We start from the raw sequence: 72,089 nt of genomic DNA, 5'->3' as shown, positions 1-72,089 counted from the left end.
TCAAATTCTTCTTCTTCTTTCCTCCAAGTTGCTTCAACAAATGTATCCAATTGCACCTTTACCTTTACTAGGGATTCTTCAAGAACTTTTTTCTTCTCCCTTTCTTAATCAACTTCCTTAGATAGCTCTATATTAGTCACCATGCTAGTTTAACCTACTAACTCTCTAGTAGCTACAAACATCCACCAACTTTGTCCAAGTCTTTAACTTGCTCTAATACCACTTTGATGTCACAACCAATCTTGCTCACATATCCAAGCTCTCTAGGGTCTTCTTAGGTCTTCCACATAATAAAATAAGGCTTATTTCATGCCCTATGGCTCCAATCTTCTCTCAAGGAGATCCTACTTCTTCAATTAGTGCACATAAATAGGTTAGTACAAGATTGCCCAAACTTCCACAAACACACAAATAACCCCAATGCTCCTTGGACTTTTCCATTTGGTCAAATGAATACCTAGGCATGCCTTAGGTTTCTCATCAATGTACTACACCCAAAACATGTGCAAACCCCTAGTCAAATTACAATCCACGAGTCAATTTGTACTCAGTTGCTTGGAAAAAGACTACAAGAATTAGCCCTCCAAATGCACTAAAATTGAGATATTTTGAAAAATCCCTTAACAACAGCCAAAAAAATCACCTTTATAGATACCCTTTTTAGAATACTTGAAGATTTTGGTATTCTTAAGCCCCCAACTTGTATGTATAGCCCAAGCATAATTTTAGGCTTAAATTGAGGGTTTCAAAGATTTTGGTGTTGTTTGGGTTTTAAACCTTCTAAAAGTCCTTACCAAGACTCCTCCCCTTGATTGGGTTTATCCCTCACCATATACTTACTCACCACATTCTTGGATTGAATAATTAGACCTTTCAATCCGCTTCAAATGCTCTTTTTTAGATTTGTGATCCCTAACCAAACATGGTTTGCTTGCCTAGGGAATCACACTAAAATTGCTTGTTGTGCTTCCCATGGGCTCTCATTTGCTATAAATAATGTACAAGGAGTCTATTTCCACATCCCAAAAGGTTTTACATTTCATATGGTGGGAAATGGCCTTAAGACCCCATTTTGTGCTAGCTACCTACTGACTAGCAAAATAATTTATTTGAACCCACAAACCTCTCTAAAATAACACACAAAGAAAAAAAATATGAAAGAAAACCTCCACCAACACTTCCAACATAGAAAACCCTAAAATTAATATGTACAAAGCATTGAAATACTAAAAACAAAGTGTTAGGATTAAACCACAGACAGAAATGACAATTCATGCAAATATAAAAAAATATTAGATTATAATAGATCACACTAAAAATAACACAAGACACTAAGATCTAACATGGTTCACCCAATCCTTGGGCTACATCCACCAAAAAACAAGTCTAATATTATTACAATCTAGTGATTACAACCTGATTGCAATCTGTAATCCCTTACAACTCAATACTACCACAAGAAATATTTTTTGCATCACAACAATAAAATAATCCCTAACCCTAATCCCTTTTATACAAGTATTTTTCCACTTTAGGGTTACAACATGTCGACCATATGTTAGCCATACATTGGCCATAATTTCAGCCACAAGTATATATAACACTTCCCTAATCAGTCACCACAACCTAACAATCTCCCACTTGGGGACTGATCAAACTCCACATTAGACAAAAATCTTCCACTTGGAGACTGATCCTATAGCAATACCACTACCACATGGGGCTCCCACTAGATCAAACCGCCCTAGATTCTGTTGTTATTTTATTCATGTGCAATCTAGAAGACCAACCAAAGCTAAAGAGGAGTTTAGCTTCTCCCTTGTTACTACCTTTGTAAACATATCTTTTGGATTGTCATCTATATGTATCTTGTCCATCTTTAACTAGCCATCCTTCAAAATTGATCGAATGAAATGGTACCACAACTATATGTGTTTTGTCTTTGAATGCAAAGCTAAATTATTTGCAAGTTGAATGGCACTTTGACTATCTATAAACAAATAATTATCTCTTTGAGGGTGTCCCAATTCTTCCAAGAAGAATTGAAGCTATATCATCTCCTTGGTTTCCTCTATAGCAAAAACATACTCTACCTCTATAGTGGATAAAGCATTAACCTTCTGTAATCTCAAAACCTAGCTCATGGTTGCCCCACCAATAGTAAAGACATAACTTGTAGTACTCTACCTAGTATCAATATCCCCTGCCAAATCTGAGTCAACATAGCCCTATAAAGTAGTAGTAGAGTCCAAAAAGTGTAAACACTTATTAGATGTTCCTCTCAAATATATAAGAATCCATTTGACTGTATTCTAATGCTCAATTCCTAGATTACTCATATACCTGCTAATGACTCCCACTACATGTGCAATATCTAGCCTGGTACATACCATAGCATACATCAAGCTTCCTATAGCTGAAGCATAGGGTACCTTGGACATCTTATCCTCCTCTTCTTGTATCTTTGGATACATCTCCTTAGTCAACTTCAAATGACTAAGTAAAGGTGTGCTGATAGCTTTAGCATTCTCCACAAAGAAATGTTACAACACCTTCACAACATAATTGGTCTGAGATAGCATCAATTTTTTGTTCTTCCTATCTCTACAAATCTTCATGACAAGGATTTGTTTCGCTGCTCCCAAATCCTTCATAGAAAATGCATGTGCTAACTGGTGTTTTAGCCCCTTAATATGATCCATGTTAGACCCAACTACAAGCATATCATCAACATATATAAACATAAAATAATGTAGTTTGCATCATCCAACCTCTTAAAATAAACACAATGATATGAATGACACCTATTGTATCCATGTTCATGCATATAACTGTCAAATTTTAGATACCACTGCTAAGGTACTTGATTTAAGCCATATAAACTTTTCTTCAATTTGTACACTAAGTTCTCCTTACCTTTTTATCTCAAATCCCTGTAGCTGAGCCATATATATCTCTTCATCCAAATCACCATGAAGGAAGGCTATTCTAACATCAAGCTACTTTAAATAAAAATCTTCAGTAGCCACAATATTTAAAACAGTACAGATAGAAGTCATCTTAACAACAGAAGAAAATATCTCATCAAAATCAATTTCTTTTTTCTATGCAAATCCTCTTACAACTAACTTGGCTTTAAATATTTTCTTACCTCCATCCTCTTCTTTTAACCTATAAACCTATTTATTCTATAAAGCCCTTTTACCTACATGAAACTTGCATAAACCCCATGTTTGCAACTTGCATAAACCCCATGTCTTATTTTTCAGCAAAGAGTCCATTTTGTCTTTCATTGCAAACTCCCACTAAATATTAGTATACACTTATGCAGCTTCATCATAATATTTAGGTTCAGTAGCATATGTTAGCAAAATAGAATACAAAGAGGGAGAAAATCTTTTTGGAGGTCTAATTTTCTTTGTTGACCATCTAACATTCATTGGTATGTGTGGCATTTATTGTTGTGGTTGTTACAGATCATGATAAATGGTTGGAACATCATCTTTTAGAGTATCATCCAACACTACATAATCATCTTCTTTCTTCTTATGTTGTTACAACAGATCTTTATACAACACTTTCTCATTGAATATGGCATCCCTGCTTCTTACAATTTTATGATTTTCAAAATCTCAAAGTCTATAACCAAATTCATTAATGCCATATCCAATAAATACACTTTTTTTTGACTTAGCTTCCAACTTGGTTCTATTTCTAGAATCTATGTGAGCAAATGCTTCACAACTGAAGGTTTTGAGAAAAGAATAACTCACCTTCTTACTAGTCCATGCTTCCTTTGGAATACCACAACCCAAAGGAGTAGAGAGACCTCTATTAATTAAATAAATAGTAGTATTGAAAGCCTCTACTCACATGTGTAAGGGCAACCCAGCATGCAACCTCATGCTCCTTGCATGCTCCATTATAGTCTTGTTTATGCATTTAGCCAGTCCATTTTCCTGTGGAGTCCTTGGAATAGTTTTCTATCTACAAATGCCATTAGTGGAGCAATAATCTTCAAAATCATGACTACAATACTCACCACTATTATCAGACTTGAGACATTTTAATTTCTTATCAATCCCATTTTCAACCAAGCATTTCCATTTCTTAAAAGTTTGAAATACATCATATTTCTATCTAAGAAAATAATCCATTACTCTTCTAGTTGCATCATTAATAAATGTAACATAACAATGAGAGCCACCAAGGGAAGATACTTGAGTTGGTCCCCATGCAATGGTGTGCACAAGTCCTAATTTCTCCTTTTGTTTTCCTTCCCAGTCTTCACAAAATTCAATCTGTTTTGTTTTTCATACACACAATATTCATAGAAATCTATGTTAACACATTTTAGACCTAGTAAAATATTCTTTGAATGAAGTACTTTCATACCTTTCTCACTCATGTGCCCAAATTTTTTTTGCCACAACGTTGTATCAAAATTTACAGTAGCTTTTTGTTCTTCCTGCTCAACTGTAGCAATTATTCTTGAACATTCATTTTTCTCTGAAACAATTAAAGTAGAAAGAACAATATGACCTATACAAAGATATAAAGGTGCCTACTTTCACGCATTTTGCTACTATAAGGGAACCTTTTGAAACCTTCCAATTTTTATCATTAAAAGTAACTACAGAACCCTCATCATTGAGTTGCTCTGCTAAAATTAAATTCCTATCAACCTTGGAACATGTCTTACCTCATGTACTAGCCAATGATTCTCATTCTACAACTTAATCTAAACTTTTCCCTTTCCAACAATCTGACACGGTTCATTATCCCCCAAATAAACAAGTCTAAAATCCCCTTAGACATAATCAATGAAATAACCTCTAAGAGGTGTAGCATGAAATGAAGCACCAAAATTTAAAATCTATGAATCATCAACACTTTCTAAAAATAGAAGCAAAGCATCCTCTTTGGATTTTTTACTTACCACATTTGCCTCCTTGTCTCCATCTAGTTTATCTCTTTCATTTTTCTTTTAATTCCAACAATATTTCTTTGTATGCCATAATTTCCCACAGTACTAGCAATCATTCAGTCCTCTCAATTGAGACCTCCTCCCCTTTGACTTTCCTCTTGATTTTTCACAAATTCTAGAAATACTTCCTCTCTCACTTGTTCTGCCTTGACTTTATGTGTTCAAAACACTTCCAGATGTAGATCCACCTAAGGATTTTTTATGAGTTTCCTCACCCAAAATAACATCAATCACATCATCATATTTTAGGGTACTAGATCCAGAAATAAAATTGCTCACAACCATTACCAAGCCATTCTAGCTTTTAAGAAAAGAACACAAAATCAAGAGAGCCCTTATTTCTTCATCAAAATTGATACTCAAAGAAGATAACTAACTAGTAATAGTATTAAACTCATTTAAATGATCTACAACAAATCCACCTTATGCCATTTTCATGTTAAATAAATGCTTCATGAGAAATACATTGTTTGAAGTAGAGGGCTTTTCATACAATTTCACCATGGTTTGCATCAACTATTCTATTGTCTTTTCTTTTGTAATATTAAATGTCACCGATGGTGCCAGGCATAATTGAATGCTTCCAAATGCCTTTCTATCTTAAAAGATACTAGTCATCATTTGACATAGATCCTTGATTCTTTGTTTTTCCTTCCAATGACTTCCATAAATCCTTCTGATAAAGATAGTTTTCCATTTGCATCTTCCATAATGGAAAGTTTTTCCCATTAAACTTGTCAACCCTCATCTTACCCTCATCTGCCATCGCTCCCACTCAACTGTGAGACACCCACTCAACCGTGAGACTTTCCTGTAGAGGATAAGTTAAAAAAAACCTCACTCTAATACCACTTGTTAGGATTAAACCAAAAACAGAAATAATAATTCATGCAAATATAAGCAATAATAGATCACACTAAAAAGAACATAAGACACCAAGATTTAACGTGGTTCAACCAATCCTTGGGCTATGTCCACCAGAAAATAAGTCTGATATTATTACAATCCAATGATTACAACCTAATTACAATCTGTAATCCCTTATAGCTCAATACCACCGCAAGAACCAATTTTTGCATCACAACAATAAAACAATCCCTAATTCTAAACCAATCTCAACCATATGTCAGCCATACATTAGCCACAACATTGACCATGGTCCAAAAAAAAAAAAATTCAAAGAATTTATGAAGTATGTACAATACTTCCCTAATTAGTCACCACAACCTAACACAAAGAAATTGTTGATTTCAATCCATCCACTCTCCTTTCTAATACCTTCTTCTTCTCAAAAAGGTTTATTTCAACCTTATATAGTCTTGGAATGTAAGTTTGCAATTAATTTAATTGGTTGAAGAGCTCCCAAAAACAATTTTCTCTTTTTGCATAAAAGTTGCAAAAGTTGTCAATGACAACTTTGCAAGAAATGAGCAATTTTTTCAATTTTGCAAATTATCTACCCAAACTTGCTCTACTTGCTATCAAACTTTCCAAAAGGCCTAATATGGATCAAAAACACCTAATAAGGACCCCAAAATACTTTCTTCCCTATTTGGCCCTCAAACCCAATTTTCTCTATGGAGCCAAATGAGCACTTTTTGAGCAATTAGGAGCAATATTGCATTGTGGGACTCTTCAAACCTATCTAACCCCACCTTAGGACCAATTTGATCATATTATTACTTTAGTGATGTGGCTAGCATAAAAAAAATCCAAAAACACCAAAGAAACCCTAGGTCTACCCTTCAACCTACCTAGGTGCTCCTACACCACTCTGAATCACTTGGGGACTCGAATAATGCTATGCTTTGTTAGATATCTAAATTTGCAATGAAGAAATGAATCTTCAATTTCTCATTTTTCTTATATTTTCAATTTTGGGGCCTCATTAATGCTTTGTACATAGGTAGGTGGATGCTTGGTTAAGTCTTCAAACTTTGATTTTAGCATGAAGCTTAGTTAAGACTACCTGATCACACTCGATTTAGTCAATGACTCAATTGAGTCTGACCTTGCTTGGTTGAATTTGAAGAGTAACTCAATTAGAACTTACATCTTAGTTATAAATGAGACTTGACATGATTCTTCTATTTTTCCTTTTGCATCTATTATGTTGGTTTGGACTTTCTTGTTTGCATAACTAGAACTGATGTAGAATTTGATTTTGTTCACAACTCCAATGGTCTCCTTGTATGTTTATATAGAGATGATTTAATCACCCACCTCATTGCCTTGGTTTTCAATAAATTCACTAGTTTGGCTTGAACTCTTTGGAGATTTCCTCACGTATTGCTGCATCATTTGAGTCTTAATCTTATCAGCTTTTTATTTATTTTCATCTTCAACTATAGGTTTGTTCATATATTTCTTTGCTAGATATCCAAGTTCTTTGAATACATATAATATTTTTGTATGATTCCTCTTTTTGAAGTGACTCCTCATATAGTTAGCTCTGATGTGTCCATAATAACTACATAGATAACATCTACACCATATGTTCTAGTCCCAACCAAAGATATCTTTAGCAAGTTGGTCAATAGGATTCCATTTCTTGTTTCTACACTTTGAAGATTTAAGACCTTGTTTGTTACATGAGAAAAATTTTCCTTCAAAATTATCTTTCTCTATGCATTCACTTTCTATGTATCCATGCTTGTCACAACTCTAACATCTACTATTAAAACATGACTTTCCATTGCTCCAAGATTTTTATAATGTATGCCCTAACTTTCCATGATGATTACGTGAAATTCTTTTGTTGTTTTGAGCTCCTTATTGTGATGATTCTCCTTGTTTAGTGAATCCTATTCCTAATTTCCCTTCATTTCTATTCAAAGACAGCTTAGCCAATTGATCTATGATTTCTTGTGATATCATCATTCTTTCATTGGTTTCCTTTTCTACTCTAAGATCATTTATTAGTCTTTCATTTTCTTCACTTTATTATATTTCCTAATCTACTTGCATGCATGGAACATAAATCAATACAGTAACAACACCATAACACTTTGACTCAAGTTTGGTAACCCAAAAACACACAAATAGAAGGTAAAACTAGTGTGGGTATGACACCCACAATGGTTCACTACTACAGTACTAAAGTTGGTATGTTAGGAATTACAATTGATCACTTCTGGTGATCTACTTAGTTAAGAGTAAGTAGGATTGTTAGGTCTACCTTGTGAAAGGATGTATACAATACAATTAATTATGTACTCTGTTAGGATTTTGTGCAATGGACTATTAGGTCCACCCTGTTAAAGGATTTAGGACTGATGTACCTATTAGGATGAATTAGTGGATTGATGTCTGCTATGCAACTTTGTTTATTGATGAAGATTATTTAAATTAAACTGATCACTTTAACCATGATAGATGAGTCTATGCTTTTCCTTTATGCTACTTGTAGCCTTCTAAATACTCTACTCTTTCATATTTTCTTGCATGTAATGCTCTTTAATTAATAATAGATTTTTTGGATAATCAAATCACCTTATATTTATATCCATCCAAATAATTGCATCAACAGGTTAGCTACAACTTCAATAGTGTCAAAAAAATTACCAAGTTGGCTCAATGTTGAGACTCTAGTCCAATAGCTTACTCGGGTGATACTACAAACACTTGGGTAAAACTCTCATTAGCTAACTCTAGAACTTAGTTGATACTAGATGTTTAGTCCATATTAATCTCTTAGAAAAATTGGATGACTTTATTCACATTGGGCCTCCTATCCTAAAAGGACCCCTTTTATGTCCTATAATTTTATAGGAATCTGGCCATAATTGGTTGGCATTCCTAGTTGGTAGCTCCCCTATTATTATAAGGGACACCTTGACATTGCCTAATGTGGGCAATAGGTAATAGGTAGTTGGTTTGACTTGGTACCTATATGAATCCTAGTACTTTCCCCCTATATCCACAGTTGTAACAAGTGAAGCAGGTTAAACCAGAGAAGTCACTACTTAGGCTGTTTAGTTCTCATTCTAAAATAAGAATACTAACCTGACTCAATTTATATTGGAGCTTAGTAGATACTACCAACTCAGTTGACACTTCTCTTTGCTAGTTTGGTTAACACTATTAACTTAGTTCATACATGAGATCAGTTAACACTTATGTCTTGTAACTTGGTGAAAACTGACTTCTCATAATGACTAAGTGTTTTGGCACTAATTGACAATATGTCATGCATTAAGGTCTACATATAGTACTAAAGAGGAAGAGTATGTAGAAGAAACAAATAGTTCTAATCAAATTATTTGTATGAAACAAATTTGAAGGACATTGGAATGGAGTTTACAAAGCCTATTATCATACATTGTGATTACACAAGTATAGTGAGTATGTCCAAAAATTTGGTATTCCATTCAAAGACAAAGAATATATCTCTTAAGTATCACTTTTTGTGTGAGAAGGTTGTAGAAAAGGAAATCATATTGGAGTATGTTAGCACAAAGGAGAAGATTGTAGTTATATTTACAAAACCTTTGGCTAAGGATGCCTTTGAGTACTTGAGTGGTATTTTTGTGATTATGCCCAAGCCTACTTTTGAGTATTTGATGTATTGATTGCATTAGTCTAGGAAATTTCATTATCTAAACTAGATGGTTGAGGCTTCCTCTATGGGGGAGTATCTTTGACTAAGTTGAGTCATGAAGGACTATTGGTTCCGATATTTAATATTATCTTCGGACACTTGAGCTTATTAAATATCATATATAGTAGATTGACATAATGATACCTTTGTCACTGATGTCAATGGGGAGAGAATAGCACATAAAAAATATCCTTTAGGGGAGAGTAGCACATATATTGATTTTTGATGTCAATAAGGGAAAAACAATTAGAAGATTAAAGAGTATAACACATGGAAGATCACTCCATGGTGGGGATATTTGATTAATGGGTAGATTTAATTTATGAAGAGGATTTGAAATGTTGATTAATACATTTAATGGGCAACATGAATGGAGAAACAAATACAATAGAGATGCATTTGGTATTTATGGAACTTCAATGTTTTTCATCTATGTTTCCATCAATTCCAAAGGGGGAGATCGTTAGCATGAATTATATTGGTATTCCTATGGCAAAGTATCTTAGCATTATTGGAGACATAATTTAGAGGTTGTGTGTTGCATTCATGATAGAGTTTATCATTAATGTCAACATACTAGTTATTTTGTGAAGACTAATAGAGAAACATACACAGTTTGGCTTCACATGATTTGTTGATTGAAGATGAGGCTAAGCTTGCATACTTGAAGTAATATTCTATAGAGTGTCTACATGGTATAGTTGTGTGGACCTATAGAAATGCAATTACTAGATTGAGTTGATGAGAAGCAGCTTTTGATATTTGGATTGTATCTCCTAACAAAGATAGAATCTAGTTGAGCACATTGAGATAGAGCAAGAAGACATGCTTAAGATAGCCTAGTTGAGTGAGAAAAGTTAGATGTTGCACATTATTGTGAAGACTGCAAATAAGCAATTCATTTGTAATTGTTAAAAGATTTAATGATGTAATATAACTTGTAAATGTAATATCTTAAAGTGGTCCTATATTATTATTGTAAATTAAGAAAGCCCCAAGGATAACTCAATAGTATTTTTTAGGACTTGGTATAAAGGAAAGATTATTTCCTTGTGGTAGAGTGTGGTTTTGATGTAATAGGAGTATAGAAACTTGTATGTGAGATCTAGTGAAATTGATAAAGAATATTTGTTGATCAGAGAAGTTTTTGGTGCAATGCATAGTAAGCTAACAAAGTACTATATCTAGAAAATAAGTAGTTGTTTGGACAATGGAAAGTACATATGTATTATTTAGTGAGTCATTTTATCTTCCCATCAACTACTAATAAGGTTGGAATCTCCTAATAAGGATTTAAAGTCTCCTAATAGGGACTGATATGTACTAAATGCATTTCATTAACTCCTAACAGGATCCATCCTTTCACAAGGAACATTTATATTAGCAGGAATAAATTTAAGAAACCCCCTACCCAAAAATATATAAATTTGTGGAAAATCCAACATTAGTTTTGGGTGGGAAAAATAATTTCTATTGGCAAAAAAAATTCAATCTCAAGAGAAGTTTAATTTTAGATGCAATTTTTCTCTAACCATAGTAAAATTTCATAAAATCGAGGCAATATTTTTCATTGTGATGGAAAAAAATATAATTTAAGAGGCAAGTTTGTCCCTTGTGATAGAAAAAATATATTATACGAGGAAATTTTTCCTATTGAATAGAAAATTTGTATATTGTATTAGGCGATTTTTCCTATTTAATTGAAAAAATATATATTGGATCAGGTGATTTTTCCTATTTAATGGGGAAAACATGGATTAGGTGATTTTTCCCACCTAATGAAACAAAAGTTATAATTTGATGGTGAATGTGCACTTTGAGATAGCTTAGCAACTAATATCATATCATATGTAAACAATGTGACTACTAAATGAATCAATTAATAACAATTAGTTGCATATTTATCAAATTGGTTATCAAATTATCAAAATATTATGATTAGTATTAAATCAAATATTTCTAAGAAAGTGAGGTATCTAAAGAATGACATGTATGTGAAATGTATTGTTACATTTATGGCAGAATGGAATCTAGTCAAAAAATCATTCTCTAAATTTTCGACATCTTGGTTCGTGATTTTTATTATTAGAAACATAGTTGATTGCCAGAAATGGGATTGTCTATGGTAGAGGGATCATCGAATGAAAATCCAAGTCATGTTATCAACCTAGATTTGACTCTAGAGGAGGATGAGGAGAAAAGTGATCTTGTTGCTAGGCTTATGGAAACTTTGCAAGTTCTCTCTGCTAATCCTATGAACACCATTAAAGAGCTAGAAAGGAAGAAAAAAAAGACCTATAAGCAATGCTCATTGAAATGGGTCCCAACCTTGTTAATTTTGAAGACCAAATTGAAATTCATATGGTGGAACAAAAAAACTAGAACTTTCACACTTTTGGGATGTTCTGAAGAATAATAGAAGCATTATACGAAGAATCATTGGTTTAGTTAGGGTTTATTTTCTAAAACATATTATCAAAAAATTTATGAAATATAATGGTTGGAAGCTTGTTGCTTCCCTTTTTGAGGGAATCCACAACCATTTTTGGTATAAATATGAAGATGAAATGTAAAATAGATACAAAGTAACCATGTTTTGTTGATATTTTATATTTTAGTGGCATGGTATTTTTTTTGGCTCTAGTTATTTTACAATATTTAGATAATGTATTTGATTATTAATTTCCAAACTTGTGTGAATCCTAATTTATTTTATAGTAAGTATTTTCTAGTTAGTACATAGTACACATGCAAGCTCTAATTGCTTGTTTGCAGTGATGATGTTTTGGGAAATGTTTCAAATAATGTGTCATACCTCCAACATGCATGTAACATCCATCTACAAACTAATATTCAATGATTGTATATCAATGGTTGAAGATTTATTTCAGTCCAAATAATTTGAATGAAACCTTGAACTTGTTTAGGTCACCAAAATGGTGACACATATCCTTCCATCCTATACCACTTACAATGGAAGTTAAATAGATGTCTTATCACTGTTAGTAACATTCCCTCTTCCATCAATGTTGCACACATTACACTAGAATCCAAAAGGACAAATTTTTAGGGACCACTATTAAGACTAAAGAAATTTTTAGGCACTCAACTTATTTATAGGCAATTGACTTATTGCTTCATCATTTCTCTTCTTATTTTTGGTAGTCAATAGTATGATAGTTGTAGTGCTCGATAAACTATGGTCTGGTTTACTTGGTGTGGTATACTAGAAGTCAATTCTCTATAGCATTTAGTCATTTTTTGTAGTTAATTATTTCATAAATTATGAATCAAGATAGATACTCCAATTCACTTGACATGTAAATTGGAAGAGGACTAGAAGGCCTTTTCAGGTGACATCCCTAATGAAAACCTCTTATGAATTTGAAATGAGGCTATGATCATTGTTGATTTTATCATTCATGTTTTGAAAATGGTCTTGGGCCACAAGTTTCTAGTGAATGAGAATAGGTACCATGTTAGCATAGATATTACATCCCATTTTCTAGCCTCTCTTCTCAACCTCAAAGAAGAAAGGGTCAATATTTTGATGTTCATGAGGAAGACTTTTTAAAAAGAATGCTTGAGCAATAAAATCGATATTGTTGCTCATGTAGTATTAGAGATGGGGATCCCTTGGGAATGTACAATTTACAAGCTTCAAGAACCTGCCCAAAATGTGGCCCTACAACTATTTATGTTGGGCTTGATTGTTTATAAATTGAAGTGCCATAAGAAATGGGCATGAATTGGCACATATTTTCTCCAAAATGGTATGATCTAGATGAAGTGGAAGGGGATAACTGGTGGCTTCACAAATTCACATACTTAGTGATGGGTTGTGCTTTTTACATAGACTAATATAGTAGTACTAGGGTTTTCCCTTAGTGATGTTTATGTTTGGTTCCTATTTTGTTTTATCAATGTACATGTGTCTCCCTATAGATTTTAATTTTCAATGAATATCAACAAAAAATTTGGAGTTTCATATAAATAAAAGAAATTATTGTTATGCTTAATTATGTAATGTTTTGGCATTTTTGGATTTTTCATTAAATTATTAAGAAAGACGATATAAATTTAACATTGAATTAAAATTAACATATTGAGGTTTAACATTTAACAATTAATTTAATTAATTAATTAGTTACTTCAGTGTTCACTAGTACATAATATGTGGAACAGAAATGATATTTACTTTTATAGCCAAATTTATTTCTCTACTAAATGGGTTTATTTTGCAATCAAATTTAAATCATTGAAAAACTATTTTATTTTTCAAACGAGAAGTATTATAATATTTTTAAGAATTATAATATTAATCTTATAAATGGGATGCCTCGATTACCATTGGATAAACAAAATTCAATGACTCCAAATGTATTTCAAGCTGAATACAACAAAAATTGACTAGTTTTTCCAAATATCCCCAGAAAGTAAACACATAGAAAACATGTATCAAGTATGAAATTACTATGCTCATAGTAGCACCATTTGATTAACTTAGATTAATGATCTAAGATGATTTTTGGGCAAATCCAGGGAATGCTCAACCATTTTTATAAATGTCCTGGAAAGAAGACACATGTCAACTCTAATAACTAATAAATTAATATTTGATGTTTCATTATTGAATTATTCATATTGTAATATCTTTTAAAACTTAATTAAAATTTTAAATATATTATCTATAAATTAGAATGATTTAACTATATTGTATTAGGTCCTTAATTATAGCCTAATCAATTCAACATACAACTAACTTTAGCTAGAGTTAAAGGAAAGTACTCATATTATCTCAGTGAATCTTATTGATAAATTGAATCTACAATTATGGAAAATCTAGTATTAGGAGATAGAGGGTGATTATTAACATGTCCCCTTGTCACATTCCACAACCCATTAAACTCTTATGTCTTTATTTTATTATAAAAGATCTTATTTAAAGCAAAAAAATTAATCTTGGATGTACTTTAGATTTATCTTGGAGAAGTGTTAATATAATTTAGTTATTATTATAATATAATAATAACTAATATTATAATTATTATAATGTCACTAAGTGTTAGTATAATAAAGGGGATGCCTCGACTATCATTGGATGAACAAAGATCAACAACTTGAAATGTATCAAACCAGTTTGGACAACACTCAACTTGTTTTCCTAAATGATCCTAAAGAGGAGACATGTGGCATATGTGTATCACATGTGACTAATTTTTATTCATTTAGATGTGGAGAACAACATAGTGATACATAGTCACATGGTGTTGGCATCACTTAAATTATAACAGAAAGGGCCCAAAGGGAACACACCAACCACTATTTGCTCAAAAAAGATCAACAACTCTAGATGTATTTTCGTTCAATTTCATAAATACTCAATTTATTTTCTCAAATACCCCTAGAAAGAAAGCACATGGCATACCTATATCAAGTGAGAAATGAGTATGACATTGCATTTTGATGCAACATCTAAAGAGGTGATGGTCGATGCACTAACCATTGTTGGATCATCAAAGATCAATAGTTGGAGATGTATTTTGGGATGATTTTGGCTACAATAACGATTTTTCAAAAATCCCCAAAAAGAAAAATCACTATCTCTTTGAAGACAAAAATTAGCAATAATTAGTAAAGTTAATCCTAAATTATACTATAATATCACACATTTCATAATAAATTATTATACCAACTATAGTTGAACACTGTACAATGTGTACACTAGAAATGTATCACACTCTAAAAACCCTTCTATCCAAACGATTCCATGAGTTCGAAATGCTTGGATGCCGGCTTAGAGCTCCCTATCCACAGAGTGCAAGAGAGTATATTTCAAGAATAGAAAAACTCTCAGATGAGCCTTAGAGATACTCTTCTTGCTAGTAAACCATGCAATGGGAGGTTCCAAAGACAAGATGCAAGAATGCAAATGTCTCAAGGAGTTCCTCAAGAATGCAATGCAAACTAAGCTAAGATGATAATGCAAAATGCAGCTATGCTAAAACATGTATGAGAGTGTTACAATACCATTATTAAGCTATGTGAGATTAAGCTACATGTAAAAATGAAAGCTAAGCTAAGCTAGAATGCCATGGATGAGAGAATGTAGACAAGAAAGAGAAGTTCTCCACAAAGCTCCAAAGAAACTTGTTAGAAAACCTGCAGCATAACAATATTCAAAATGAGGATCCCTCCTTTGAGGGGAAAATCTCTCTCCCTTTTAAAGATATATGGACGGTAAAGATCAAGATGAAGATGGTGGATGATCAACGGTGGAATTTGAAAAGAGGAGTGATCCATGTGCACACACAAGTCAACCAATAGAATATAAGTTGACTTGTCATATAAGACAAAAGTCTCACAAGCCTTTTCTTTTAATTGTAAAATAGAAAAAGACTTTATGTGTGCACTTTAAGTGGGTTAGAAGAATGGGGTGTTTTATTTAATTAAAAGGGGACATGTTCTTTTAATCAAATAATGAACTTAGGATAGCATAGTCAAACTATAGGTTATAATCAAATAAATTGATTATTAACAATTTGGCTTAGGTAAGTGATTAAATTAATTTAGCCAAAATGTTGAAAAGGGGGCTAATAGTCTAGATGACCATTTTTAGGTGATTACATTTGCCCCTCTTTGACTAATGCATGATCGATCTAGGAACACATTATGTCAAAGAAAATAGAAAGCCAAGTAGGCGGTGATAGATATAGATATCTAACTTTGAAGAATGAAATGTAGAAAAGATAGCAAGTCCTAAATGTACGGCCTGATAGTGGTAGTATTGAACACTAGGAAAAGATGATGTCAGAATTCAAGAAGAATGCTAACACTTAGCAAAATAGATAGATCAAGAACAAGTGAGAAGATCAAACAAATGCTCCTAAGAAATAGATAGTTGTAGTAATCAGTGATAGAGTATTTCTGCCCCCTCGGGATCGAAATTGAAATGAGGTAAGGGGATGTAGAAACTGGCTAGACATGAGAAAATTAGAATAGAGCAATGTCCAAGATGACAGCTAGATGATTAGAACCCAAGAATGACTATAAGAAATTGATAAAATGCCCCACTTTGACTAGAGTTGACCTTGAAGGATATAGCATAAAAATTAGGTCAAAATGAGTAGAAAGGTGATTTTAGACATGAAACAGTGAATTGAAGTAGATATGAAGTATGAAAATGATGAAGACATGAATTAATGAAAATGCCCCAGTGATGATTCAGAGATTAGACCTCAAAAGGTCAACTAACTGTGTAGAAAAAACTAAAATTTTAAAAGACAATTTTGACCATCAAGATGAACTCGAATTTGGATTTTGATCTCGAAAATGAATCTAGGACGTTGAAATTATTTAATAGGTCAAACCTTTATATAATGTGATGATAAGATAGAAAAGAGATGAAGCGAAAGATTAAGAAGGTGAAAAGACATCAACAAGAAGAAAGTAAAGAAATATATGAAAAGAGTTAGCTGATATGTCTGTGAAAAGATGAAGAGAGAGCTCTCCCCATATACAAGAATGGAAGACTAAGCTAGAAAATGAACCTAAAATGCAAGCTAATATGCAAAGTGGTTTACTAGCAAGAAGCGCATAACATTTTGACTCTTAATTTCATCATTGAGCATTTATTAGGGACATCATGAGATCATACAGCCATCACTAGTATAACTATGAGGATATGAATATAATCGATATCAGATAGGTATGTGGAAATCCAATCTAAGCATCAGAGACATGTAAGTTAAGATAACTACGTGATTAGATTCCCTAAGTTTAATTTAACAAGATTACACCTATATCAAGGCATAAGCACCAGGATAAACCCTAAGTGCAGTCTTGCAAAACAATCAAAGATGTTACATTTGTAAGTCAACATGTTGAATAGGACCAGCATAAATGCTTACAACACTATAGAAAAACAAAAGTATACCCACAAGTAGAAATCAAGAAAATATGTCCCATGCCCCCAGTCTTCTAGTCAATGATATCCTTGAAAGACTATTAGGGAGGGAACACATGGCAAAGAAATCATCATAGACAACACACAAAGTAGATAAAGATCAGCATAGCTCAGTCATTTAAGTGTTAAAGTGCATGTGTGCAAATCACTTGGCCATTTCTTCAAGACTTGATTCTGTTAGTGAGAAATATCGTGACATCGAAGACTGTAGGTAAACTATCTGAAAAGTGTTGAAAAACACTTGATGTCAAAGTGGGAGAAGTGTTGAGAAACACCATTTTGTGAGTTTTCCAAGAAACCCTAATGCACAAGAATACCTCAATAGGCTAAGCAATTGTGCCCCCAAGACGAGGACAAGAAACAATTCCAAGCTAGGAAATGTGTAGCAAAATAGGTGATTGAGACTGATAGACATAGGTGCAAGGGTCTCAAGTAGCAGCTGTTTCCAAATTTTCGCCACTTGATAGATTTTTTCAGGACTTTTTTCATTTTTTTGTATTTTTGTATTTTTTATTTTTTTGGTGATACATCAAAGTGGCTATTGCTAGGTTTTCACTAAGATGATCATTTTTTCAGGACATTTTCTGATTTTTAAATTTTTTTTTCAGCATCATATATGATTTTTTGGATTTTTTAGAATAATTTAGAGATTACTAGTTCTCAAGCAAGATCACATCATTTTATCCCAATGTCTAGCAAGGTGTAGGACATGATGGAGCAAAAAGTCGGTGGATAGATAAAGATGGATAAGAAAGGACTATGAAGCAAGTGAAAGTGATCCTCAAGGATGCACTCCTCAAGAGTACCCAAGCTAGGGATTGATAGCCATATAAAGTAGGTTTTGGATAAGCAATGAAAGAAATGAGCAAAATAGCGTGTAGAATAAGTGGTGAAGCCAACAAGTGAGATAGCATGAAGCATGTAGTCCAAAAGAGTAGACATGTCTAGAGGCCTAGGAACCATTTTTTATTTATCGTGATCAAGACCAAGGGGTCAACTAGATAGGATAGCACTGGAATAGAACAATAAGAATAAAGCTCAAGATAGAGGCTATGAGTGAATGGGAGAGCACAATAGAAAATCTAGTGGATAAGATAGCAAATATGCAAAGATAGCTCAACATTGTCAAGATCAAAGAGAGAAGAGGGGATAGATGGATGATGAAAGAATTACGCATGATGCCTATTTGCCAGATTTTCATCATGGTACTTATCTAAGGTTCCACAAGTAGTAGTTTTCACCATAGGATAAATTTATTTCTCTTTACTTTTGCTACCAAGGTGCCACAAGATGTGGTTTTCACTAAGGCACATTTTCATTTTTTTCATTTTTTCTATTTTTCCTTCTTTTTTTTTTGAATTTTTAGAAAGAGCTTAAGCTGTTTGAATGTAGATAATGCTCCTATAGAAAAGATAATTCATGATAAGCCAAGACCATAGAAAGGTATGCTCAAAGATGTTGATAGGGTGATGAAAGAGAAGTGGTAGTAGGAAGGGTATATGGAGGATAATAGTTCATGTATAGAAAGTAAGTGTAAGCTTTAGAGGATTTCATGAGGGTAGTTGAAATATTGGAAATGATCAACATTGACACACACCTTGAAGGGTATTGGAACAATGGAGGAATCATGGATAAAAGAGCTTGAGATTTAGATGTATGAGGTTGTAGAAGAGATTTGGAAAAAGTTGGAGTGGAAGGCTTTGGAATATTTTTAGGAAGATTTTTGGAAGAAGATGGAATGGAAGCCTTTGGAAGCTTGAATGTCAACTTTGAAATATTTTCAGTATTCAAGTCTTTTAAAAGAGACTTGGGAATCCACATAGCTTTAGATTTTCCTCGTTCTTTGGGTGCTTGAGAGTGCCTTTGTATAATGATAGATTTAGGAACCCATATTTTCTTTGGTTTAGCTCTTTGAGTAGTGGACCTTTGCAGTCTCTTTTGTGCATTCTCCTTCTTAGCATTCACATGTCGGTTAGATGGGACATAGTGATCTTTCTTTTTCAATAGATTCTTATGTTTATTCTCACTTCCAAAGGACTTGGAATTTGTGGATGAATAAGGATGATATGACTGGTTTAGATGTATAGATGGGTGAAAAGTCATCAAGGATGAGTGTCTTTGTTGATCTTGAGGTATGATGGGAGAGCTAGGAGTGAATGTAGGAGATGGAGGAACATAAGGCCCCAAAATGGATAGAAGGTTTTAATGTTGTAGCTTAGATGGATAAGGACCAAGGATAGATTTAGAAGATGCAAAGGGATAGTGGGAAGGGATATCAACATCTTTAGATTGAGCAACATAGTCAAAGCCATCAATAGACTCATGAGTAGCTTTGATAGGAACAACATTTTTAATAGGAGCACTTGAAGCTTGAGCACAATTTTGAAGTGGATATGGAGAAGTAGAACATGAGGGGACACTTTGATCTTGACAAGTAGCTTTGGATAGAATATGAAGAGAACTTTTCTCATAATTTTCAGTAAGCTCAAGGGAGATAATGGAAGTGGTATCTTCATCATACTTAGGAGGTGGACAAGATATAGGATATGGAGGGGAAAAATTTTGAAAGAGATGAAAGGGTTCTTGATCTTGATCTTTCTTGACATTTATAGCTTTTTATTTTTGAGAGTCCTCTTGACATGGAGCCACTTCTAAGGACAAGGGAGAATGAAGAGTGAATGAAGTAGTGCTTGGATTAGGCATAGTAGTGCATGAAGGTTGAGGATGTTTAGGATTAGTAGCATGGAAAAGGTTTGCAGCCAAGTGAATATTAGCTTGAGTTTCTTTTAGAGGTAGCCCTTGAGGGTACGCATATTGCATATGGAAAGCACTAGTATTTTTATTTGTTGGAGGCAAGTTGGAAATATTTGAAGTGTTGGGAGATGCACGAGTGTTGGAAGAAGTGGAAGATGTAATGGAGCCACTACTAGACATAGGTTCATTAATGTAATCTTGTTCAAGAGAAGTATCCTCAGCACATGAGTCACTAGAGGTTGCAAGATCAACAATCTCATTATCAATGAGATCTTGGATTTTATGTTTCAACTCTATACAATCAGAAGTAGCATGGTCATTAGATTGATGATAGGCACAATAGGTATCCAAGAATGGATTTCCATAGGAGCTAGACTTAGGCAACATGATGAGCTTGGTGCCAAGAAGTGTTCTCAAAATGTCATCATAAGAATTCCCCAAGGGAGTAAAATTTCTCTCAAAAGTATGTCTACAGTCCTTTGGTTGTTTCTCAAGTGAATAGAATGCATCCATGTCTTCATTATTATCTTGGTCAAAGATAGGTCCATCATGATATTTTGGCATAGGCTCAAAGGAGGTATCACTTGCTTGTTCTCTAAAGAGGTCTTTAGATCTAGAAGATGAAGATATTTGATGTCTTGAAGTAGAGCATGTAGACTTAGAAGAAGAGGATGACGTCAAAGAAGGTGACTCACATGCATGTAAAGACCTTAAGGAAGATTCATGTAACAATGTAATCTTCTCCTCCAACCTTTTCTCAAGTTTAGACTTCATTTCTATCATGTGCTTAGAGAGATGAAGGTAAGAAAGATTATTTGTCTCTTCTAGTTCTTTGTATTGCGCATATAGATCTTGAAACTCTTTAGTGACATGGAGGATATCATGATCATCTAGATTTGGTTGAAGTTTGGTAGCACAAGGTTTAGATCCCATAGTTTTAGATGCAAAGCCAAGCATAAAAGAGCCTAGAAGATAACTTGATGTTGAAACTATAGGAGGTAGAGTGTTCACTTGCCAAGATAGTAGAGAGAGATTAAAGTGACTTGTCAAACAATATGTCCAAGAAACTTATGACATGAATGAGTCAAGTCAATAGCTAGGCAAGATGCCCAAATAGCCAAATAGATAGAGCAAGCAGGGTGACAAGTGAACAACTCTCCAACCCAAGAGTGTAGTCAAGAAATCAAGGAAACCATTTCAGTAAAAGGATAACTAGCAAGCATGCATAGACCATGAAGACAAAAAGACCAAGAGCACTAAGACCAAAGAGCCACTTTAAGCATGTTTAAGCACTAGAGACATAACAAATCATAGCCAAATGATGAAACCCCCCCTTAGTAAGTAACACAAGAAAATGTTTGCACTTGACATTTTGACTTGGTTGACAAAGTTTGACAATAGTTGATAACATAGCAAGTTTGATGTTCAAAAACAATTTCTTTCCAAGCAAGATAGTGACACATGGAGTAGTCTTCAAACAATCAAGCAAGGGACAAAGCAACCTTGCATGATACAAGCATATGTGAGGTCTCAAAAAAATTCCTAAAATTATCGTCATGTGTATGTTCAAAAGATTTTCACTGGTATACCACATTTGAGAACACATCAAGCAATATCTACCTAAAGGACATGGTTCATTACTCAACAACTTGGCCCACACTTGATGCTCCTTCACCTCACACCAAGTGGTTTCTCACAAGAGATATTGGCTTTGTCATAGAAATGCCATAAGCACAACTAAGGGAACACATATGGTGAGTGTAAATCTTGGGGTGATTCAGGTAGTCCACTAGGATCGATCCTTGCACCAAGAAGTTGAGTGGCTAAAAAAGGTAGTTACTAACTTAGGGTGTTTAGATAGGGCTTCTGTTCATAGTGTTCCTCTTGCTCCCAATTACAGGACACCTCACCTTGCGATGAGTAACCGATCTCGTGATCATAAGAGTACCTTAAGCATTCTTGCCTAGTGATTTCCTTATGATCGAAATCCCATAAGCAATCACACTAGGCAAAGACAAACACTATGTCTACCAAGATTTTGTGTCCTTGATAGCCTTGATTTTATAGTGAGTTGGAAGAGCTGGGTAATCTGCTTGTCCCCACTTGGGTCGTTCCTCTCAGGTTGTCTGAGAGCAGGCCCTCTAAAGGATTCTAAACTACACAAAGAGTGGATCAACTTTTAGAAGTCAAGATTTCTGATTCACCACAAGGGTGAAGAGCATACTCTCCTATTCCAATCATTTTCTCCCAAACATGTCAAGAAGATTCAATTACCCCTTGCTTTTGAAACCAAATGGCAAGTCAAGATTTCTGATTCACCACAAGGGTGAAGAGCATACTCTCCTATCACCAAAAGATCCCAATTGTAAGTTTTAATCTGCCTAAAAATAAACAACTAGTATGTGCCACACATGAAAAAGTAAAGAACAAGAAAAATTGGGTTTTGATGCATTGGGCAGCCCTGCAAACAATTGTTAGTAGCCCTTGTGCATTTGAAGCTTTGACATGCGTTCTTTTTATGCAATGTTTCATTTTTTTCATAAGGATGGCAACCTGCAATCACAACTTGTTAGCACCACAAGTTAGTGTGAAATAACATGAAAATTTGCAATAAAAAGTGGTTAGTTACCTCAAAAATCTAATTTATCTTCCAACCAAGTGCATGCAAAGAAAGTGCAAGTTAATCACAAATGCTCTCATTTTTACTCTTTGATTTTGATCTAGTCAACAAGATTAAACTTTTTTGCTATTATTTCGGATCCAAAAATAGAAATGAAAAGAAGAGACCCCTATTGAAAATTAGAGAGCTTTCCAAAAATGCAAAAAAATCAAAAAAATCTCTTCATTTGCTCCCTAGAGATCAATTTTGTCAAAACAGGCTAGATTTATTAAATTGAGTTTTTGATCCATAATACGATCTCAAAAGTAAAAATACAAAGAGAGTACCCCTCTTAGAATTTAAAAAAAATTCTGAAAATGTAAATTTTTTTGAAAAATGTGCTGATTTGTGATCAGAAACGGCTTTTTATGAAAAAAAAAAAAAAAAAAATCATAACTCTCGTAAATCATTTCAAACTGCTTTGAAAATCGGACTGAGACATTTTGACCACATACCCAATGTGCAAAAAAAAATTTAGAACCAAACTCAAAGCGGTTTAAAAGATATGATCAAATCTTTAAACCAACTAGATTTTTGGCCTTCAAACCAATCTACATATGGGTTGGCTTTAAAACCAAAGTGATAATTCTACAAAAGCACTTGATTAGATCCAATATGCTGCTGTAAAAAACTAGAGATAAGAAATGAAAGCAAATAGAGTTAGAAACTTGATTCAAGCCCCACGGTGGGCGCCAAAAATGTACACTAAAAATGTGTCACACTCTAAACCCTTCTATCCAAACGATTCCATGAGTTCGAAATGCTTGGATGCCGGCTTAGAGCTCCCTATCCACGGAGTGTTTCAAGAATAAGAAAGCTCTCAGATGAGCCTTAGAGATACTCTTCTTGCTAGTAAACCATGCAATGGGAGGTTCCAAAGACAAGATGCAAGAATGCAAATGTCTCAAGGAGTTCTTCAAGAATGCAATGCAAACTAAGCTAAGATGATAATGCAAAATGCAGCTATGCTAAAACATGTATGAGAGTGTTACAATACCATTATTAAGTTATGTGAGATTAAGCTACATGTAAAAATGAAAGCTAAGCTAAGCTAGAATGCCATGGATGAGAGAATGTAGACAAGAAAGAGAAGTTCTCCACAAAGCTCCAAAGAAACCTGTTAGAAAACCTGCAGCATAACAATATTCAAAATGAGGATCCCTCCTTTGAGGGGGAAAGCTCTCTCCCTTTTAAAGATATATGGACGGTAAAGATCAAGATGAAGATGGTGGATGATCAACGGTGGAATTTGAAAAGAGGAGTGATCCATGTGCACACACAAGTCAACCAATAGAATATAAGTTGACTTGTCATATAAGACAAAAGTCTCACAAGCCTTTTCTTTTAATTGTAAAATAGAAAAAGGACTTTATGTGTGCACTTTAAGTGGGTTAGAAGAATGGGGTGTTTTATTTAATTAAAAGGGGACATGTTCTTTTAATCAAATAATGAACTTAGGGTAGCATAGTCAAACTATAGGTTATAATCAAATAAATTGATTATTAACAATTTGGCTTAGGTAAGTGATTAAATTAATTTAGCCAAACTGTTGAAAAGGGGGCTAATAGTCTAGATGACCATTTTTAGGTGATTACACAATGTACATAACAATGAATATCAAACACAATCTTGACTCTCCCACTCCTTTGATTTATAGAATTTTCTTTTGTATAGACTATAAGGTTTTATTTTCTTTGCTCAATCTTGGATCTCTTCACAAACTACCAAGATCTTTCCAAAAGAATTAGACCATCACTAATCGAAAAGGGCTACAAAATTACAATTTACAAATTGCAACATAGTCTCAGTCTTCTAAGATAACTCAATTTGTGTATCAACTTTCCAAGTAAGATCCTAAACACATTTTTCTTAGCATATTGTGTAAGTGTAGTATCAATTGTAGAATTTAGGGTTTACTTTTGAATTTATCATGCATTACAAGCCTAAATTATTTACATTATAGCAGCTAAGTAACTTGCAAAGTATAATATTAGAATTATAATTTATAGCTTAAATATTGATCATGCCTATAAATTGTAATTTGTAACTGTGTAAGGTTCTTTATAATTTTCAATGATGACAAAAACATACAATAGGAGTGGCACTAGCACTAGTAGTGGAAGTACAATGCTAAATAAAATACAGGGGACATGGAAACTATTTTTTGACTTGTACAAACTAGTTAAACCATTGGGTTTTACTAATGAAATCCATGATATTTACGATTATGTTATCTATGGAAGGAGTATGAAGGAAATCAAACATACAATTCAAAACAAGTGGAATGATCCACAAAAGCACTCAAAATATATTAAATCAACTAAATTATAGGGTCCATTTTAAATAAATTTGCAACATGGATTGTAGGAACAACTCACTTGGGGTTTCCTCCAATATTCACTTGTCCAAAAATCATAATGGTTTGTGCCAAAAACTATGATGAAAAAAGAAAGGCAATTGTCAATCAAAATATACAGGATGTAATTCTATCAATAACATAGAGTGAATTTGCTAGTTTATTGTACCTATAGTATGAAGCACAAAACCCAACCCACATTGACTTGGAAAAATTGACAAAAACATATGAGAACTTACAACCTGATAGAAAAAATTTGTATATCAAAGGATTAGAAGAAAAATTCAATCTACCTCATGATCATAAAATACCTTATGAATTGGATATTTTTCCCAATGGGTTTAGGATACTATATTCCTACTATAAATGTGTTTGGGTTTGGAAAGTAATGAGAAAGTGGGTGACAACATTCTGGAAAGGAATTTCAATATTCATTGTCTATGTGATCTAGTAAGATATAGTTATATTGAGTACATTTTTCATCACATGCAAGAATAATGGCTAATGATTAAAAGAGATTCACACTCATAGTCACAATCATAGAAGACATTTAGACACATGACCTATTTGTGCTATATTTTTTCATCAAAGCATCATCAAATATTTGAAACAAATAAGCTTCAACTTGATTTTGGTAAATAAATATTTGAATAGACACCTGTGATTAGGATGAGTGGTCCCCAAGGGGATTACAACCACTTTGTACTTCATTGAAATGGGAAGTCAAATTCAATTAGCTAACTGGTACTTTATGGAAGAGTACAATGAATTAAGGTTTTATGGTTTAGCAGTAGAACCCTACAAACTTCTAATGCATTTGACATAGAGGTTATATGAATTAGAATATGTATGGAAGATCACAAATGTACTCTTTCATGGTCAGCAAAAGAAAACCATATTTCCTTCCTTTCCTTTCGTACACAGAGGGTTCACATTTGAGAGAAGAGCATTCAAAGTGGTACAAGATTTTTTTATAGTTTTTAAATTTGATGTTTCCATGCACTGGCAGTATGATTCGCTAAACATAATTGGTATAAAGCTTTATAGAATGGGAACTCCACAATAAAATATAAGCATGAGAGTATGCCATTGATTAAACAAATTAAAAACATAGACTCCTTGGAAGCAGTCAAAATAGAGATGGAGAAATGTACCAGTGAAAATAATATTTTAATAGAGGAATTATTAGCACAAACTAAAGAAATGCACAAACAAAAAGAAAAGGTGTAGCCTATAACATCCTATAATTTCTACCAGAAAGTGGATCATCCAAGTAAAAAATCTCTTCTAGATGCCATAAATAAAGACTGTATAGATGCACATTAGTGTCAATAAAAAATTAATGCTTATGGAGAAATTTGAAAGAATCTTAGCAATCCTAAGACCTCTACATATTTTGAAGACTTTCCTTCATTTGGAAAATTATGGCATCATGAGCATCCAGATGCAACAATAGAACAATATGATTTTGAGGATGAAGACAATGAGTATGAGGTTTCCAAGGATCCTACATCTACCACCATAGGCACTGCCATTGGTTCCACTGAGTCCACTCCCAAAACTACTACTAGCAGTAGTACATTAGATTCAAATAGAAAATATGTTGTACACAATGATAAGACAAGGGAAATTTATGGATTAGGGGCAAAGATAATAGGAAATTGGGTTATCCAAGTGATGATGGGTTGGGCCCAACAGGTAAAGGACCTTAGTATCCACTATGTGTACCAGAGCCACCAAAAAAGTTTCATAGACCAGTCAATAAATATGAGTTAGATGATACATCACTATTAGGTTCATCAAAAAAAGTTAAACCCATTGCAAAAAATATATCTTTCATCCTAGTTGGATTTACAGTTACCAGTGTTAGAAATTCAAAAACAACATTACTAATGCACTTTTACAAGAATGTTGCAGTTGTTGAACTTACAAAGAAGCAAAAAATCATGCATATTGATACTAATACAATGCTATGCACAATTCCCTCAAGACAACTTAAAATAGTCCAAAATCTCCACCTGTTAGTAGTGGAAGTGGGGCAGGATTAGGAAGGGGCAAGATCATTGGTAACCCTCATAATGAAATTACTACAACCTTGGGCATTGGTGGAGACAAGTACAATATTGGTAGTTCTCTTTCTCCTTTCAAACATCATATTGTGTCAGTAGACCCAAATTTTGAATTCAATAATTTTGTAACTAATTCTCAACAAAACCAAATAATGAATAGAAAAAATAATAAGGCATTCAAAAATCATGTACATGACATGGCTTATTCTCAAGAACTTGCATCAACTAGGACATTTCCAAAATACAACACAAACTAAGAAATCATGGAGTTCATGATTGTTCTGCCCCAATAGCTAGATAATAATCCACCAAAGAGTGAGATAAATCTAGTAGATTTTCATGTTAGCACCCTATCAATGGATTTCTCCAAAGTAAAAAAATGTGGACAATGTTAGCGTGGCAAAAAAGACCAACTCTATCCTCTATAGCTCATTATTCAAAATGGAGAGATAAAATAATGTTGGAGAATGCAATTGAAAAGTTGAAAGTAGACCTAGAAAATGCAAAGGCAAAGACAAAGGATAAAGCAATGGATAGCAGATGCAAAGAAATAGAGAAAAGGATAACAAGTGTTCCCTCTCAAGAACAACTATACAACCTTAAATTATGGAGGCAAAGATGAAAATTATGAAGCAACAATTGGAAAAAAGAAACAAAAAGCTAAGTGATGTAAATGTAGAGAGAGAAGCAAAACTCAAGAAGTTGAAGGAACAACTGGGAGAAAGCAATAAAAAACTTAGTGATACTTTGAATCATCTTAATATGGACACAAATGTAAAATTTAAAGAAGAAAATGAATTTCAAGAAACCAATAAAAAAGTTTAGGATGAAAGAGCATCTATAGAAGATATTTTCAAAAATTTGGAGTCTAATGGACATACAATTAGTGAAAACCAGTTGTCAAATGGTGGAAGAGGTATAGAAGGCAAATAAAAAATTCATAACCTATGAAAATAACTTGATTGATTCAAATGATGAAATTAAAAATTTGGTCAAGATAATTATAGAAAAAATGTGGGGGGAAATTATGGAAAATATTGATAGGTTGTGTGATTGGTTTGAATTGTATCTGAGTGTTTGAGTTATTTAGGAGTATCAAAGAGTAGATTTAGATGAACAAAGGCCTTTTTAACCTCAAGAATACTACAAGATAGACACCTTGGATTCTCATCCACCCTAAAAAAATTCATCTACAAAAAATGAATCTGGATTTCTATAGAGATTATCGAGGTTTGCACATGTTATTTTATGAAGCATAGTATATTATTCAATATACATAAATATTTGTTGGATCTTCTTCCTTGCATTTCTCATTTCTTCTAGCATGGAGAGAGCGGCTTCTAATGTTAAAAGTGTCTCTAGCTTACTTAATCTTTCAAGTAGCTCACCATATTTATGTTGATCACCCTGATCATCATGAGTTGACTCTGTTGTACCAAGTATGTTGGTATCTCTAAATCTTGTTTTCTATTAGTGTCAAACACTTAGTCATATATGAGGTAGATTTAGTCAGTCACCACTATGACCAAGCTACTCTATATAGGTCAAATCATATGGAATATTTATAAATAAAAAGGTATATGTCAAGCTCTATAGGAGCCGAGCAATTCTTTGGTTGTGTATTTTTAGTATAAGCCGAGCACAGTGTATGTCAAGTAGTCAGTACACATACATGTTGAGTTATGAAGAAGAAACCAAGTACATTGAGAACAAGGTACAATAGCAAGAATAGTGATGACTGAGCATTAGGAAAAATATGTGTCAAGAAACATAGAGAAGACATTAAAGTCTAAAATGTTACAAACTTTAAGTTAAACCATTTTAATCCTACATGGACATGACATTTAATAATTATAGAGATTGTTACAGATATTTTTATGCATTTATGACATGGATTACTGATTCTTATGAGAGGTGAACAACTAATCAGATGAAGAGGAAAAAAGGGAAGCATCTAAAAAAATCTTTATAATATTCAAATACATAGATCCAAACCCTATTTTATATATACAAAGATGCATGCGATCACAGAGTAAGATCACAGGTGTAAGTGTGAACATTGTAAAGGAATCAAAGGAGTTAAGTCTTAGATATTGCATGCAAGATAAAAGTTGTGAAGAACACAGTTAGCAGGTCTTATGAAGAAGTGAAGGACAGAGAAAAGAGATATTAGATTGAAGATCAAATCAAAGAATTTAAGAGAGGAGATCCATTATCAATAGCAAAGTACAAACCAAAGAATCAGGTACTAACTCATAATTAAGTCAGGGATAATCTCTTAATAGAGTGGTTTTAACAGACCTTTAAAAATCTCTTAATTAAGTCCTTATTTTATTGTAAGTTTAAAATCCTCTCACAAGATAAGACATAATAGTCTTAATAGCCTTTAATAGGGTAGACTACTCATAGGCTAGATCATCAAAAGTGATCAAAATTGTAGCCCTAATAGGTTAATTTTATTACTGCAATAGTGAAGATTTTTGGGTGTAATCCCCATCCCAGTTTTACCTTCACCTTTGAAAGTTTTTGGGTAACCAAATATTTGTGTTATATGTTTACATTTCATGCATGTGATTGATAGTTAAATCTACTTATTACAACACTTTGATATTACAAGTAATGTTATGGATAAATTGGATATGAGATGGAAAATATGGTGAATATAATAAAGTTATTTTAAGGGATTAAAATTTTATAGATCTTGATTCAACCCCCCTCCCCCTCCCCTCATTATCTTATTTTCCCAATTAACCTCCCAACAATTGGTATCAAAGCTTTGGTTCTCTTATGGAAGTTTAACAACTTGGGAGTTCAGATCTTGGAGATGGAGGCTTACAAATTGGGAAAGGTTACTGACAATCAAGTGATTGACATCCAACTCATGCTACAACAACTTGAAGTAGCAAGAGAGGAACTAAGGATATGTTTAAAAAAGAGAAAGGATATGGACATTTAGATAAATGACACATATTAAGAAGAAGTAGACACTCAAGGACTATTTGACATTGGAAATTTTAATGAGAGTAGTCATGCACCAATTGCAGATCTACTTGAGAATAACAGAATCCTAGATGAAGAAGTTGAAGGATTAAAGAGAGAACATGAAATTCAATCAATGATGTTATATGGAGTGATTGAACAAAAGAAGAAAGTTGAAAAGAAAAAGCTATGGTTGAGGAAGACAAAAGACAAATGGCTATCAAACTTGAAGAAAGGTCATTTGATGTGAAAAAGATTTAATATACTTAGCTAGACATGATGATTCAACTAATGCTTGCAAAATAGGAGTTAAATAGGAAGGACATGGAAATAGAAAATTTGAGATCACAAATTGATCTAGTGAGAAATGAATTAAGAACTGAGAAAGAACTTATAGAAAGAATGAACAAGTTGAGTGAAGCAATAAAGTACCTTGAAGAGATAATAAGATCACCTAAGACATATGGTCGTACTTTTGGATCAAGTCACACAAAACAACATTCATCTACCAAATCAAGAAAATCATCCAAGAGTGGACAGCTAAGAAATTCAAAAAAGAAGACCTACATGTTATCAATGTGGTAAACTTGGCCATACTGCAAACATCCACAGAAGCAAAAATGGTATGAAAAAACCTAAACCTAAGTTTATTGGTTATTATTTTTATTGCAAGAAGAAAGGACATTAAATACATGAGTGTAGATCAAGAATGAACAACATACCTACTATAACTAGATTTGAGGGATATTGTTACAACTATCAAAAGTTTGGACACAGAGCTTATGAATGTAGATCATAGACAAAACCCTACTAAACAAACAAGAATGTACCTAAGAAAGTTTGTTCTAATTGTCATAATATTTGACATGTGAATAAGAATTACAACACCCAAGCACTAGTACCAAACAATGAACACAACAAGGGTAAAGGCAAACTAAATATTGAACAAACAAAGAAGGAGATGAATCAAACTTGGAAGAAAAAGGTCAAAACTAGAGGTAGTGGAACAAATGAACTTAAGGTCACCCAATCCAATGGAGGAGGTGATCACACCATCTCAAACTAATAAATAAAGGTAATTAAGGAACTATATATTTAATTATTTATCTTACATCAATTCCTAACATAAAATGTGCAAAAGTTCATATCTGCATAAGAAAAGATTTATGGAAAGAATAGTACAAAAGAATCATTTACATAATGAGTATTGAACATTAGTAAAATTTTCTATGTTGACTGATCATTGCAATATGGACCAAGTACATCAATGCCAAACTAATGTATGGGTTGGGTTATATGGAATTGACAAAGCTATACAATGAAGGCCAAGTTCAAAGGCATAATATCGACCAAGATAGATGGATTCCACCTAATAGATAATACAACATTAATGGAGACCCTAATTCAAGAAAATAGGAGTATATATTAAAAATTTGAAGGTATTTCACACACCTTGCATTCAGATTTTGAGAGCATGAAGCAATTTGAGCAATTTGCAAAAGTGATTTTAAGGCAAAAGATTGGTCAAGTAAAGATTTAAGTTGTGCCAAGTTACTCAAAGGACAAAGTTTCAAAATCCTAATGAGGAAATATGGCATCTTCATCATCTGTAGCAAAGAATCAAGGAGTAGAGGTGAGTAATGTTCAATTGGTGAAGAATGACATTTGTCCCCCACCAATTTTTTTTGTTATTCGTGAGATTTCTATGAAAGGAAATCCAATGAGCCTGTGATCATCATTACCACTAAAATTCATTATGATCCATGATGTACGGAGTTGTTACATTTGTAAAATTGGAGAAGTTGGTGATTATGGGATTCGTGAGACATATGAGAAATTATGTGATGAAGGAATATTAAAGGATGAATTCAAAATTGTTGAAAGAAAAGGGTTAACTCATGCCCTAGATTTTTTGAGGAATTTCAAGATTGAATGGATCAAACAGTTCTAAGCAAAATTCATGATATGAAGTTGTGGCTAGAAAATAGACCTATTGAGATCACAAAGATAATAATTCACAAGGTTACTAGGTATCCAACATTGGATAAAAATAAGACTATGTGTTGTCTTAGCAGAGAATAAATTGAAGCTAACACAAAAGCAAAATGGAATGGACAAGGGATGTATATTTCTACCATCATAGATCTAGTGATTGAGTTCGTAGTGAGAGTCATTTCTCACAAATTTTATAATTTGAGTAGACTAAATAGTGTGCCATGTATGGAAGTCAATCAAGCATGGAAGATTATTATGAAGGATCATGAATATGATCTTGTTGAGTTGCAAAGATCATAGTTGGCAGAGAACCTGACATCAATCAGGAAGGAAAAGAATTCAATGTGTTAGGTTTGATCATTGATTATGTACATTTTCTTTTAAGTTCAGAATAATTTTCCTACTATTGGAAATATTGTTTGGGAGAAAGGAAAACCTATCACAAGACAAATTAGTGAATATACAACTCAATTGGGAGAAAATTTTAAGAATGCTATGGACATGTATTTTGAGGAGTTCAAACAAAAGATGAGAAAAAGGATTAGGGTCCCAGTAGAATTAGTGATGAAACATTAAAATGATGTACACTTTCTAGTGGATATAGATAATACATTTTTTCAAGTAGTCAAGCCTAGAAAAAAAGCATGGCTTTAACAATTTGATTATAAAGTTGATAGCGACAATGTAAGTGCAAATGTTGATGCACTACTTAAAGAAGAAATTGATGTAGAATCATAACCTTCTAGGAGACATGAAGAAGCTAAGGCAAGAATCACAATTGATATCAAAATAGCTTCAAAAGAGAAGAAGAGAAAGAAAATTATAGAATACCTAGAAGAGAAGCTAGGCACCCAAACAAAAGGAAAAGAACCTTTGAAAGTTACACAAGGTTTTGGTGAAGATGAAGATAAATTCATTATTGATGAGGAAGAGGAAGAAGGAGAAGGACATCAAGGTAAAGAACTAGTAGTGGTCACTCCACCAGTGAAGAAAACTAAAACTATGAAAATCACAAAGCCAAAGGAGGTTACAAAGAAGTCAGCAGTAACACCCCTCTCTTCTCCTACACCAACAAAGCCAAGAACAAGGGTGGTAGCAACTAGTGTTGAGCCATCCAAAAAGAAAGGGATAGTTTTCATTACTAAACCAAGTAACTCTAGTACAGAGAAGAAGAAAATGCAAGCCACTTGGAGCCAAACAAAGAGAATAAGGCTAGTTAAGCATAAAGAAATTGAAGAGGAAAATGCACAGAGAACCAAGTAAAATGAACTAGGACATCACTAAATTCTAGTACCTAAAAGATCAAAGAATATTGATGATGTATGTGCTAACATCAGAAGCTCTATAGGATTATCAAGTTTTAGATTTTTAAAATGTGATACACTAAATAATGGTGACAAATCGAAAGTAGAAGAGGCCATGATAGTTATGATAGAAAACAATAAATTGGATACTATTAAATTGGAAAAGAATATTCCAATTGAATTTTATAGTAGATTAGAAAGGAGATGGCAACAGACATTGGACATGGAGAAACAAATAAGAGAAGGCACTTTGGCCAAAATTATGCTTGAATTATCAAAAGATCAAAAGTCAACATTTTTGGAAATTTATAGGAACCAATTTGTTCTAAAGTTCAAAAAAATTATGATTCTTTAGAATAAGATTGAAGCTATAGTACAAAAAAATGAACTATTCTAGAAAAGTATTTTTGTCTTAAACATTCAAATATTTGAATGAGAGAAAGTAGTGGAGACCGTGACCATCAAAGATGATCATAGTGATGAAGAAATCTCAGGTGTGTCAAGCCCACAAGGCAACATATCACCTATATATGCCAGCACGCCTAACACTCTAGTTGATGAGCAACAAAATTCCTCAGACACTGAAGGAGAAAAGTACAATGTAGAGCAATCAGCCAAAGAAACTAAAGTAGAAAATTCTACCACAAGTCAAGAAGGAACAAATATTTTAGGACCTCAAATTGAGGGAAACAAGGAAGCAATACAAGGAATGGAGAATATACTATAGAATGCTACAAGTGTTGTCTCAAGCACTGAAGCTCAAGCAAGACCAAGTAGTGACACCTCATCACCTACTCCTACTAGAGTAGTTCCAAGCTGCTGTAGCACTCAGAAGTAAAATAAAGGAAAAGAAATAAAGTATAGTTCTCAAGATATTACTATTAGTCTAAATGATGTCATTGAGATGTCAAAATGAGATCTAGCCAATCTTACTCTTGAGAAAACTCTCATTCTACACAACATTTTGGCGAAGAAAAAGAAGCTAGAAGAAATGAAAAGAGAACAACAATAGAAACAAGTGTTGCATGGTATAAAAGATATATTTGTTGATGCTTTTGATGTATAGAATATTGATGTGAATGCCCCTATTATTTCTTAGCTAGTAAAAATTGTTGAACAACTAAATACTAGAGATATTGAAGTGAATGAGAAATTAATGGCATGATTAACAAATAAATTTGAGAATAACAGTATAGAGAAAATCTCTACAGCCATTGCCAAGAGGAAGGTAGAGTTAGAGGCACATGTATAGAATATAGAGGATCTTGTACACAAGATAAAAAATTTATATAATATTTTATGTGATGTGTCATTACTAATGATTTTTAGGCTAAAATGAAGCAATCAGGAAGCTTAATCTCACAATCAGTAGAATCCAGCAAAATGTATTACAAAAAATTGTTGTTTGCACAAGGAAAATTGGTCGAACTAAAAAAAGATTAAAGAAGCATGAGGAACAAACTAATTTCTATAAAATCAATATTGATAGCTCATCTAGAGGTTATGCAATGAGGATTGAATTCAACAAAGGATCTAATCTAAATAGATCATAATCTTTTGATTGTTAACAATTTAATTGACTTGGTAGCAAAATTAGAATTGAAGATTCATGTCTTGGAATCAACAAGAACAACATGGTATCATGTTCTAGACACGATCAATTAAATCCACAAACCATTTATTGACAAATATGGTTTGATTCCACCCACTCAACCCCAGCAATAGCCATGAGTGAAAAAAAAAAACAAAGGGGATTATAATATTGATGATTACATACAAAATTGGAAAATGATGAGATCAAGAAGTATACACAATTAGACTACTTAGAGTTATGTAATATATGTATTGAACTACATTGTTCAGTCGCCAAAAGTTTTGCATTTATTACAAACTAAGTCATATTCTTGGGAGGGGTACTCTTATTCTTTTATTATAAAGATGTAATCATGAAAAAGTATTTTTTCCATTGATCTTAAAGGGGGAGATTGTTGGTATTTCTAAATCTTGTTGTCTATTAGTGTCAAACACTTAATCACATATGAGGTAGGGTCAGTCGGTCATCACTACAACTGAGCTACTCTATATAGATTGAATCATGCGAAAGGCTTGTAAATAAACAATTATATGCCAACTCTATAGTAGTTGATCAAGTCTTTGGTCACCAAGTATTTTTAGTTTAAGTCAAGCACAGTGTATACCGAGAAGTCAATGCACATACATGTTGAGTTATGAAGAAGAATCCAAGTAAATTGAGACTGAGTACAACGGCAAGAATAGTGACAACTTAGCATCAGGAACAATATGTGCCAAGCAACAAAAAGTAGACATTAAAGTCTTAAATGTTACAAAATTTGAGGTAAACTATTTTAAGCTGACATAGACATGCCATTTAATTATAGAGATTGTTACGCATTTATAATGTGGACCATTGATTCCTATCAGAGTTGAGCAATCAATCAACTAAAGAGGCAAAAAGGGAAACATCAAGAAAACTCATTAGAAATTTGTATTTACATAGATCTAAACCCTATTTTATATAGAGATGCATGCGATCAAAGAGCAAGATCATGGGTGAAAGTGTAAAAATTATAGAGGAAGCAAAGGAGTTAAGTCTTGGATATTGCATGCAAGATAGAAGTTGTGAAGGACAAAGTTAGCAACCTTATGAAGCAATGAAGGATAGAGCAAAGAGATATTAGATTGAAGATCAAATCAAAATAATTGAAGAGAGTAGATCTATAATTAGAAGTAGAGTGCAAACTGAAGGATCAGGTACTAAATCATAACTAAGTTAGGGATAATCTCTTAACAAAGTTGATTTAACATACCTTTGAAAATCTCTTAACTGAGTCCTTACTTTATTGTAAGTGTAAAATTCTCTCACAAGGTAAGACCTAACAATATTAATAGACTTTAATAGGACAAACCCCTAACTAGGTGGATCATCAAAAGTGATCAAAATTGTAAGCCTAACAGGTTAACTATATTAGTGAGTAGTAGTGAAGATTTTTGGGTGTCATCCCTACCCCATTTTTACCTTCACCTTAGAGGGTTTCTAGGTAATCAGATTTTTGTGATATGTGTTTACATTTCATGCATGTGATTGATAGTTAAATCTACTTATTACAACACTTTGATATATTACAAGTTATGTTATGCATGAATTGGATATGAGATGGAAAATATGGTGAATATAATAAAGTTGTTTTAAGGGATAAAATTTTATAGATCATGATTCACCCCCACACCACCCCTCGGTATTTTAGTTTCCAAATTAACTTCCCAATACAAGTAATCATGGATATTTAGGAAAAAAATGATGAGCTAGTCCATCCAATGATATCCATCTGGTATCATTATCCTTAAGAATCTTTCTCCCATTAGATAGACCCTCAAAAAACTATTGAAATTCCATGAATCATTTAGGACTTTGACAAAATTTTCTATAGATCTCTTTGACCAAAACTTCAACTCTATATATTTCTTAAAAAAATTCTCATAGTTCTAAAAGCTAGATTCATTATGTGGGTCATGCAATGATGCGAACAATAATTTAAGGTGCAAGAAAAGCTTGTAACCTTGTGACAAGACCATTTGTGTGTTAGAATATATAGTCCACTAAGAAGGGGGGGGGGGGGGGGGGGTTGGGGGTTGGAATCAATTATACAACTATTGTCACAATTATCAACCTTAAAAAAACTTAACCATATGAGTAATTTAATAAACTAAAACCACAACAAGATACTCATACACATTAACACTAGATATGTTAACTAGGGAAAACCCTAGTGGGGATGGTACCCATAAGATGATGTACTTATATAAATACTCTTTGTTAGAGGATGGACCCTATTAGGAGTCCATGAATACATTTAGTTCATATGAGTCCCTATTAGGAGACTTTTAATCCCTATTAAGAGATTCCAACCCTATTAGGAGTTGTGCCAACCCTATTAGAAGTTGTGGAAGATGGTTAGACCCACTACCAGAAAACTTCAAGGGTAAGACCAATGAACCCACTATCCAAATGATCTTTGTATTATTCCTTTCAGAATAATAGAATTGTACTATATTATTCCTGCATTCTTTGTCCTATCAACCAGACTTCTTTTCCTTCTAATCTTGTAACCAGATCACAAATCTCACATCCAATAATCCATTGGATTTTTTGCATGCATTCAGTAAGCATTATGCTTCTTTTTACACTTCACACTTTTTGCAACAATGGATACACTTTAAAAACAAGGAAAACATCTATACCATATCTTCATAATAATTCCTTGAGTTGGCCTTGAGGCTTTTCAAATTAATTATAATATGATAATTAACTAATTACAATTATAATAGCACTATTAGCTCACAATTTATATAAAACTTCACATGTGATACTAGGGTTGTACACTCGTTGACATCGTCAATGGACTATACTCTATCACTGCCTAACTATGCATCTTCTTAGTGCATCTCATATGTAATCTTGCAAATAAACAATAGGAACTATTTTGCCAATGCTTTGTCTCTAAATTGTTCTCTGTAAATTGAGTACAACTTCTATATGTATTCAACTCAAACTCTACTCACTTGATCATGTTAACAGAATACTATATCGAACATGTCTATAACTGTACATCACCAGATAATCAAACCATTGTCTGTACCATTAAGATCTCTATTTATTACTCAAATAGTCTTTACACAAATCATTCTATGTTGACATCAATGAAAAACATAGTCATGAATGCAACATGTCAATAGTCTCCAATGCTTAGAATACTCCCCCAATGTAGTATCATTGACATTCATGCTAACAATCTCCCCCTTTGGCATTGATGGAAAATTAGATGAAAAAAATCTAAGTTCCAAAAATACTAAATAGTGTCTTGTTGATGTTGTTGACTACCATCAGTTGTCCACATGCTAAATAGAATCTCAAATCAATAGATGCACAACAAGTGCATATTCCTTCTTCTTAGACATCAATTGTTTACTTCGCACTAAACAACTCACAATACTTCAAATGCATATTCTTGCTTCCTTTCATGAATCTTTCTAAATCTCTCTAAAGATATATATCTCTCCTCCATGCCTTAGGAGATACTCTCCCTCATGCCTTAGGAGATTCTTTTTTCATTCATACTATACTCTCCCCCATTGACATCAATGGCAAGGACCTCAATTTTAATGTTACTACATTCCAATTGATAAATACCAATTGCTAATATGTTGCTTCAAGTCTACAACCAGCTTGAGTGTCCAAAGAAACTATTCAATACCAAATATGAAGAGTCCTCGAGGACTTAGATCATCATAGATACTCTCCCATACAGGAAGTATCAGCATTCAATCCAAGCTAACTATAGTTCTATGTACCACTCAATTGATGCACTCTCTACATCATCTACTTAGAAGTAGGAAATAGCATAACCCCGAGCATACCTCTTAAGTACTCAAATGTATCTTTAATCAAAGGCTTCATAAAGATATCTGCAATCTGATCTTTAGTACTCGCATACTCCAATCTAATCTCCTTTTCTACTATTTTCTCTCTTAGCAATTGATACTTAATAGATATATTCTTAGTCTTAGAATACAATACAAAATTATTAGACATACTCATTTTACTTATGTTATCACAGTAAATGATAACAAGTTCATCAAACTCAAATCTAAAATCCTTCAACAGCTGCTTCATCCACATAACTTGATTACAGTCGTTTTCTACTACAACATACTCTACCTCAGTAGTACTCTAGGAAATACAATCTTGCTTCTTTCTTAACCAAGAAACCAATCTTCCTCCAAGAAAGAATGCTCCACCAGTGGTGCTCTTTCTATCATTCATATTTCCCAATTTGCATTAGTATATGCACATAGAGTGAAATCGCTTGATCTATCATATCAAATTCCATAGTCAGATGTCCCTTTCAAATATCTAAATATTCTCTTCACTGCTGCAAATTGCTATTCCTTAGGATCAGCTTGAAATCTAGTTACAATCCCAACTACATTTTCTATATCTAATCTTGTGTTAGTTAGATGCTATAATCATCCAATCATGGATCTATACTTCTTCTTCTCTATTGCAGGTGACTTGTGACCAGTTATCGTAGGTATACTAATAGGTTTACAACTTTCTAAACCAAACCTTTTCAACAAATCATTCAAGTAGCTTGTGAAATGAAAATACCATCATTTTTCTCTACAATCTACAATCCCAAGAAAAACTTTATTTCTCCTGTCACGCTCATTTCAAAATCATTCTTCATCTCTTTAGAAAACTTATCACTTGCTTCATCATTACCTCCAAAAATGATGTCATCAACAAATATTACAATAATCAGTAAACCATTTTCAACTTCTTTCAAATACAAGTTACTATCTTTCATACCTTTAGAAAATCCAAGATTTTCAAAATAATAGTCTAACCTTTCATACCAGGTCCTAGGTGCTTGTTTTAGACCATATAAAGCTTTCTTTAGTCTACATACCATGTCTTTGCCTTCTGATAAAGTAAAACCTTTAGGCTTCTCAATATAGACCTCGTATTCAAGTTCTCCATTCTCTTCACAAAATATGTTAAACTCTCTAGAGGTGAATTCTCCTCTATCAAATCTTAAACACTTTATCTTAACACTAGATTCATTCTCAACTCTATTCTTAAATATCTTGAACTTCTCAAAAGCTTCAGATTTCTCTTTAAGAAATTCTACCCATATCATTCTAGTGAAGTCATTGACAAAAATCATAAAATACCTTTCACCATAGAATCTTCCTGTTTTAGAGGGATCACTCAAATCTATGTGAAAAATCTCTAGCTACTCTATGATAGTGAACTTCATGCTAGGAAATGATACTTTCTTTTGCTTAGCCAAAATACATTCCTTACACACAACATTAGTAGGCTTAGTAATCTTAGGCAAGTCTCTGACAGTAAAAGTTCTTTTAACCTTCACAATATTATCAAACTTTATGTGGTAGAATCTTCTATGCACAACCAATTGTTATCCACTTTAGCTACCAAACATGTCATTTCAGTAGGATTCAACTGAAATACATTACCTTTAGATATAGCACCAGTTCCAATTAGCTTACCATCTATGTCTTTGATAATGTAGATCTTATCATTGAATTGTATATGGTAACCCTTGTCCACCAACTATCCAACACTCAATAAGTTATGCTTCAATTCATCAACAAAATAAACATCATCAGTGTTAGTTTTACCATCAAGAGTAGTAGATTTAATTCCTATTATATGACAAGTTGCATTGTTACTAACTCTAACAATACCTCCATCATGATTCTTGAACTTAACAAACTTATTCATATCACCAATCATGTGATGTGAACAACCATTTTCTATTACCCAATCATATTTCTTTTCCACTTGGGAAATTAGAGCTCTTTCTTCTCTAATTTCTCTATCAAGATCATCTTCCTTGATAACCACAACTCCCAATTCATCATCATTTTCACTTTGACCTTTCTCATTATATTCTTCATCTTTATTTGCATACAAATAGTTTCTATCTCTATCTCTTGTAGGCTTAAACTTTCCCTTATACTTTTTCACTCTTTTAGGATATTTAGATGCATAATGACCAAATTCATCACAAGTCCAACATTTAAAGATTTTCTTACCATCTTTTTCTCTTCTCACAAAAAGGGCTATTCCTTCCTTAATCTTCTCATCTTCATCAAATCTACTACTACTAGTAAGATCTCCATATGTGCTTACACTCCTTGTCAGATTACATTGAATGTTCAAGGCACTAAAGGTTATTTTGACTCTTGCTAGATCTCCAGACTATCACAGATCCACTTTTGTAGATTCTAATCTTCCAAGCAATATTTCCTTTGTGAAATCCTTAGTGTCGGATATTACTAGTTGAATCATCTAAGCTACTGGTTTGAATGGTGGTGTCAAACATTTCAAGGTCTTCCATATAAATTCATCTTCTTTCTTGGTTCCACCATGAGATCAAATTTTTGCAATAATTTCTGAGATTTTTCCAATATAACTTCTTCCAAAATCATCTTTTATCATTTTAGCATCTTGAAATGCACATATCCAATTTTGTAATCTCATTCTCTTTGCATGATCATCACCTTCAAAAGTAGATTCTAATACTTTCCAAATTTCATCAAATATTTCAAGTGATTTTACCTAACTATATTCATTCCCTAGAAGAGTTTTTAGTAGAGCTTCTCTTGCTCTCAAGTTACATGTGAATAGATCTCTTTCATCTTCACTGCATCCTTCAATCTTTTCTTCTTTAGTGATTGTCTTCTTACTCTTTGTCAAGATCCAATATCCTCGACCCATGCACAAGAAATGAGTCTTCATCTTCTCCTTCCAAGTTTCATAGTTGGCCCCATCAAATCTAGGACTATCCTTTCCAAAAATATTTTCCATTGATATCCCAAGTTGTTAAGCTTATCCTTCAAGGACCTAATACTCTTATACCAATTGTTAGAATATATGGTCCACCGGTATAACTGAGAGGGGGGTGAATTAGTTATGCAACTATTAACCTTAAAAAAACTTAACCATATGAGTAATATAAATTGAAACCACAACAAGATACTCATACACAATAACACTAGATATGTTAACTAGGGAAACCCTTGACCAGAGGAAAAAACCCAATGGGGATGATACCCACAAGATGATGTACTAATATAAATATTCTTTGTTAGAGGATGGACCCTGTTAGGAGTCTATGAATACATTCCATACATATGAGTCCCTTATAGGAGACTCTGAATCTCTATAAAGAGATTCCAACCCTGTTAGGAGTTGTGTCAACACTATTAGGAGTTGTGGAAGACAGCTGAACCCACTGCCCAAATAGCTTCAAAGGAAATACCAATGAACCCATTATCCAAATGATCTTTGCATCATTCCTTGCAGAATAATAGAATTGTACTATATTGCTCCTTCCTCTTTCTTTGTCCTATCAACTAAACTTTTGCACCTTCTGATCTTGTAACTAGATCATAGATCTTGCATCCAATAATCTCTTGGATCATTACACACATTCAATAAGCACTATGCTTCTTTTCATACTTTACACTTCTTGCAACAATAGATACACTTTACAAACAAGGAAAATGTATTTACTTTATACCATATCTTCATAATAATTCCTTGAGTTGGCCTTGAGACTTTCCCAATTAATTATAATAAAAAAACTAATTAATTACAATTACAATAGCATTATCGGCTCACATTCTATACAAAACTTCACATGTGTGATACTAGGGCTTGTGCACATATTGACATCATGATCAATAGACTGCCCTCTGACACTACCTAACTATGCATCTTCTTACTAAATCTCAGATGTAATCTAGCAAACAAACAACAAGAACTGCTTTTCCAATACTCTTTGAACTGCTCTCTATTAATTAGGTACAACTTCCATATGTATTTGACTCAGACTCTAGGGCACTTGACCATGTTAACAAGATAATGTGTTGAAGATGTTCATAACTACGTATCACCATACAATCAAACCATTGTCCATACCATCAAGATCTCTATCTATTAATCATCTAGTCTTTATAGAAACCATGCTATGATGACATTAATGACAAAAATCATAGTCATGAATGCAACATCTCAATACTCTCCAATACATATAATACTCCCCCAATGTAGTATCGTCAACATTCATGCTAACATTGTGTACCCTTTCATTACTGAAGTTCCATTTTCTCCAACACACACCCAATTTTGGGCAATCATCATTTCATTTATACCTCCATATTCAATTAGAGATCTCTTTTACTTGTTCAAATATGTTTTTTGTTGTTGAATTATCCTTCATTTTAACAATAATTAGTAGATTAGGTTGTGGATGAAATTGTGTGCAATATATATTTGCATGCATACTTAGGAAGTATTGTCTATTTTGTAAACTCATCTAAAGAGAATGCAATAAAACTTTACACTTCAATTTTTTATTTGATATTTTTATTTTCAACCTTAGCAAGATAACTTACCTATTCCCATCTGCTATTTACTAACCAATGACTCCTCAAATAATAATGAACTTTCAAAAAGTGTAATAAACCACTCAATGTTGGGTAGTCTTTTGTGACATGCACTTTTCTCAAAATATAAAAGACAACATTTAATTGAAGAACTTTACCCATTTTTTCAACTTCTATTTTTGTAATCTTAACATGTTAACATTCCTCCTTGGTTTTCCATCTTGTCATCAATTTTTCCACTCCATCTATGATTTTGTTCTCATAAACTTTACCCATATGCTTTTTTATGGTGTCAATTTTTAGCTGCAACATTTTTTTCTTTTTATATATCCTTATGCATATGATACATGTGCATTATACCAAAGCTCATGCTTTATTGTATTGTACACAAGTTCAATGAATGGATACTTTGAGACCCATTCTATTTTATTCCTTATTAATAGATCCCAATTCTAATCTTTTTTGGATTTTGCATCATTTCTTGTATTGTATTTCCTTTTTGCCTCTCCTTGTCATGCACCATCACCATCTTTAGGATTCTCATCCAATTCAATTATATTATTCTAGCTACTCTAGGTATTGACCTAAAGATTTTGGCTATTCTGGGTATTTACCTAAAGATCTTCTTCAAGCTCATTGTGATTAGAGATATTAGGTTCGCCAACTTCTTCAATATGTGATAATGGCACTTGTAATGGTTGGAAATTTCATAAATGTACTCATGATGTTGTAGCTTCCTAATTTTTGCCACTAAAATATGATGAAAAGGTTCTACAAGTGTATTTGGCTAGCCTTTCTTGGCTTCCACCACATGTAGGACTCTTACCCTTGTTCATGTTCAACATCTCCAAAGAAATATAGGCTACCAAAATAAATCAAATTTTTTAAAAAGTGGTAGTTGACTCTTCCATATATTTATCTAAATAGTATTCATTGGTTGTAAGACATAAAATTTAAAATATAGATATCTTAGGTCTCCCTGGTTACTACATGACTTAGTGGTCTTGGTCACTAGTCCTAGGTGATAACTAACCACTAACAATTTAATTTTTACCTACTAAATAAGAATAAACTAAAATTATAGAATCCAAATGGAGAGGGGTCTAAGTTACTCACCTTTGCCTAAGTTCAAGTCATCGTGACTCACTTGGCAATGATCTTGGTAGTTTGAGAAATTGAGACTTCACTATTGATTGGAATTAAGACAACCTACTAGACTTTGAATGTATTTATACCACTCCTTTTTGGAAAACTATGCAGGAATGTTATAATGTATAAAAATATTTGGTGAAGCCCATGTAATAAAAACTTGTCCTATGGAATTTCTAGGGTGAATATGATTTGTCCAGTATATGGCCATGCATAATATAGTTGTTAAAATTGAATTAGTACATGACACGCATCCACATATCTGTGGCGCAATTGTCATCCCTCTCCTAAAACATTTTTTCAAAAGCAAGGGTGAATTGAGGCCATCCAAAAAGTTCCCTTCATAAATCATAGGTGAATGTGTTTATTATTTTGTGTGCAAAAACTATTTTTTATTGGAGATATTGTGTCAAAAGGACAACTGATGGCATAAATTTTGTAGCGATGAGCTCAGTGGTGTGATCCATGTTTGGTAAACTTGGGGTAACACACCATACCACATATATGAAAAAAATTTCCAAACCGACATTGGTTAATGAGAAAAAAAATTCAATTGGCGAATATTTGCCACTAAAGTAAACATAGTATATTAGTACATCATCTTGTGGGCATCATTTCCACTGGGGTTTTTAATCTGATCACTGGTTTCTCTAGTTAACATTTCTAGTATTATTCTATATGATTATCTTCCTATGGTTGTTGCACTTATTATTTACATGTTTTAGAATTAATAAAGATATTAAGAGTTTCTTTAATTTGATAATTGATTCACCCCCACCCTAGTTATCTTGTTGGACTTTACTTTCTAACAAGATGACATCAATAAAGATATCTACAAAATTGTCGAGGTAGTTCCTGAAGATGTTGTTCATCCAGTTCATGAAAGTGGTAGGAGCATTAGTCAACCCAAAAGGTAAGACAACAAATTTGTAATGTTTATACATTGTTTTGAATGTTGTTTTGATTATGTCTTCATCTTTGATATGAATTTGGTGATATCTATATCTCAAGTCAATTTCGAAGAATACGGGCACTCCCTTTATTTGATCAAACAATTCATCAATTTGTGGGAAAGGATATTGACTCTTGATGGTCACCGTGTTCAACATTCGATAATCAATGCAAAATTTGAATGTATTGTCCTTCTTCTTCTTAAAGATTATAGGAGCTCCCCAAAGTGATATACTAGGGTAGATGAAACCCTTATATAGAAGTTCTTGTAACTATAAATTCATTTTTAACATTTTTGTGGAGGTCATACAATAAGAAACTTTTGACTCTGGTTCATCTCCTGACAAAAGATTGATAGAAGAATCAAATTTTGTCTTAAGATGTAGCTCAGGTAAGTCATCTAGAAATACATCCCTAAATTCTTGTATTTTGGGGAAATCCTCTAAACAAGGTGGAGTGTCTTCCATGTTCTTAACATGAGCAACATATAACTAACACCCTTTTCTCCTTTCCTTATTCAATTACATTGTAGATATTTGTGTTTGAATACTTAAGAATAACTAGGAGAGTGGGTGGATCAATTATCCAAGGTCTAGATGTATAAATAAAACATTTGACAGCTTAGTTAACCTATAAAACATTATTCATCATGCATGCATACATAAGATTATGCAATCACTTAAAACTTGTAGGTTGTTGTCAAATCAACTTGCAGAAATGTAAACATGAAACATAACGGATTCATCAACACAACTGACACAATGATTTATGTGGAAACCTAATTTGGAAAAAACCACCAATAACATGCTACTCTCTTTCACTCTTCTGAAGTGATGCCCTGTGAAAGGCCAACCCTATTAAAGGTTACAATACACACTGTTAAATGTGACCATGTTAAAGGATTTCAATCACCCTATTAGGAGTGAGCCTTGTTAGAGGACTTTAGACCATTTACTTGGAACGTCACCTAGTTAGAGGATTTACAAATGACTATTAAGTCAACCTTAATCCAAAGGATTCACCCTAGACTGTTACAATTGTTAGAGAGTAATAGTAAGGCTTTGATCTAATAACAACTTACAACTTCATTTGCAGATCCATTCAGTCCTCCATTCTATTTCAGTCCTCCATTCTACTTGGCTTTGACCCATTGCAGCTCTAGTAGCTTGTTCACCCTTCAAGAATTTGTATCCTTAAGCCTTCTTGCTTAACATGTCACTTGATGAAAAGAAAACCCTTGACTCCTTGTCTTCCTTAGGTTCTCACACATGATAACCTTGCTTCATGACCAGCCATTCCTATTAATAGGAAATTAAGATCTTTTGTCGCTCATTCTCTATCATCTAATTTAGGGTTTTAGATGGATTAGGTAGGATATAATGAATCTATCCCACATATCATATCTCTTCTAGAGACTTCTTATTGAATCCTCTTTGAATTTGCCTAAATATGGTTTACCTTGAATTCTGTGCCTCTAGGTCATCAATCTTATCTTCCACCTAGTTTACATAATCCAAGAAAACAAACTTGTCAGCTTAGATTCATCAAATTCATGATATTTTAAATAATGTAGCAACTTGGCATTATCTTTCTTATGATGCTCGACACATACTACGTTGCTCAACATCCTCTGTAAAATTACTCAGCATGAACTAAAGTTTACTAGTGCTTAGCATCAACTAAACTTTACTCGGCATCCACTATTCTACTTAGCATACACTAGAATGAATTTTTACTTAGCTCCAAGTAATTTTCAGCTTGGCTTGCACTAACTTTGCTCCTCACCTACTATCCACTCAGTTAAGCTTGGCAGAGAAACTTTGTGTAACTTGTTTTTCTAAACTTTCTTAGTGTAACTAGCCTTTGTAACCTTAAGTAGATTATCAATATATCATTTTATCACTATCTTAACTAATTCTTCTACTCCTCTTTACATAATCATAACTCAACCTTTTCTCTAGGTGCTATTGTTACATCTTTTGATCAAATTCTCTTCATCAATCAAATAAGTGATAGTACTTAAATCATATAAGCAATTTTCTTACTAGCAAATAGTAGATTTGACATCAATAAAAAAAATATGATTGAAACATATTGATCATACTTGTATGTTCTCAACAGTCTCCCTTTACACTCGCCCAAAGTACTTCGTATAAGTCGGTCACCGGGGCCTGTATACGAAACGCTAGGCTGCTACGAAACCTGGGGCCGGGGAGCCCTCTTTGATTAGCTTCTTCAATCTATTATCAAAAATCTCCCTCTTCGACATTGATGCCAAACCAAATTGATCAACAAAATGGCAAACATCTTATTCAACCAAACTAAGTAGGTTAAAATAGTAAGACCAAAAAAATACCAAAAAAGAAAATAATTCCTTGTATTGAAATCTCTCCCTCTATCAGCAACTTCCATCTTCTCAATAGGTTACAAAAAATCTTTCTTATAACTCCCTCTAAGTTTCTTCTCATATCTCCCTCTTACTAGGCAGATGTTAGGATTTCTCCCTCTTTGTTCTCTTGATCAACAACTGTCTCCTTCAACAATTATCTCCCTCTAAGATTAGTAAATCTCTCCATCTCTTTGACAATTATCTCTTGATATCTCCCTCTTGATCAATCAATCTCTCCCTCTTTGACTATAATGCTTAAGAATTATGCCAAAAACTTGACATCTTAACATGCAAATATAAGCTTTTTTAGTTTCTTTAGTTTTCTCCCTCTATCACCTTGCTTGTGATTGGTTTGAATTTTCATCTCTTTGATTACTTTAGGAAGCTCCTAAATAAGATCCTTTGCATCAATATGTAACATATGAACATTAGTTGGTTTGATGCAACGCACTCTTCTTGTTAGTTAGATAGCCTTTGATAGGGTTATCACCCCTATTTTACCTCTTAGATACTCATGAGCATCCTTAAGTAATGCTTTTGTGAAGATATCAGCAATTTTCTCTTTTGTGTTGACATATTCCATCTTTGCCTCTTTATCTTGAACTAACTCTCTCAAATAATGATACTTGATTGCGATGTGCTTAGCCTTTGTGTGCATCATTGGCTTCTTTGATATACTGATAGAACTTGTATTATCACAATAAAGTGTCACTAGTTCTATGATCTCTTCCTTCATACTTTTGAGTAGTTGTTTGATCCATACAATGTTTGCACAATTTATAGCAACAGCAACATATTCAGCTTTAGCAATAGATTGTGAAGTGTAGTTTTATTTCTTGCTAGTCCATGTAACCAGCCTCTTGCCTACATTGGTGCTCTTTTTGTCATCAATGTTTCCATCCCAATCAGCATTAGTGTAGGCTCTTAATTCAAACTCATTCTTCTTATAATATAGACCCAACTCTTTTGTTCCTTTTAAATATTTTATTATTCTCTTTATAGCTGTCAAGTGATTCTCCCTAGGATTAGTAGAGAATCTTTCAACTATCCATATAGATAATGCAATGTTAGGTTTACTATGTACCACATATTGCAATTTACTAATCATAGACTTGTACAATGTTTGATTCACCTCGGTTGAATCATCATTCTTTTACAACTTGTGTCATGTCACCATAGGTGTACTTACTAGTTTGGAATCCTTCAATCCAAAAGTTTTCAATATTTCCTTGACATACTTTAACTAAGTGATGTATATACCATACTTCATTTGATATACTTGTAAACCCATAAAGAATTTGATCTCTCCAAACATAGACATCTCAAATTCTTGCTTCATCTGATTTGCAAAATTCTTACATAAAGAATCTTGACCTCCAAATATGATATCATCAACAAAAATTTTAGATAACAAAATACTTTTTTCTTTCTGAATCTTCATGTATAGATTGTTATTATCATTAGTCCTTTCAAATCCAATCTTCACAAGATAGTTATGAAGTCTCTCAAACCGTGCTCTTGGTGCTTGTTTCAAACCATATAGAGCTTTATGTAATACCATGTTCTTATTGTTAACATCAAAAAAACCTTTTAGTTGTTCTATGTAAACTTCTTCCTCTAATATGCCATTTAGAAATGCATATTTAACATCCATTTGATAAACTTTGAAACCTGTGTATGTAGAATAAGCAAGTAAAGTTCTTACTCCTTCCAACCTAGCAAGAAGAGAAAATGTCTCTCCATAGTCAATTCCTTCTTCTTGTGCATATCCCTTGCAAACTAATCTTGCTTTGTTCCTTGTGACTTCACCATTTTCATCTAGCTTATTTTTGAATATCCACTCGGTGCTAATCACATTTTTGTCTTCTGGTCTAGGAAATAGAGTCCATGTTTTATTTTCATCAATTTGCTCAACCTCTTCTTCCATGGCTTTATTCCAGTCTACATCTTCTAAAGCATCTCTCATTGATTTGGGTTCCTTCATACTCAGCAAACATGTATCATTTCTCAATTTGTTTCTTGTAATTGGTAATGCATCTTTATCTCCAATAATTTGTGTAGCAGGATAATGTCTTTTCACATATTTGGACAATCTTGGTTCAACTCTAGTTTCTTCATTTTATCTTTTAGCTTCAAAATCATTGTGTACATCTCTATCAGGTAATTCAGCACCTCTTTCATGTACACTAATAATCTCAGAATCAGAATGTGCTTCAACTTCATTTTGTAACTTGGCATCTGAATGGAGCTTGGTTCCTGAATGGAACTTGGCATTCATGGGGTGTGACTTGACAGTCACTGAAACTTGTTGTTGATTTGTAGGTTGATTTGTAGCATCTTCTTCAGTAGGCATACCTTCATAAAGGTATACAAATGATTTGTATTCTCTTGGTTCTTTCATAGGTTTAGCCTCATGTACTTTTATATATTCATCAAAATCTACATTTGCACTTTGCACAACTTTGTTAGTGTTAGTATTTAAACACTTATAAGCTTTACTTATTGTGGAATATCTTAGGAATATATGTTCATCACTTTTTGCATCAAGTTTACTATTCCTAAAGTCTTTAAGAATGTAACACTTACTTCCAAATACCTTAAAATATTTTACATTCAGTGAGTATCCATACCATAGTTCAAAAGGTGTTGAATGAGCACCTCTCTTGACTTGTACATAGTTCAAGGTATAGAAATTTTTATCGTAAGGCCCACACTTGTACCCTATTATAAACCATAAGGAATGAATATGATTAGGAGATAATTAGGTCATGATTGACATTTTTTATTATTAACAGTGATTTATGAGATCCTATTAGAGACTGATATAGATTTTGTTTATTATAAGGTTGATACCATATCCAATAACATTAGGTTGATAAGCTAAGACCCCATGGAAACATGACTCAATATGTTCAAGCTGAGAACCTGGTCACAAAAGTCAAGGTATGATCTACAAAGCAATTAGGAAAGATAAATTAATGTTCATTCTAGTGAGTACAACAATGAATGTAACACAACAAGACATGTGGTTACATTCAAAAATTGGTTTTAAATTATGATGACATAATTATGGAAACATTCTAACAATATGAGGAATTAACCCTAAAAACTCACACACAAACCCCTTATAATGTGATAAAGGAGATATTGCTAGGATTGTCATTCTGTTTAACTTGATTGAAAGGATACTAGTTAACTAGTCTACACATAAGTGATTTTCACTTAGGACATATAGGTTAAGATCCATTTTATATGTTTTCATGATTACCAAAGAGGACTTTAGAGTTTCATATTCATGCTAGAAAGAGTTGTGATAGTTTTTAAAGGATAATGAGTTATGTTAAGAAAGATAACTATTGATGCACATATTTGATATTTCAATGTTTTGAATATTTTATGAAAATGATTAGATGAAATTTAATTGTATATGTTTTACGAATTATATGATATTGGATTATTCTGCACTTATCAGTATGTATTTTTATTCTATTTCATTGGGCTACTAATGTTTAAATTGAGTGTGCAGGAAATTTGAACCATGAAAATTATTTGGGGAAACAAGGTTCAACCTATGTGAACACGGTAAAGCCAAGGTGAATCTTTGTAAGATTCAAAACTTCATTGTATTGTGTTTATTTCATAATGTGATTGTGAATGGGTGTTATAAGTTCAAGATCATTATTAATTAGAGACATGTCATCATGATGTGTAAAGTGTTTTAATGTGTAGTGTCATTTTACACATGTGTTGTCTATGTGTAAAAGACATGTCATATAGGCTTTTTGGCATGAAGTCACTTAACCTAAACTTAATTGCATTATGAAATTAAGTTAGCCCACCCTGGAGAGTGTTAGGATGAGTCACCTTCATAATGGAATTTTAATTCAACTTGATAGGGACTTTAGAGAGCCTAAAAGTGGTTCCCAAAGTGTTATATTGGTGAAAATAAGTCACCCACATGGTAGTAGTATAGGTTGGGGGTCTAAATATCACCATAAGTTGGCCTAGGGGACTTACGGGACCCTCTAAACTAGTAATTTTCAAGCCAATTCGAAAATCAGAGTGTCACATGACTTCTTACATCATCCCATCACTTGGTTGAGTTTCTATTGGTAGAAAGGTACAAGGGTGTAAGAGAGGTAGGTGGGAATGGAAGTGGAGATCTTTTTAGGGAGCTTGTGCCAAAATTAGTGGTTGTTCACCCACTCTCTAATTGTAGAGACAAATAGGGTTTTGGCAAGGGAAGCTTGGAAGCCAAGGAAGGAAAGATCATGATTCCCTTTCATAACCATAACTTGGAAGGAGGTTAGTGCTTCATGCCATGTTTTCTTTCATCTCATGAAAGTTGTAGACGAAAATTGTTAGAGTGATTATTGTAGGATCTATGTGTTTGATATGGTGCATGTTGTAAATGTGTTGTGTATGTGAGTGAGCATGTTGAATTTATTTGCATTGGTTTTTTTTCTTGGATTTTGGTTGTGGATTGAATGTCGTGTTGGGTGTGAAGGCTTCACTCACCCTTGGGAGGGAAGAGAATCCTTGGGGTGAAGGGGTTAGTTGGGCTCAACATTGAAGTTGAGAAATCCTCCTCTTGGAGAGGGGATATTTTTCATGGAGTATGGGCTCCATTGAAGCCATATGCCTTTCTATTGTTCTATGGGAGGTATAAGTTAGGATATGTGAAAAGAGTAATAATGGATAGTCTTTTTGAGGCATGTGATTATTGATGGCCTTGGATGGCATGTGTTTCTTGGAAACCTTGTTGGGCATATTGTAATTGTAGGATTTGTTAATACATAAGGATGTGGCATTCTCCTCCTTAGAGAGCCCACCTTCACCCAATGTTTATGATTTTGTTTGTGAGTCATTGTGCAAACCTTGGTTGGGGATTGTAAATGTGTTGCAAAAATGTTGTGATCATGTTAGTTATTTTTTTGAGATGTTGTTTGGATGTATCCCATTTGAGCCTTGTTTCCCCTGGCATAGTGGTTGGCCTCCTTGAGGCCTAGGTTGGGAGGTGAGCCTCCATGGTTCTATAATTTTGTTCTTTATAGGTTTTTGATGCACTTGGATACGCGGGAGTCATGAAGTTTTCATTGCCTAAGGAGGAAATACTATTGTAGTTGCTTTGGTAATGGAGCAGCAAACCCCATCTTGTTGTGTGCATTTAAATGTATTGCAAGAGTAGTGTCATTGCTTATCATTGGAAAGGAGAGTTGTGAAACATCTATGTTTAGTGAAAATCATTTCCATTATGTTAGCATATTGTGAAGATGTCACCACCTTTTGTGTAACTTAAGAATTATTGGAGGAAGCATGCATTGTGTGTAGGAGGATAAGCTATCTTGGTTCTATAAGTTATTGTGCTCCTTCATTTCTATGTAGATTGCAAGAATGGGTTCAATTATCATGGGAGAATTGTAATGCTGGGAGATTAGGTACATGGAAAGTTATTATCATTTCAGTTCTAATGTATAATGGTTGTATATGCATGTTGAGCTAAATCCTGCATGAGAATACAATATTAGTTCTTAACAAATGTTTTCCAAACTTTATCATCCATAAGTAAGATTGATCAGTTAGTTTCATACATGTTTCATTGTAAAATGTATATGTATATTTGTATTGAGTAAATGTTCAAATGTTAAATGAATTTATTTAGATTATACATGATATGTTTAATAACTCCTAGGATCATGGCAATAACATATTAAGATTACCTTAGAGTATGGGTATAAAATCAGTAGATAACATAGAATGTAAAAGTGCATAAAAAAAATAGGCTTGTTGTAGATGTGAATCTAACTCTTTGGTTTTTGTATGGGCAGAGTAAAAAATGTATATATAACTCCTAGCTATTACAGTCAAATAAAATAATAGAGCATATAACTTGACACTATGACTCACAAGAAGTAATAATATTAAAAGAAGTTAACACCTCTAATCTTGAGGCCAATTTGGGAACACTGAGTCAACATAGATGTGTCCATAATAATGCTTTACATATTATCTTAAACCATAGGGAATCCGACCAACTTCTTTGGGGAAGTAAACTTTAAAATATATATAATTAAATGTCTTATTAGCACCTACACCATCTAAGCATACCATGTACCAAACACAGTAGGTGGCCTTCCCTCTTTAATACATAAACTACAATGTAAAATAAAAAGAAAAGAGATTGGTGGATAGTGGGCTCCACTCCTCCCCAACGTCCACCCTTCCTTCAAACCTTGGGATACACATGTGATGATAGCCCATGATGTGAAGTGGTCGGCCTTCCCAAGGAGCCTCCACCTTGGATGAAGAAAAGTCTCCTTGAACTTAGTGCTTATGTTGATGTCTTAAGATTCAAAAGTTTTCTTTTAATGCAGTTAGGTGTACTTCTATGGAAGAGGCTAGAATAGCATTTGACATGAAATCAGAAATGCTCCCTAGGCATGATGGGGACCATGACCATGCTTATGTGTCTGACATTAACCTTGCTCCCTAGTCGACTTCCCTTGGAAGCAAGTAAGGAAGACACCTCGGTCTTAGTGCATGGAGTGGGGAGGTCTTCTTGGGTAGGCATCTAGTCAAGGTAGGTCGTAGAGAGGTAGGTGTAGTTTTTCTAAAATTTCATGGAGTTGGCACCTAGCTAAGGCATATTTTAGTGGTGTAAGTAGATAGAAGGTGGTAGTGTGTAGTAATGGTTAGTTATTTAATGTTTAAGGGATAAGTTAGTGTTTAGAAATGGGAGGGATTAAATTGAGACTAATATTAGCTAGTAGTTAGGCTAATGGTAGTAGTTAGCTAGTCAGTAGTAAAGTGATAAACATACTCATTATTGTATTAGTAGATTTTAAAATTATTAGAAGCATGTAATTATGGTTTACTCGATATGGTATTAGTGTATTGATAATTATAAATTGAATTATACAATATTAACTATAATAATACATTTGTAATAAAGAATATTTGGTGATTATGTAAGATGTGTGGTGTACAAAAAGAATTTATATAGAATTTTATTCAGTATAATTGTTACATTAAAAGATTGAGTAATATAGATGGTAGTTACTATAGAACAATAAATTTGAGTTAGTAATGGTGAAATTAAAATAAAAACAATTGAGGCTTAAAATTAAGTCAAACATGTAAGTCGCTATGTGTTATTATTTTAGGTAGAAGAAGTGGCAAGTCCAAGAGTGAAGTAGAAGATGTGATAATTAATTATTAGGAAAATTTGATTTAGTGAAGTATAATGATATAGATAAATTGAGCGGGAAGTTGGGTTTTGGAATGAGTATAGACTATTAGTATACAAGCTTATTGAATCTACTTTCACATTAGAAGTAATTCAAGCTAGATGTTAATCAATGCTATTTAGTAGATAACCAATGGTATGGTATTAGTAGAATTAGAATCATAATAAATCAAGTATATTATATATAATGATGTGGGATTGGTCTGGAAATGTAATGAGTTGGGGGTTGAAACTAGTAGTATTATTGGGTAAAGGTGTAATACTTAGATGGTAAAGTATAATTTAGTGATGTTAAAAAAAAAAATTAATTAGTTAGCAATTCACATAGATTGCTAGTTAGTGAGTATTCACTAACAGCTATTAGTAGTGTGTCAATGTTTTATGGTTAGGAAATAAGTGGTATAAATGAAAATGAACTAGCTAGTAATAAGCACTCATGAATTTGTAAGCAATAATGGAGGCAAGAATAATAATAGGCATAGACATAGATAAAATGATAATAACTAGGATAGCATATAAATGATTAATTGAGGAGTAATTAGTATCTGTTAATTAGTGTTAGTTCAATTCAAGATTAATAGAGAAAATTGGTTATTAATTGAAATATTACATATAACATCTCCACCAATGTTTTAAGATAAATGTAACTCAATTTAATGCCAATGTTAATAGCTACGTATAGGTTTAAATGAAATATTCTAAAGGTGAATATGACCAATGATGTGAACATACCATGCTAGATGATATAGAAGGATGAAGGTAATGACATATGAACTACACATGTGAATACAATTCAAATGCAAAACTAATTCCAAAGGATCAAACATGATGTACAATACTCCTTACTATATCACTCTAAATTAAGCCTTTGTCTAAAGAGATCTTCCCCTATAAGTAAAAGTAGTAGGAATCAATATTCCACTTATCCTAATGAACATAACCATTACTTGTGACCCTAAGTAGATGTAGGAGGAATGTCTAACAAATTGACCGTCTAGTTGTTTTATGCATATGTCTATTTGAGGCTCTTTAAGATTTTTAAACTTGGATAAATAATAATAATAATCATAATTTTTAAAAATAGTTGTGGTTTGCCCTAAAACCTGGGCATGACATTCTTGTGGTTTTCCCTAAAACTTGGGCATGACATTTATTTATTGCTTCTCTCTAGTATTTCAAAGCAACATTCTTCTCCATCATGAGTGTCTAACATAGTCCATTATAGATATGTTCCTCCTTTTAGCAATTCCATTTTGTGGAGGGGTTCTAGGTACAAATATTTTTCTTTTTAATTCCTCTATCATTACAGAACATCTTAAACTCATTTGATGTGAATTCTCCTCCTTAATCAAATCTCAAATAGTTCAAACTTTTACTTTTTTTCTTCTCAACTCTTGCTAAGTACCACTTAAACATTTTGAAAGCAACAGATTTATGTTTCAGAAACATAATTGTCATCATCCTAGAATAATCATCAACAAATAGCATAATGTACTTATCTCCTTTGTAGCTTTGCACATCAATTGGACCACACAAGTTAGTATGAACAATCTCTATTATTTCTTTAGAGGTTTAAGCTTTTCTCTTAAAATTTGACTTTGTCATTTTGCCTAACATTGTCTGCACATTACATTCTCAAGCTCCTTCAACTTAGGAAAACCTCTAACTTTTCTCATATTATTGACACTGACCAGGTTATCAAAATTGACATGACATAACCTTTTGTGCCATAGCCACATATTGTCAAATGTTACAACAACACAAGTAGCATCCTCTATGTCAAGATAGAATATATTACTTCTAGTTTGATCATACTTTCCAATTAGTTTCCCATCAATGTCATATATCTTAGCAATCTTGTTTTCAAACTCAACCTTACATCCTGAATTATTTAGTTGTGACATGGTCAAAATATTATAGTTAAGTCCTTCAACATAGTAAGCATTGTCACATAAAAATCTTATCTATGGGTTTGATAGAACCTTTTCCTTTTGTCAAACATGGTGCATCATTACCAAATCTTACACTATTCCATCATAACAATTCTAAGTAATGAACTTACTTTTGTCTCTAGTCATATAATGTGAGCACCCACTGTCAATGATCCATCTATCATTCTTGTTCACACAAGTCACAAGTGTAGTTGCCTCATCTTCATTAGACTCATCCTTCATTGCGACATACACCACATCATCATCATGTTCATCATAATCATCCTTTGTTTCCTCTTCAGCGATGTAGCATGACTTTTTACCTTTGTCTCTTTAGTCCTTGCTAACTTCATCTCTTTTTCTCTTGTATTTGTCACCACCTCTGTAATTCTTCTTCTTTGGATATCTAGTAGCAAGATGACCAACCTCATTGCAATTGAAACAAATGATAGGTAACTTTCCTTTACCTTTGTGGAATCTTCTTGCCAGTAGTGCTTCGATTTGTTCTACATCCTCCTCATTTGTATCACTATCACTAGACACATACTTCTTCTATTTCTTTGTTTTCTTCTCATTAGGTTCTTTCAATGATACCTCAGCTTTGAAAGCAGATTCAATACTTTTAGGTTTGTAATTATCAAAGTTAGATAGCTCAAAAGTAGTGATTCTACCTACCAGACCTTCAAGTGATAGATCATTCCCTAGTATACATCTCAGTTCTTAAATTGCAAAAACTCTAATACCATATATAGATAGTAGTGTTCTTAAAACATTGTTTAACATAGTATCAGCATCTATTTCACCAGTATCTCCTCTTATTGCATTAACAACTTATTTTATCCTTGCAACATATTAAGCAATATTCTCACCTTCTTCCATTCTCATATCATCAAACTTACTTTTGAGACTTTTAGCTTTGGCTCTTAAAACATTTGCATCTCCTCCGTAGATAGTGGTTAGGGCATCCCACATTTTCTTTGCACTATCAAGACCTTTAATATCATTGAATTCAGTATAGCTTAGGGCATAGGCAATCTCCAGCATTGCCTGGTTATGTTCTTTCTTCTTTCTCATATCCTTAACAGCTGGGGCACCAATAGGATTAACATTCTCAGTGGTAATGGTAGATTGTGCATGATCTCCAAGTCCTCCAAGGTGTAGCTTCATCAAACTTTTCCATGCAGAAAAGTTATCTCTATTGAGCTTGGGTGCTTTTTTTTTGACATCTTGATTTTTATGCTTCTAGTACCTTCAAACTATTTATCTTAAGTAGATGGCTCTAATACCAATTTTTGGAATACTTTAGAATAGCTGGGAAGGGGGGGGGGGGTGAATTAGTATAAATAAAACTTTTCACAACTTAGTGAACCCATAAAATGTTATTCATCATGCATGCATCCATAAGATTATGAAATCACTTAAAACTTGTAGGTTATTCTCAAATCAACTTGCAAAAATTTAAACATAAAACATAATGGATTCATCAACAAACTTGACACAATGATTTATGTGGAATCCCAATTTGGAAAAAACCATTAGTAACATGCTACTCTTTTTCACTCTTCTGAAATGATGCCCTGTGAAAGGCTAACCCTGTTAAAGGTTAAAATACACATTGTTAAATATGATCTTGTTAAAGGATTTTAATCACCCTATTAGGAGTGAGCCTTGTTAGAGGACTTTAGAGCATTCACTTGGAATGTCACCTAGTTAAAGGATATACAAATGACTGTTAGGTCAACCTCAATTGAAAGGATTTACCCTAGACTGATATAATTGTTAGAGAGTAACAATAAGGTTTTGATCTGATAATAATGTACAACTTCATTTGTAGATTACAAATCATTATTTCAATCCTCCATTATACTTGGCTTTGACTCATCGTAGCTCTTGTAGCTTGTTCATCCTTCAAGAATTTGTATCCTTAAGCCTTCTTGCTCAACATGTCATTGCAGACTCTTCTCTTAGATCACTTGATGAAGTAAAACCCTTGACTCCTTGTCTTCCTTAGGTCCTGGGTGAATGCATAAAGTTGGGTCGCAATTCCGTAGAAGTCAAATCCACAAAATGAAACTTCTTAGAAACGGATACCCGATTTTAAAAAATGGGCACCCATTTTTGGTTCAGGTGCCCGACCCTAAATTTAAAAAATGGGCACCTGTTATTTTTAAAAATCGGTACCCATTTTTTATTTTCAAAAAACGGGTACCTGTTTCTAAAAAAAATAAAATTTTAAATTTTTAAGAAACGGGCACCCGTTTTTTAAAAATAAAAAATGGGTACCCATTTTTTAAAAATTGGGTACCCTTTTTTAAAAAATTGGGTACCCTTTTTTTAAAGTAAAAAATAGGTACCCGTTTCTTAAAAATTCAATTTTTCAAGTTTTCGACAGATTTTACATGTCGCTTTTAGATTTTCAAAACGAGTACCCGTTTTTTAAAATTCAAATAACGGGTGCCCATTTCTTACAACATGAGGCGGGATTTTTTTTTCCTGCCTCGAATTTTGGTTTGGGACAGGCTTGGTGAGACCAAGCCTATGCCTTGGCCTCTTAAGATTTGGCTAAGGCATTGAACTGACAAATTCATGCCTTGCCATAATTTTTAGAGGGTCTTCTCGATCAAATTTTTTTACGAAACAAAAATCCATTAGAGCTCTCACTGTCCTGATTTCAAAAATATAAATTTTATAAAGTTATGTTTTTATTTACTATTTTATTATTATTTTTTAATCAAAGGTGGTACCTAAATGTAAAATAGCAACGTTCACTAAAACTTTAATAACTTTTTTATTTTATATTTTTTCTTAAATTAATTTATATGTCATCAATCTACATTCAATTCTTTTCAAGTTTTAAAAAAAAAAAATTTGAAAAAAGTGAAATTTTGATCAAATTATGGTGTCCGTACATGAGAGGTTTAAAAATTTTCTTTTATAGCCAATTAATAATTAATAATAATAAAATATTCATTAAAAAATTCAAGAAAAATATTCTCATCAATCTTTAGTATGTTAGGTAACTCCATTTAAAAAGATTCGCAAAAATTCATTCATTTGTGTCAAATTATGGTGTCTGTACACGAGCGTGGTATGGTCCTGAAACAGGCATTTTGAAAAAGTGGCTTTTAAAGATCCATACCAAAAAAATAATCTATCATATGAGTATACAAATAAATTACATATTCAAAAAGAAGATTCCAGGCACTACAATTTTAATTTCTAAAGTTTTTAAATATTTAATCTCTAAATGGCTCAAATTTTGGCATCAATTGACAAAATATTTCAAAAACAGGAAAAACACTTCCACTTTTTGGCCAAAAGTGAGACCCAACTTCTTGCACTGACCCTCCTCGCACATGAAAACCTTGCTTCATGACCAACCATTCCTATAAATAGAAAATTAAGATCTTTTTCCACTCATTCTCCATCATCTAATTTAGGGTTTTAGATGGCTTAGGTAGGATACAATGAATCTATCCCACATTTCATATCTCTTCTAGAGACTTCTCCTTGAATCCTCTTTGAATTTGCCTAAAAATGGTTTACCTTGAATTTTTTGCCTCTGGGTCATCAATCTTATCTTCCACCTAGTTCACATAATCCAAGAAAATAAACTCGTTGGCTTAGATCCATCAAATTCATGATCTTTTAAATAATGCAGTAGCTTGGCATTATCTTGCTTCTGATGCTCAGCACATACTATTTTGCTCAACATCCTTTGTAAAATTACTCGGCATTAACTAAAGTTTACTAGTGCTCGACATCAGCTAAACTTTACTCGACATCCATTTTTCTACTTGACATACACTAGAATGAACTTTTACTCGGCTCCAAGTAATTTTTTGCTTGGCTTGCACTAACTTTGCTCGGCACCTACTACTTGGCAAACAAATTTTGTGTAACTTGTTCTTCTAAAATTTCTTAATGTAATCAACCTTTGTAACCTTAAGTAGATTATCAATACATCATGTTATCACTATCTTAGCTTATTCTTATACTCCTTTTTACGTAATCATAACTCAATCTTTCCTCTAGGTGCCATTGTTACTTCTTTTGACCAAATCCTCTTCATCAATCAAATAAGTGATAGTACTTAAATCATATAAGCAATTATCTTACCATCAAATAGCAGGTTTGACATCAGTGACAAAACAATGATTGAAACATATTTATCATACTTGTATATTCTCAATAGTCTCCCTTTACGCTCTCCCTCTTTGATTAGCTTCTTCAATCTATTGTCAAGAATTTCTCAAAGTTCAAGTGGGCATTTGACACTATTGGGTGTCCTGCATCATCAAGGCATTCAATTACATTATCCTTGTTGGAAATATAAGAGGAGTAATTGAGAGGGGAGGGGTGAGTTATTTACTACAAAAATAAATCCCAAATCCCTTAGATCTCAATACAAAACAAAACCAAACTATGTTGAAACTAAAAATACTATTGTAACTCGGTTAGCACTAAATCACTCAACAAACACTAAGAGATATTATTACTCAGTAATCACTGAAATAAATGCTTCTTGAGATGTTTAATGTGATTAACCTTAATTTAGCTGCAAAATCATAAAGCAAATAACATGAACACATATGACACCAAGATTTAACATGAAAATCTAATTTGGTAAAACCTACCAATTTGCAACAAGTTACTATTTTTCACTCTTCTGAAGTGAGCCCTATTAGGAGCCAACCCTGCTAAAGGTTACAAAACACACTGTTAGGTGTGACCGTATTAGAAGATTTAATCACCTTGTTAGGAGTGGCCTTGTAGGTCTTTAGATACTTCAATCTAGAAATGTCACCGTATTAAAGGATTTGGCAAATAGTTGTTAGGCTAACTTTGTTAAGAGATTTGATACAGTGTTAAAATTGTTAAAGAGTAACAATGATATGACATGATTGTTGATGAAACTATAAAGTTGATTTCAAGTCTTTGTTCTAGCTTGAATACTTGATCCTTCCTAATCAGAATGTTCAATACATCCTAGTGAGCTAAAGATACTCTGTTATCCTTCCAATTTGCTTCCTTGCTTTATCTTTTCAATCCCATACTTCTCTCTTTCAATCTCACAACTTGACCTTATACTTTTATATTTTACCTTGTCAAGTCAGCTTGAATACACTTACAAATTTCAATATTCATCCCTTAAGTTAGCTAGAATTAACAAATAAATTCATCAAACTAATATGTTGATTCAAGAAAATCCTTCATTAGTTGACCCAGCTCAATCAATACTAACTCAAAGAAGAATTTCTTCAAACTTCCTTTGGTAACCAACTAAGCTCGATTAACACTACATCTTGAACTAAATTCCTTTGGTAACTAAGTGAGCTTAGTTAACACTGGTTCCATGCCAACTTCCTCTAGTATCCAAGTGAAATAAATAGACATTGTCTTCTTGATAACTTCCTTTGGTGCCTGAATGAAGCTTAGCACATTTGTCTCATACTTTATTTACTCTAGAATGCTCGGTAAACACTAGAAGTTGTCTTCATCACTCAAGTGAGCTCGAAAAACACTGACTGGAAAAGGCTTGACATTTTGTGTAACATCAAAGATAATGTATAATTGATCAATTTTTTTAATAGTCCTAGTAGTTAACAATGAGCTTACATGCACTTATCCAATTGATGCCTAATATAATATCATACGAACCCAAAGGATCCACATATAGGTTGACCTCTGAGAAAAAGCTAGGAGTTCCAACTTACTATAGAATAATTATTTATCTACCTAACACTCATTCTTGTTACCATATTCTACTACCCATAGTTTAGCCATATATCCAACCCTAAAAGGCATTCTAGCTACAATCTTAGGATCCAAAAAGCATTATGTAATGTCCTATTTGGAGATCCTTGGAACAAGGATAAATATAAGCTAAGATTTTTTTTAAAATACAATTATGGATGCACATGACATATGACATGTGAGGATCACAAAGATTGCAATAGAAGACTAAAAAAATATCCAAACACCAATTGATCTCTAAATACCACTACTAACCAAAATGACTAACCATGGAAGGATGTAGATGATTTCAAATTCAAAACATTTTGAAATCAAAATGAAATTCCAAGGTATTCAAGAACACCGTAGAGGTAGCCAAAACACCTCCCAAAAACTTTTGATCAAACCAAAAAGTGTTCACTCTTCACTCAAACAAGTTTCTCCAAAGACCCATGGAATACTTTATCCCAGCATTGTGTGTTACTTTCCAATGTCATACAACCTTTCTAAAGAAGGCATGTGATACTTTCAAAGTCTGGATGACACTTCTCCTGAAGTCATGCGACACTTTACAAGTGTTGTATGACCTTTCTCCAATGGGTGTTTGATACTTTAAAGTATCACATGATAGTTTTCCTATGGGCATTGTGATAATTTCTAGTATTGCATGATTCTTCTTCTTTGGGTGTGCAATACTTTAAAGTATTTCCCAATGCTAACACATGGTCACCCAAGAAAAGCAAGAAATGCTCCAAGGACAAACAATGGGATAAAACAAGAAGTAAAGAACCTCCACAATAGGGAGTACTAGATCCATAGTTGAGGCATAGACACTCAAACAATAACTACAAGATGGAAACTACATCTAACCATCTAACATAGTAGTGAAGGGAAAGAACTAAAAGAAACATTGCAATGTACTAAAATGACAAGCTAAGTGCATGGTTCCTCCCAATTGTAATAGCATCATGAAGCCTTGAAGGTCCTAGCCATCCCCCGCGCATGACATCCTTAACTGTCAACTAGATAGTCGGAGTTGTCTTATAAGGACATCACTACTAAAGCATAATAACATCTTAAGAATAGGAAATCTAATATGCTAAACCAAAAGCAATAGATATTCTAAATATATAGATAACATCATCTAATCATATGCTAAACATCATAATAAGGGAATGCATAAATAAAATAATATCATCTAAACATGATATACAAGCATTCTAATGAAAACATATATCACAAGAAGGCATACTCCAAAACCTAAAGTACTAAGTGAAAACATCCAACAATAGTCACACTAAGACAATAGATCATCTCTATACACCAGTCCCCAATAATGGTATAGATAGTTACGCCTCCCAACCATGTGGAACTCATAGCTCCACTCTCGTCGTGTTGATGGAGATAATGATCCAACCACAAACACACAAAAAGCAATGTCCATGGCTAACACTCATGCCAGACAGTAATAAGGACTAAAACCAAGATCATAACACAATGCAAATAATATAGGTCCTGGTTAGACATTTAGTAGGTTACTATGTTGGGGATGACATCATGGGGAGTAGCTTGGAATTGGAAAATCCAAGCTTGGAACTGTGTGGACTTAACTTCCCAATGGAAGGCTCTCAAACTAAAGTATTTTATTATCTTAAGTTCTACTACCACCCAATATTTTATTTAGTTATCACTTACTTAAAACTTCCTCTACTAACCCACTAGGAAATGGTCACCAAGTTGCAAGATAGAAGCCCCCCCCATATGTTATGTTACCCTACCCATGCTCATCTAATAATGAGTGCCCATAGGCATGCATATTCCCAACCCAACCCTAAATGATCATAATTCCATTGAAATACAAATGGGAGATCGAGGCTCGCAAGTCACCCAACATATGTATGTGTGTGTACTCATGTGTAGTGCACCACCATCATGAAGATAATATCAAAAGAACTAGATGAGAACACGAGCAAAATATCACTCAACCAAAAACAAACTCAGGAGGATAGATTCTACATGAATTCCAAGAAATAATAAAACAAATAACATCATGGACTCACACAACTGACCTCAATCTAGGAGTATAGATTCTACATGAATCCCAATGATGCAACAAGACCAAACATCATGAACTCACTCAATCGGCCTTAATTCAAGAGTATGGATTCTATACGAATTCTAGTGTCCACGAAATAAAAATAAGGGTCTTATAGAAACTATAACACCAGGTATAAGATCACTCGCCCAAACATAAAGTCAAGAGTAAGGATGTGGCATGCATCCCAATGCAACATAAAAGTGCAACAATGATCTAACTAGCATCCCAATGGCTAATCTGGGTCCATGACTAACATCATGCCAAAAAAACTTGAGAGAATAGAGCAACACACAAAACAAGGTAAAAACCAAAAAACTTGAAAACTTTGAAAATAAAACTCATTTGATCTTAGGGAACAAAAGCCACAAAAATACAATAAAATCTGGGTTTGGAGTCCCTATGCAAAAACAACAAGCATAATAGTGCAAAACCCCAAACCCTCATCCCAAAAATAGGGAAATTCTCATACCCATCCAACCGAGTAGAGCTAGCATATACAAATAGAGGAGAACACTAGTTCTCAACCTCCTAACAAATGGTTACCAAAAAAAGAAGTAGAAACAAAGCCGAAACAATAAAATGTGAGAGCCCTACCTCACAGTCAAAAGGAAAAAATAGGAATCTGAACCATAAAATTAAAATCTCACAAAAGTAGCCAAAAATTGTAGCAATCCAAAGTCTCCCTAAGCTAGATTCAACGAGATCAATCTCACAATAATCCCACACTTGTATCTCCCACAATGAATAGAATAGTAAATCCTCAAGAAGAGAATTTTGGGTTTTACTCTCAAACTTTCTAATTCAAAAGTGAGAAGTGAGAAATTAAATTTCTCTTTTGATACTTATTCACTTTTCAAGTGAACAGTCCATTAGGGTAAATAACTAGCTAACCTAGTTAAACCCCAAATCAACCCAAACAAAAATAGGCTATTCCAAGCAATTGGAAATCATCTATGGAAAAGCTGCCAAAAATTAAAATCAATAAAAATTAAAGCTCGAAAACTCAGAAATCACCAAAATTTCCTTAACAACTTTTGCGATAATATAGACCTCTAAATGTACAAACACGTTCACAGGTCTAGTCACATAATTCAAATAAGTTTGGATTTATTAAATCATTAGAAGGTTTAAATTAAATATTTTAAATAAGATACATTGACCATACTAGGGTGACATTGGTAAAAATGAATAGTTGAATTACTAACTCCATGTGCCACTACCAGGGATATAAATCATGCACACTAAAACACATAATCAAGTGCAATTGCATATAATAATATAGCTAAAGCAATAAATGCATTAATTACCTAATTTAACCATTTATTCATGTATATTAAAATAATCTATTTACATCACTCACATTCACATAAAGCATACTAAAGCAAGAATGAAGTAAATCACCATAGAATTAAATCCACATATAACCAAATCATAGATATGTCCAAATATTGGATAACCAGATATCATCATAAAATATATTGTCATCTCAAAAATGCATCATCATGCAATTATGATCCACTGAATAGCATAGGAGTCTAACATCTATGATACTGAAATCAAAGTATAATATTTGACCCTCGGGTCATCTCAAATGTAAAACATAACATGAGTAACAAGTATCTCTCATATCAAAATATAGCAACGTAAATATCTATAACACATAACTAATGAATTCAAAATGGACAATTCATTTCTAATTATTTAAGCATTTAATAATGGTTGTTTAAATAACATGAAAAGGCACTTAAAACACATAAGTGAACATACTCATAAACATGACTAACCATTGCTACAAGAACCTAGTCCAGTGTAGTGGGTAATAGTACACAGTGCAATCTTTGAACACATATCAGGATAATCATGGAACAAACATCATGATACCACATCGATCCTGATAACCACTGACACAAACCTCAGTGAAACCATCTAACACATGATAATCTCAAAAATAAACCATAAGTACAATCAAAGCAACTGATATAGTAACATAAATCCAATCACCTCAAGGGCATAGACCACTGATGGTCCCAATCATGATCACTCACCAAGTAACATCATTAAGGTTGCATCCATCAGGATGACTTACAGAAATCAAATGGGAGAGGCACTACACATTATGTAGCACCAATATCAATTAGAATTGAAGTAATATGACCAAAATTTTTATCTAACATCTAAATAAGTGTGGCGTGAAAGTCTTCCTTTCTATGATCACCTACAGCATGGATGTGATGTTTGGGCTAAAAGTCTCTCCTAAAATAATATTAAGGGCATCTAGTGGCCACATCTTTCAACCTTCTTTCTATCATCTTGGTATTTCCTTTTATAATTCAAGTTGTTCTATGATTTTTTGGGGTGACATCTTTCGAAGGGACTTTCTAAGTGCATAATACATGGTCTATGACTTGTGCATTTCTACCTCACTATAGATCTCTAGTTGTAAGCCCATCAAAAAATTATGGGTCCTAGAGAGTTCATCATTCTAATAGTGTGGAAAATATTTAGTCAAATCAAAGAATCATTCATGATACTATGTAGTTGTCAAGACCCAATGTACTAGCTTGTAGAATTGTGTTGACTTCTTATCATAGAATAGTTGAGGTAACCACCTCTTGTAGAAAAATTATAAGAAATCCTCCCACAATATCTAACAATGTTGGAGCTTCTTCTTTTCCATCATATTTTCACACCAAGGTATGTGTAGGATCATGCTCAACCAAACTATTGCCTTAAGTGGCAATGAAAACCCAACAAATCAAGGTTATGTCAACTTGACACATAATTTTAAAGGAGTTCTAGACTTTATATTAAAAATTTATAAGAAAATAATATGTAAGAAATTGAATGTAGTTTCTAAACTACTAGGCCTTATCTGGAGAAAAAAATATTTGATTGGTCAAAAGTTCGGATTTTAATACAATACTATGAAAATTTCAGGGCAAATATAAAAAATAGGTGTATGTCTGACCACCTTAATCAAAATCAAATGATAATATTTTTTAATATAATTATAGATATAAAAAGTAGACTCATGCCCAGATGTGATGCATATATTTGAGTATTTTTATTCCAAATAAATAATCAAATATGAATTTTTCTACTAAAACTTTTTTGGAATAAAAACTTCTCATGTCTAACCACCTTAACTAATTGAAAACTTTACCAAATTATTTTTTTCGCTTATATTAGACAAAGTATAGAATGTGATGCAATTTTTAGATTTAAAAAATGTTATACCTTTTGAAAGTTATAGCTATTTTTCAATCAGTATGTCAATCAGCACTTTAGAATCATCTTTATTAAAAATTAACTAATAAATACTTATCAAACTCAAAATTTGACAAATATTATATCGATGGAATCTTGAGAGTGTTATAAAAAAAACCTTTTCATTCATTCAATTTCAATGAAAATAACATTGTCAAATGGCTACTCAAAGTCTGAATGTAAGTGAAATCCTTCTCAAACACATTTTTTGGGTTGACCAAATAGGTATGGTAAATACCAAGCCTAATCAGATACCCAAATACAAATCAGGTATCTAATTACTCTGAATTTTCCAATTTGGAGGGAAACCACCCACATTCAAAATTTTGGAGGGAAATTTTAGAGGAAGCTTTTAGAGGGAAACTTAAGAGGGAAATTTATTTTCAGGAAGTGTGGGCATTATTATTATTACATATGATTATAATCATTATTATATATAGTAATATGTATGATTATTATTATTATTAAATTTAGTATAGTTATAAATATAATTATTATTATAACTAAATATAAATTAGTAATATATATGATAAACATTATTATTATTAAATATATATATAGTAATATTATATGATTATTATTATATATAATAATATATATAGTTATTATTATTATTACATATATAATTTAGTAATATATATGATTATTATTGTTATATAACCTAATAGTATATTATTATTATATTAAAATATATAGTATCATATTATTATTATATTAAAATATACAATATTATATTATTATTAAATATAATATTATCATGAAATGCGTCGAGAGGGGTCATAGGTTAACCTATGAACCCTCTCGATGCATTTCATGACAACATATGTCCCCAGGGCCCCTAGTGACCGCTTTCGATGCATTCCCAATGGTTCCCTAGGGGTCATAGAGCCCCTAGGGACATATGTTGTCATGAAATGCATCGAGAGGGATCATAGATTAACCTATGACCCCTCTTGATGCATTAGAACCAACAAATGGGTTCTTAGGGGTCCAAGGGCCCCTAGGGACATATGCGTTGAGAGGGGTCATAGGTTAACCTATGACCTCTCTCGATGCATTGGAACTATGAAATGCATCGATAGGGGTCATAGATTAACCTATGACCCCTCTCAACACATTGAAACCAACCAAATGGGTCCCTAGGGGTCTTAGGGCCCCTTGGGACATATGTTGTCATGAAATGTGTCAAGAGGGGTCATAGGTTAACTTATGACCCCTCTCAATGCATTAGAACCAACCAAATGCATCCCTAGGGATCTTAGGGACATATATTGTCATGAAATTCATCAAGAGGGGGTCATAGGTTAACCTATGACCCCTCTCGATGCATTAAAACTACCCAAATGTGTCCCCAGGGGTCCTAGGGCCCCTAGGGATGTATGTTGTCATGAAATACATTGAGAGGGAACCTATGACCCCTCTCAATTCATTGGAACCAACCAAATGCATCCCTAAGGACCCTAGGGGTAAATGTTGTCATGAAATGCATCGAGAGCAGTTGTAGGTTAACCTATGACCCCTCTCGACACATTGGAACCAACCAAATGCATCCCTAAGGAACCTAGGGGCAAATGTTGTCATGAAATGCCTCTGGACACATTAGAACCAACCAAATGTGGGTCCCTAGGGGTCCTAGGGCCCCTAAAGACATGTGTTGTCATGAAATGTGTCGAGAGGGGTCATAGTTAACCTATGACCCTCTGGACAATTAGAACCAACCAAATGTGTCCCTAGGGTCCCCTAGGGACATTCGTTGTCATGAAATGCATCGAGAGGGGTCATAGGTTAACCTATGACCCCTCTCGACACATTAAAAAAAACCAAATTCATCCCTAGGGGTCCTAGGGCCCTTAGGGACATATGCTGTCATGAAATGCATTGAGAGAGAATCTATGACTCTGCTCAATGCATTAGAAACAACCAAATGCATCCCTAGGGGTCTTAGGGCCCCTATGGACATTCATTGTCATGAAATACATCAAGAGGGGTCATAGATTAACTTATGACCCCTCTTGACACATTGGAACTAACAAAAATGCATCCCTAGAGGCCCTAACACCCCTATGGACATATGTTGTCATGAAATGTGTTGATAGGGGTCATAGGTTATATGACTCCTGTTGATGCATTGAACCAACCAAATGGGTCCCTAGGGGTCCTAGGGCCTCTAGGGACATATGTTGTCATGAAATGCATCGAGAGGGGTCATAGGTTAACCAATGACCCCTCTCAATGCATTAGAACCAACTAAATGCATCATTAGGGGCCCTAGGGGCCCTAGGGACATATATTGTTATGAAATGCATCAAGACCTATGACCCCTCTCGATGCATTCGAACCAACCAAATATGTCCCCCTAGGTCCTAGGGCCCCTAGGCACATATGTTGTCATTAAATGCATTGAGAGGGGTCATAGGTTCCCCTAGGGACACATTTGATTGGTTCCTATGACCCCTCTCAACACATTTCATGACAACATATGTCCTTAGGGGGCCTAGGACCCCTAGGGATGCATTTGGTTGGTTCTAATATGTTAACCTATGACCCCTCTCGATGCATTTCATTATAATGAATGTCCCTATGGGCCCCTTAGGGACACATTTGGTTGGTTCTAATACGTCAAGAGGGGTCATAGGTCCTCTTGATGCATTAGAACCAACCAAATGCATCCCTAGGGGTCCTAGGGCCCCTAGGGACATATGTTATCATGAAATGCATTAATACTGGTCATAGCTTAACCTATGACCCCTCTCAACACATTAGAACCAACCAAATGGGTCTTTGGGGGTCCTAGGGCCCTAGGGACATATGTCGTCATAAAATGCATCAATAGGGATCATAGGTTAAACTATGACCCCTCTTGATGCATTAGAACTAACTAGGGGTCATAGGGCCCCTAGGGACATATGCTATCATGAAATGCATCGAGAGGTGTCATAGGTTAACCTATGACCCCTCTTGATGCATTGGAACCAACCAAATGCGTACCTAAGGATCCTAGGGCCCCTAGGGACATATGTTTTCATGAAATGTATCAAGAGGGCTTATAGGTTAACCTTGACCCCTCTCGACACATTCAAACCAACCAAATATGTCCATAGAGGTCTTAAGGCCCCTAGGGACATATGTTATCATGAAATGCATCAAGAGGGGTCATAGGTTAACCTATGATGCTTCTTGATGCATTAGAACCAACTAAATATGATGTTGTCATGAAACGTGTCAAGAGGGATCATAGGTTAACTTATAACCCCTCTTAATGCATTAGAACCAACCAAATGGGTCCCTAGGTGTCCTAGGGCCCCTAGGGACATATGTTGTCATAAAGTGTGCCCCTTTTAATTCATTGGAACCAACCAAATGCATCCTTAGGGGCCCTAGGCCCCTAGAGATATGCATCATCATGAAATACTTCAAGAAGGGTCATCGATTAACCTATGACCACTCTCAAGGCATTTGAACCAATCAAATGTATCCCTAGGGGTTCTAGCACCCCTAGGGACATATGTTGTCATCAAATGCATTAACCTATGACCCCTCTCGACTCATTAGAACAAACCAAATGTGGACCTAGGGGTCCTAGGGCCCCTAAGGACATATGTTGTCATGAAATGCATCGAGAGGGAACCTATGACCCCTCTCGATGCATTAGAA

The sequence above is a fragment of the Cupressus sempervirens genome, chromosome 10 (assembly GCF_028749045.1).
Source record: "Cupressus sempervirens isolate cs-2001-9-10 chromosome 10, ASM2874904v1, whole genome shotgun sequence".
NCBI classification, from domain to species: Eukaryota; Viridiplantae; Streptophyta; class Pinopsida; order Cupressales; family Cupressaceae; genus Cupressus; species Cupressus sempervirens.
The sequence above is the reverse complement of the archived record's forward strand: the minus strand, read 5'-3'. Positions refer to the sequence as shown.